At 37.9% G+C, this 72,089-nt stretch overlaps 2 protein-coding genes across 5 annotated transcripts; one reads left to right on the forward strand and one right to left on the reverse strand.

The window, feature by feature from the left end:
• The first annotated feature begins 32,873 nt into the window (after positions 1-32,873).
• LOC122018992 (tubulin beta chain-like) lies at positions 32,874-36,851 on the forward strand. Its single transcript, XM_042576500.1, has 3 exons — positions 32,874-33,367; positions 35,590-35,859; positions 35,976-36,851. The coding sequence occupies exons 1-3, from the start codon at positions 32,974-32,976 to the stop codon at positions 36,647-36,649; spliced, it is 1,338 nt and encodes a 445-aa protein (XP_042432434.1). The 5' UTR covers positions 32,874-32,973; the 3' UTR covers positions 36,650-36,851.
• Positions 36,852-37,877: 1,026 nt separating this feature from the next.
• LOC122021964 (protein CHUP1, chloroplastic-like) lies at positions 37,878-42,638 on the reverse strand. 4 transcript variants are annotated; one of them, XM_042580154.1, is made up of 8 exons: positions 42,338-42,638; positions 41,202-41,980; positions 40,155-41,138; positions 39,929-40,060; positions 39,669-39,850; positions 39,448-39,559; positions 38,855-38,998; positions 37,878-38,203 (listed from the first exon to the last, which is right to left on the reverse strand). In XM_042580154.1, exons 2-8 carry the CDS (start codon positions 41,943-41,945, stop codon positions 38,123-38,125), a joined length of 2,379 nt encoding a protein of 792 aa, XP_042436088.1. In that variant the 5' UTR covers positions 41,946-41,980; positions 42,338-42,638; the 3' UTR covers positions 37,878-38,122. The 4 variants fall into 4 exon arrangements, with proteins under 4 accessions (XP_042436088.1, XP_042436087.1, XP_042436086.1 ...); XM_042580153.1 differs by having other exon boundaries at positions 41,202-42,027; XM_042580152.1 differs by lacking the exon at positions 42,338-42,638 and having other exon boundaries at positions 41,211-42,309.
• Positions 42,639-72,089: the final 29,451 nt, after the last annotated feature.

Below are 72,089 nucleotides of genomic sequence, written 5' to 3' on the forward strand. Positions count from 1 at the left end.
AGTTGTACTGATCATCCATCTTCGTCTCTAAGGAGGTAAATCGACTAAAAATATCGTCACGAAGACGAGTAAAGAAGTCACTAGTCAGAGGAGGAGGAGTATATGAACTGCTCTGACGAAAATCAAAGTAAGGTGTTATGGGAAATCCTGGATCAATAAACACCGGAGGTGGCACAGTAGCTGGGACCGGATCATCTTCAACAATGGGTTCTTCAACAGCCGGTGGTATGTAGTATGGATGAGACCGTTTATACACCAGACCCTCGATGCTAGTCTTAATTCCAGCCAAAGACAACTGCCTAATACCAACAAGATCGAAATCAGATAACTCAATTAGTTCACCACGGTGAACTCCGACCCCAAAAGAGGCAATATAGGCAGTGAGAACATGACACTGGATCATATGAACTTTATTCGAGGTGTTGTACCTCGAATAATAGATGATGGATCGGAATACCCAGTATCCTAAGTCAAAGTCTAGTCTATAAAACACCCTGATCTCTAGATGACAGGGGATGAATGCAGGAAATAACCATCTTATAAAAAACATTGTCTGTCGGACTAAGGGGTACAGTAGACATCTTTTTAGGATGTGATCCCTCAAAGAAGTCGGCATACATAAGATCAAGAGTAAGATGTGCAAATGGAGCAGGTAATGGATTTGGAAGAGAAGCACTGAAAAATATACGATTCATCGAGGGTCGGATCCGTAGAAATCGAAGAAACATATCTAGATCAAACAACATCTCTCTGGTGGCTACTCTAGTCTTATAGTGATGATGATCAAGTTCACATAGGTTGTGATAAAATTTAGAACAGAGGATGGGATTGTAATTATGTCGGCAAAAGACTATGCTATCTAGTTGAAAGTATTGATTGATCTCTATGGCTTCAGGACAGAATGTTTGGTAGAATTGGAGATCTAGACAACGAATACCTATCACCTTAAATTTTTTATTTGGAAAAGATTGCTTTAATTCCTTAGATGAAAACCTAGGGTCCTGACTGAGATTAAGAGAGCTAGCCTCTCTTTGCGCAATTGCTCTACTCTTTTCACTAAAAAAAATAACACAATTTAGCAACATGAAAATTAATTAAGAGAGGAATAAAGGAGAGTACCAAGGCATTATCGGGTGTACTTAAACCGACGAAGAACTTCCAAGGCAAGGAGGAAGGTAGGTAAAGTGAAAGAGATTTGGGGATGAGGCTTACGGTTTGCCCGACCCTGTATATATAGAGGTTTATCGGTCAACCGATCCATGGTTCGGTCGACCGATCCCTTTAAATCATCGTCCTTTTTGACCAGGGAGGCAACGTTCGGTCGACCGGGCACTTGTTCGGTCGACCGATATATTTATTTGGTACAGATACAGGGCAGGTGCAGAGTAGGTGAATGAGTAAAAAGTTATTATGAGTTATTGGTTCAGTCGACCGATTAAAATGTTCGGTCGATCGATTAATTAATTATCATCCTTGACTGATTTAACGTTGGTTTGGTCGACCGAACATTGGTTTCGATCGACGGAACATACAATTTTTTTTAAATAATAATAATTTTTAATTAAGTTTTAAAATAATTTTTAATTAAGTTTTAAAAAGTTTTTTTTTAAAAACTTTTTAAGTTAAGTTTAAAAACTTTAATTAAGTTTTAAAAAGATTTTTAATTAATTTCTAATTAAATTTTAAAAGGATTTTAAGTTAAGTTTAAAAAAATTTAATTAAGTTTTAAAAAGATTTTAATTAAGTTTTAAAAAGATTTTTAATAATTTTTAAAATGAGTTTTAAAATAATTTTTAATTAAGTTTAAAAATAATTTTTAATTAAGTTTTAAAACGTTTTTTAAAAAAATTTTAAGTTAAGTTTTAAAATTTTAATTAAGTTTTAAAAAGATTTTTAATAATTTTTACAATGAGTTTTACAATAATTTCTAATTAATTTAAAAATAATTTTCAATTAAGTTTTAAAATGTTTTTAATTAAGTTTTTAAAAAGTTTTTAAGTTAAGTTTAAAAAATTTAATTATGTTTTTTAAAAAGTTTTTAAGTTGATTTTTAAAAAGATTTTTAATAATTTTAAAAATGAGTTTTAAAATAATCTTTGATTAAGTTTTAAAATAATTTTTTAATTAAGTTTAAAATAATTTTTAATTAAGTTTAAAATAAATTTTTAATTAAGTTTTAAAATAATTTTTAAATAAGTTTTAAAATAATTTTTTAATTAAGTTTAAAATAATTTTTTAATTAAGTTTAAAATAATTAAGTTTTAAAATAATTTGTTAAGTTTAAAATAATTTTTTAATTAACTTTAAAATAATTTTTTAATTAAGTTTAAAATAATTTTTTAATTAAGTTTAAAATAACTTTTTAATTAATTTTTAAAATAATTTTTAATTAAGTTTTAAAAATTTTTAATTAAGTTTTTTTAAAAAAGTTTTTAAGTTAAGTTTTAAAAAGATTTTTAATAATTTTTAAAATAAGATTTAAAATAATCTTTAATTAAGTTTACAAATAATTTTTTAATTAAGTTTTAAAATAATTTTTAATTAAGTTTTAAAAAGTTTTTTAATTAATTTTTAAAAAGATTTTAATTAAGTTTTAAAAGATTTTAATTAAGTTTTAAATGATTTTAATTAAGTTTTAAAAAGATTTTTAATAATTTTTAAAATGAGTTTTAAAATAATCTTTAATTAAGTTTAAAAATGATTTTTTAATTAAGTTTAAAATAATTTTTTATTGAAGTTTAAAATAATTTTTTAATTAGGTTTAAAATAATTTTTAATTAAGTTTTTAAATAATTTTTAATTAAGTTTAAAATAAATTTTTTAATTAATATTAATATAATTTTTTAATTAATATTAAAATAATTTTTTAATTAAGTTTAAAATAATTTTTTAATTATGTTTTAAAATAATTTTTTTTAAATTAAGTGTTAATTAAGTTTAAAATAATTTTTTGATTAGGTTTACAATAAATTTTTAATTAAGTTTAAAATAATTTTTAATTTTGTTTAAAATAATTTTTAATTAAGTTTAAAAATAATTTTTTTAAATTTTAGTTAGATTTGAAATTTAATTAGGTTTGAAAAAAATTATTGAACGCATGTTAGATTCAAACTTATCTTTGGGTTAATCAAGCAGACTTCATAAGGATAAGCTTTCAGTTCAGTGGCGAGGCTTATGGCATTCTTGTGTATCAACGGTGGACCACTTGCTGAAGACTTTCTAAACTGTTCCCACTCAAAGAACTTAATACTAAATTTTGGTCCAACTAGCCCATGTTTAACTAGGGTAGCTTCGGTCAGATCCACTAAGTCTAGTGCACCAGGTAGAATTCCATATTCAGCCTAGACATGCCTTCGACAAAGCTTCCTTGACGTACTATCATCCCAATCCATTCCGATGCTATGTTGTAGGGTTTGGTAAACCTTTTTCATCTAACCATTCTAAGCAGAAAATAAACCTAATCCTAAGTGTATAAGTTTGGTTAATCAAGTTGGTTGTATTATTTTTCTACTTGCTCCCCCTGAGTCATAGCTTATATAAGGTCTATCTAAGTAATAAATTTGACTCTTAGGGACTAAGTAGAGGTTTGATTTAATTGGTTTGATTAAATGTTTTGTTTGGACCCATGCTTGGACTTGACTTCTAACTTTTTGACTAATTAAAGACAAATATGATTTGTTTGTTTTTTTAGGGTTGTAGTCAAGTCCTGATTTATTGTACACGGCTCGTTGCGACCCAAGTACCATATTTAGATACTTGGATTCCAATTCGAACCTTTCCAACATTTTCTTGAGTCGCTCAACTTGACCTTTCAAGTTGGAATTCTCTTCCTCAAATTTTTCAACTTGAGTTGAGGTTTTGACTTGAACTTGGTTAGTCGAATTACTCAAGTTAATTTGTTGCTTAAGGTGGTCTATTTCCTTAAGTAGCAAATTATTTTGTTTTTCAGATTTTGATAATTTTTAAATAAGCATTTAACTACTTTAAGTAAATTAGATTTGGAATAAATCGTTACCATATTTGGATTTTCGGATCCGCAACCTTCCTCGAATTCGATGTCATTCTCGGACTCGTACTCTTCATCGGACTCGAAGTCGAAGTTTTTGTTTCTTGCCATAAATGCAAGATGGCTCAAATACTTTGTTTGCTCCGCGTCGGACTCGTCAGAAGAAGTCTCATCCCATGTCGCTTGAAGAGCCTTCTTTCGTCTAGTTGATCTAGACTTTTCTTCCTTCTGATTTGGGCAATCGATTTTGAAATGCCCCTTTTTGTTGCATCCGTAACAAATCACTTCTGATTTGTTTTAGGGTCTGGTTAAGCAGTGTCTTCTTGACATTTCTTCTGAACTCCTTTTTCGTCAGAAGTCTCCGGACCATGTTGAATAACTCTTCTTCGTTAGCTGAGTCAGAGTCTGACTCGCTTTCAGACTCAATCTTGGTTTTTGATTTTGTCTCCTTGCTTGGACCTGCATACAAAGCAACTCCTTTCTCAACATGGTTTATGTTAGATTGTTCATGTAATTCCAACTAGCAAAATAATTCATCTAACTTAAGTATTAAAAGGTCCTTAGAAACTTTGTATGCATCTACAATTGATGCCCACAAAGCATTCCTCGGAAAAGCATTCAGAGCGTGCCTTATCGTGTCACGATTTTCAAGATTATGCTCGATCAGGTGGAGGTCGTTTAGGATGTCCTTTAGTCGAGCGTGTAGTTACGAGGCCGTCTCTCCGGGAAACATTTTTATATTAAATAAATTATTTAAAAGTAGATCTCGTTTGTTTACCTTGGACTCATCGGTCCCTTCGTGTAGTTTGACTAGCTAGCGAGTCCCACAGTTCTTTGGCGTTGTCGTAGGGGCCGACTTGGTTCAACTCCTCCATTGTGAGCCCACACTGAATGGTGTTGATCGCCTTGTAGTTCAGTTGTGCCTTCTTGATCATTTGGGGAGTCCAGTCTTCTGGTTCTAATGTTGTTTCGTCTTTCATTGGAAGAGTGTAGCCTTTTAAGATTGTGAAGCAGAGCTCGATGTCGGACTTCAAGTAACACTCAATTCTATTCTTCCAATAACTGAAATTCTCTCCTATGAATAGTGGAGGTCGGACCATACTATAACCTTCTTGATACGAGTTAGACATCCTTGTAAGAAAAAATTAAAAGAGAAAATATTTCCAAGACTTTTGTCTTGGGATTAGTAATGCTTGAAAAATAGAAATGAGAAAAAGAATTATTCTACAATAAAAGAAAACAGTTTTAAAAGTGCTTTGAAAATCGGTTAAGAACTTTCAGAGCTAACGAGGCTCTAAGATCAATTGATAGATCGAATGGGTGCGATAGAGGGGGGGGGGGGTGAATATCGCGCTCTTTTAAAAACTTTTTCTTTTACTTCAAAATCAGAATCGTGTAGCGGAAAGTAAAAAGGGAGACAGGTTCATTTACTTTGTTCGGAGCCTAGCTCGACTCCTACTCGAAGGCCCGCGGTGCTTAACCGCACCAATGGGCAAATCACTATAATCCTTCTTTCCGAGATCCTCGGAAAGAAGCAGATCGTACAAATGAGCAAGATACTAACAACCTACTATCTTGCTTAAGTGAATTACAATGCAAGCTTATAAAAAATATACCGACAAGTAAATACAGTTGAAGCTTTGGTCGGTACTTCCGGATGGTGTGGCTTGCTGAGCTGATGAAGACTTGTAGCACGGGTTGCTTGCAGAACAGAACTTGTGTCAATCAGAGAGTATTATTTAGTCTCAATCCTCGAGCTCCTTTTTATAAGTACCAATGTCGCTCGGTCGACCGATCCCTCTATTCGGTCGACCGAACCCGCTCCCTTCCTTCTTGGCTGGATCTTTTGCATTTACTTATCTTTAAGGGTTCGGTCGACCGATCATGCTTTTCGATCGACCGAACAGACTCCTTCCCTGTTCGTCGAGATTTACCGTGATCTGCATTTACTGCGCCATTAATATTGAATGGTTCGGTCGACCGATCCCCGGGTTTGGTCGACCGATCCCCGGGTTTGGTCGACCAATCAGCTCTATTTCCTTTTGCTTTTGATCGATGTTGATGAGCTGGCCTGTGTTGAGTCAACTTGATTCGATCGACCGATCATAAGGTTAGGTCGACCGATCAGTATTTGACCGAACTTAGACTCTGTTCTGGTTTGGTCTGAATACTACACTGATTTTGCCTTGTTCGGTCGACCGATACAGTGGTTCAGTCGACCGATCCAGTTGTACCTACAAAACAATGTTAAGCAAAAATCTCCTGCAAAACAGATGTTAGAACAATAATATTATAATGCAGGAGTAATATGAAAGACAGTAGAACTGTCTTGATCTCAACTTTGAAACCTTCCCGATTTTTTCAGTTAGATCAGTGACCTTAGGTTGTTCCCTTCGAGAACACGACCTCACTGTCGCTCCTCCAGTTTGTTTACCTCAACCTACCTGCCAAACTTTGATCCTCTAGATCTAGTTTGGACTTTTCACTCAGCCTTGATTGGCTCCCCAGGACTTTTCTCTTGATCTTCGGTCCTCCAGACCTATTGATCACATTGCCAAGCTTCGGGTCCCCTCGACCTACTTGGACTTGCACCTGGGTTCCACGATCTGCTAAGATTTCTCCTGCCTAGCCTCCAACTAGGTCTTTCCCGGTTGAGTAAACATCCTGCACACTCAGTTAACTTGTTAGATCATAACAATACTTAACTTGAACCTTTGACAGCATCAAAACTTAGTTTGATTCTGGTGCAACTTGCACCAACACTAACCTCCTCCATTAGCCTTGCATCTCTCGGATACCTCCCCATCCTTCACGTCTTGCCTTCTGGAGCTTCCATCGGCCTTGTCATTATTGTCGGGTCTTCCTTTGCCAAGAGGTTGTGCTTCTGGGACTTCATCCATTGCCAAGTCACACTTGGACTTACGTTGTCAAGACTACATAGTTGGACTTACACCACCAAGACTCATCCTTGGACTTTTCTCCTTTGCCAAGATCACACTTGGACTTTCCTTGTTGTACATGTATCCTGCACACTCACAGTGCATATCAAATATAACAATAAACCTAACTTAAACCTTTGCCCAAACATAAAAACCTAGGGTACCCAGATTACTCCAACAAGATTCACTTGTCCATATGTGAGCATTGTCTTGTTGGAAAAGTAAGTAGGAATCAATTTGGTAATACTATTAGATCTGTATCAACATTGCAGTTAATTCATTCGAATATTTATGGTCCAATGAATATGAAGGCCAGACATGAAGCTTCCTATTTCATTACATTTACTGATGATTTCTCTCGGTTCGGTCATGTGTATTTGATTTCTCACAAATCTGAAGCATTGGATTGTTTCATTCGTTATATGAACAAAGTTGAGAATCAAATGAAACATAAAGTTAAAGACTTTACGCACTGACCGTGGAGGGGAATATTTGTCTGATATGTTAGAGACAATATGTAATGATATAGGGATTATAAGACAACTGACAATTCCTAGAACTCCATAGTAAAATGGGATAGCTGAAAGAAGAAATAAGATTCTTCTTGAAATGGTTAGGTATATGATGGTGCAAGCTAATTTGCCAATCTCTTGTTGGGGAGATGCATTATTAACTACAGCCTATATACTTAACAAAGTGCCTTCAAAGTCAGTTCCATCTACCCCATATGAACGTTGGATAGACAGAAACCCAGATTTGAGTAATCTGAGATCCTGGGGGTCAGCTGCTTATGTTCATGATAGTTCTCACAAGTATGGAAAACTAGAACATAGGGGTAAGAAATGTATCTTTATAAGATATCATGAGACCTCCAAAGGTTATGTTTTTGTTGATGAGCAACTAGATGGAACAATCTTCGAAATAGACTCAAGAGATGCGATGTAACGACCTAATTTTCCCTATTTTGAGTTCTAAATATCCTTAAAAATATTTGGAAATGCTTTTAAAATATTCTAGAGATTTTTTAGGAATTTTTAGAGTATTTTTATGTAATTTTTGGAGTTCGTTTAGTATTTTTACCCAGAGGAAGAAGTTTTAAAAATAAAATAAAATAAAATAAAAATAAGTTTGTAGAAGCTGGGGTTCGAACCCACAACTTCGGACCCAAGCAAAACCGGCCCGACCAATCGAGCTACGCTCGTTTTGTTAACCAGATATGGGAATCAATAGACTTAAGGTATAGTTTCGATTAAACCCTAGTATAAGAAAAAGAATTTAGGTTTTCTTATCGGAAAATCAAAATTTTCTTTCAAAATTTCTTCTCTTCTCACGCGGCGACGCCGACACCTGCTCGGGCGAAAATGCTGCTCTCCTAGGGTTCTCTCCGGCGCTGGCGAAGGGTTTTTCCGACCGGTCATCACACCGCCGAGCATCTCTCGACGAGGAGCACACGAAGGCGCACGAAGAGGAGCCGGAAGATTGGAGTTGATCGAAACCCTAGGGTTTTTCTTCTTCCCGTCGGTTGTAAGTCCAAGCAAATCGCGGTGAGTTGCTTCTCACCTGCAGTAGGAGTAGTTCCGATTCGTTTGGTGTTCTCTTGTTTGTTCGAGTTTTACTGTGAAGCATGATTAGGGATTTTGTTTTCTGCCGTGAGGGGTTAAGGAAGATGAAGAGGTTTTTATTTGGATTAGATTTTTGGATTTAGCTTATTCCTGATTTCGAGTTAATCTGTGAAGTTTGATGGTTAAGGTTTACTGCCGTGTACTTTAAAAGCTTGACAAAATCCTTCTGTGAAGCTTAATCTATGAAGAGTCCTTCTGTTAGACTTAACAAAAGCTTAATACAAAATTGTTGATCTCTAATCTATAAAGAACCATCTGTATTTGCCATGTGGTGTAGTTTTCTGTTGGTTTTCTTTTAATGGCTTGGTTTCCTTGCTTAAGTTTTGAACAACATTAGGATAGTTTGGAATTAAAAGAGTAGTTTAAGGAATTATTTTGCATTGAATTATGTTTTGATTCCTTATATGTTCTAATGTTCATGCATCAATTTTTGATAGCAGCAACATTCTTTTTAGTAGATAACAATATTAAAGCCTTAATCAGAGTTTAAAGAGGTTGATGAGATGGTGATACTGTGCTCAGAATGCTCATGTTTCTTTTACAAGTTTTATTAGTTTTGGGTTGGTTTTAATAAGCAATGAACATAAGATAGCTTGATTAAATTTTGAGCATGTAGTTAGTTTTCTTTATTGCTGTTAGATTTAAGTTTGAACAACCCTTATAGTTAGTATTTCAGATAGAGATTTCCTGATTTAGATTTCTTTGTTATGCTACCAGGAACCTCAATTTTAGATTTATGTTAAGCATTAGTGCTGATTTATGTTATTGTAGCATGTTTAAAGAAGTTTGATTTGTTTTCTTTTGCTTGATTCTGTTGATACATGCTTAAAGAAACCTGTTGCTCTATAAAAACTCTAGGATCTACCTGTAGGTGGGAAGAATAAGAGTTTTAACAAATCCTTTAGGGATTTATAAGAAGTTATAAAAAGAGAGACCAAGGTCTTAATAGGATCCCTAATTTTAAGAATTGGGATCAGTAGCATATCAAGTGCTCAAAGAAATACCAAGGCATTTTATTATAAGAGAATTAAATAATAACAAGTATAAGGAAGTTATAGTTAAAAAGAAAGTATTTTACTTTTAATGGCATGTACCGGACACGAGGTCCAGGACACAAGGTCCATTGGGTGGGCTCCTAGATCGCCCCTAGGCACAAGATCGTCTAGAAGTACCTTAGTAGTTTCGGGATTAGCTACCTCGACTCTTATTAAGGATGTGCGTAAATTGGTACAATGCCGGGCCCAAAAGAAGTTTATTATTATTTTGAAGTATTAAAGTATAAGTTTTGAAACAAATGAAACAAGCTTCAAATATGTTTAGAATTAGAAAGTTTAGTTTCTTGTTATTTGAAGCATGCAGTAGTAGTTTTATTTGTTTCTTGCTATTAGATTATTCAGCATGTTTAGCTTTATTTGCTTTCAGTATGCAGTTATAGTTTTGTTGGTTTATGAGCATGATTAGCTATACATGTTTAGTATTTCAGTTAGTATGATTCCTTTGCTATTTATGAGCATGAGTAGTTTTATATGCTAGCATTCAGTTTTAGCATGTTTCTATTTATATACATGCATATCGAGTTTTTGTGAGTAGATAGCACTCACTAAGCTTTATGCTTATAGACTGCACTTCCTCCTACTGCAGATAAAGGAAAGGAAAAGATTTAGCAAGGAAGGCGACAAGGTGGTGGTGATGAAGGTGTGTGATGGCTGGACTATGGGGAGATCAAGGGTTTGCTAAGGAATTGTTAAGACTTTTCTGTTTAGAGTTCTTTAGTTTTCTTTAAATGCTATTATGAGTTAAGATTGTAATTAAGTTTATTCCGCATTTGTAGTTGGGTTCTATTGATGGAGTGATATTGTCGTTTGCTATTGTTAGGGTAGTTTCCTTCTTTTATTTGTGATATTATACTGCGTGGTTGTGAAAATATATGTTCCAGCCACCTGTGGCTGAGTATAGTTTGTTTGTATTGATGATTTGGTCACCGGTACAGGGGAGACTCTGTCGAAATTTTTCGGTAGGGATTCCTCGTGGTTTTTAATTATACCGGTTAAGTAGAGTTAGTAGATAAGTAACAGTTACTCTTAGAGAGTAGTAGTAGTAGTAAGAAGGGTGGTCGTTACAGTTGGTATCAGAGCAGTGTTTCATTCTCCAGCATCACACACACATCAGCATCATCCTTGCCGTCTCCAAGTAAGAAAGTATTTAAATTCTTTCTTTATTCTGCTTTCCTTATTATTAACTGCAGTACAGAGTAATTGCTTATGAGTACTTAAGTAATATAGAAGTTATTGTTTCTCCTTTCTTGATCCATATATATGTATGTTTAGGAAGGATAGAGAAGATAGCAAGTCTCTTTCTTTGCATAATTAGATGGCAAGAAGAGAACATCCCCGTACTATTCATACTGAGGACCAAGTTCAGGAGAACGAAGAGCCCAGAATCCCTGGGCCTATTCTCTCTGAAGTTGTTGCTCAACTTCAGAGACAAGTAGCGAGCAGCAGCAAGTGATTGCCAATCTAATGGCCAATCAGAAGCCAGCTCCTCCCACTCCCCCAACCATTAATGTGGAGACCCCAGTGGTGACTGAAGTCCCATCAGCTGCCCTGGAAGTCGCCACAGCATCTAAAAGACAAGAAGCATATCTCATCCAGTGGCTGAAGCTGAAACCAGAAAGCTTCTCAGGAACGACTGAGCCCTGGGATGCTCAGGCTTGGTTCAAGACATTTGAGAGCACAATGGAGCTTCTTGACTGACCAGAAGGCGAGAAGGTTAAGTGTGCCTCTTTCTGCCTATCTGGAGGTGTTGGTATGTGGTGGGAGCGAGTTAAGAGTAAGAGAGCGATCAATCGGATGAGCTAGGTTGACTTGAGACAGAGTTTTCTGAAGAAGTCTTCCGTCAACGGATCACCAATAAACAGTATGAGAAGCTTATGAAATTCAGACAAGGTGACCTACCAGTAGAAGAAGCGGTTAAAAGATTTAACAGGCTAGCTCACCTTTGCCTAGAGTTAGTAAGTACAGTGAAAGAATCAGTCGGATCGATGCTCCTAATGCTGAGACCAGAAATAACACCTAATGTGAGTAGTGAAACTCACCGACCATAAATTGGCGAAGAGCTGGTCAGCAGGGCATTAGTGAGCACTGTCTGAACAGCAACAAGGCTCAACAAACGCAACACAAGCCAGTCAAGATAGAAGACAACAAACGCAACAGAACCCAGTCAAGTAATCAGAACTGGAAGGACAAAGATAACAAGAAAGACCCAAGCAGGAAGATGTTCGGGTAGTCTGTGAGTATCCAAAGGTATTTCCAGAAGGGCTACCTGGACTACCTCCCAACAGAGAAGTGGAGCCAATTTCAAAAGCATCGTACCAAATTTCTCTAGCAGAGCTAAATGAGTTACAAGAACAACTTCAGGAGCTGCTTGACAAAGGCTTTATCCGCCCTAGTCATTCACCATGGGGAGCTCCTGTGTTGTTTGTCAAGAAGAAGGACGGATCTATGCGGATGTGCATAGATTATAGAGCTCTGAATCAAGTGACCATCAAGAACAAGTATCCACTGCCCAGGATCGACGACTTATTTGATCAGTTGAGAGGGGTAACAATGTTCTCAAAGATGGACCTGCGCTCTGGGTACCATCAGCTGAAAGTGAAAGAAAGAGATATACCCAGAACGACTTTCAGGACCAGATATGGACACTACGAATTTGTAATCATTCCTTTTGGTATGACTAATGCACCTGTAGTCTTCATGGACTTAATGAACAGAGTGTTTAGAGAATACCTCGACAAATTTGTTATTGTGTTCATCGACGACATTCTGATCTATTGCAGAACCCCAGAGGAGCATGCCACGCACTTGAGAATAGTCCTGCAGACCCTACAGCAGAAACAGCTTTATGCTAAGTTCTCAAAGTGCGGATTCTGGTTAGATCAGGTGTCACGCCCCCAGAAGAGTCCCTGTCCGAGAAAATTTCGGCAGCATCTCCTCTGTACGGCGGACAATCAAAATTTTCTACAAGCACTAAATACTCAGCCACAGGCGGCTGGAATAATAACAGTAAATAAAATCAATCACCACGCAGTTTATATATATATTCAGCATCTGGCTGACACAACCACGCAGTAATAATACTCTGACTCAAAAACACCCTACTCAACTACACTCGTAAAGCTCAAAACCGACGAACTCACCTCTTCTGCCATCCAGGCAGGCATGTAGTAGAATAAAAACCAAATCCAAATCCATCGATATAATAAAAATCTATACCATGTCCATAAGTAAATAAATCCAGAACATAACAAGTGCAAATAGTCTAGAACAGAAAGAAACCAAAGAAAACTAAACATATCCTGGAGGTCTGCAAGACCAGCACTATGTGCAGTGAGGACTAGCGACTTGAAAAGCATCAACCTGAAAATAACAACAATGAAGGCGGGTGAGTCCAACACTCGGCAGGTACAGTTGATATGCAAAGTAAAGAAACAACACCTAACACTAATCATGCATACGGTCTGATAAGAAAGATAAGAATGCATCCGAAATAAAGGAGAATCTTGTACTAACCAGTCCTGAGTATAAGGTCAAACAGTCAGGGATAAGGAAATCCTGTATGCATGTCAAACATAGGTATCCAAACAATATGCGGTATATACTGCAAACACAAACACAAGCAATAAATGCATCATGCATATGATGTCAATGATGCGTCTGGTCACGACGCCAATCGATCATCTCATACAAAAGTGAGGCCGAGTGGGTAGGTGTGACAACCGTGCACTCTGTCGTCACTACTCCCGATGAGTGACCGAGTGGGCGGGATGTTGTCGAGTACACCTATCCTCCTACCCTAAATCATAGATGGGGAGCGCAATGCTCTCAACTCCGGTACTCAAAGACGAGGAATCCCTGTCGGATAACACGTTGGGTCACACTACCCATGAGCGGACCAACGGTGACAGAGTCCCTGCTGCAACACACTCGGCTGAATCGACCACTAACCCATGAGTGGTGGTGTGTGCAGATCCATGTAACTGGCGATGTGCTCAACAATAATGGAGCGGACTATCGCACAGCATGCAATCATGCAAATGGTGCATGGCACTAACCACAAGAATATCCTGACCTAATCCACATATATATAAAAATACATCAAAGGTCAACGAATCCAAAACAATCCAAAGGTATACAGAAGGTATAAAACCTAGGTCCTGAACATGGTCAAGCATGGCATATCACTACCCCTATAAGCATGTATAAACAGGTAAAATATACCTGAGATGTAAAATCCAATCAATCAATCAAGCATGTAAGATTTGGGTAGTGATTAACCGAAACAGATAAGAAACACAATTAATGCAACATGTTAATTTAATTACTAAGCATATCAAATGACATAAGTCAAAAGTACCCGCCTCCAAAAATAGAAAGGTCCAATCTGACTCCGAGATACTCGTCTCGCGTCAAGGTCCTGTAATATTAAACATACATTTTTATTTAGCTACAAATTAAACGAATAGCTAAATAAAAATCCTTAAGAATAATTTAGGGAAAAACCCTAAACCATAATCTCGACCTTCCTAAATTAAATCCAACAATTAACTAGGATTAATTTTTCTTTAACCCTAATCATAACATTAGATTAAAACTCTAAAATTAATCCAATCTACCAATTCCCAACATAAACCTAATCAATCTACACAAAGCTCAAAACCCTAAACCTTACCTCAATCCACAGCCTTGATTGTTGATCCCCACACAGTTTGTTGCTGCTGGAATAGGACTGCCGGCTACTAAAATTCAAGGTAAACAACTGCTGGACAAAATAATAACGATACCACAGTGATCAGCCCCACAAATTCAGCACAAACATTCTAATCAAAAATCCAAATACCCCAATTTCCGAATAACCTAAGCACCTTACCTTACTTTTCAACAGGATATTCTGCCGGAGAAAGGTAGTCGCTGGATGGTGATCACCTGACCCAAGAAAAGGCCTAGAACAACACCTTGCAGATTTTTCCTACTGATCGGACATCAAACATGAGATCAAAATGGAGATCACAATGCAACAACAACCTATTCATCTTACCTTGCTGTCACACTGCCGAACCACTTCTGCTCTGAGAAGGAAGCAAGGTTCGGAGGTAGGGCACAGGAGGCGTGACCACAGTGAGGAAGAAAAATGTGGAGGCAGTAGCGAGATGGAAGAAAGACTCGCCACTAAATGCTAGTGAACCGGCGCTAGGGCAGCAAAAGGTGGTCGGCGTCGGCAGAGGAGAGAATTGGTCGGCTCTATGAGTTGCAGCCGGCGGTGGCGTCGGGCTGGCTACGGCAGAGGAAAACAGGGTGTCGGCTTCACCGAGAAGAGGAGATGAAGAGGGGGTAGCCGAGAGGTTGTACGCTTGAGGAGAAGTAACCGCCGCCGGCGGTTAGGGCAAGGAGGAAGAAGGAATGCGGCGTCGGGATGGCTCGGCAAGGGAAGAAACGGTGACAAAAGCAAAGGAAAAAGAAATAAGAAAATAAAAGGAAAAAGATATATAAATATAAACTTTTCCTCGCTTAATTCGGGTAGCTTAAACAAGCTTTTCCGGGCCCAGTTTTTATCCCCGTGAACTTATCCGTACGAGCTCCGAAAAATTCCCGAAAAATGTCCAAAAATTCCGGAAAATTCCCTTATTCATATTCGCATATTTCCGGTATTTTACATTCTCCCTCACTTATAAAAATTTGGTCCCCAAATTTCGTTATCTACCATCAGCAAGTACTAACAACAGACAGGAAGTATAAATGCTGAACGGTAAACTGAAATACATACCTCAAGTAAAAAGGTGGGGATATCGAGCTCGGATAGTGTCCTCGAGCTCCCAAGTAGCCTCCTCGTCTGAATGATGCTGCCATCCGACTTTAACCAGCCGGATAGTCTTGTTCCGCAACTGACGCTCTTTCCGGTCGAGTATCCGTACCGGAACCTCCTCATATGTAATGTCAGGCTGAACTGGAACTGGAATATCAGCCAGTACATGCGTCGGGTCGGGTACATATCTCCTCAGCATGGATACATGAAATACATCGTGCACGCCTGACAGGGACGGTGGTAGTGCCAGTCGGTAAGCTACTGCTCCGATCCTCTCCAAGATCTCGAAGGGACCAATGTACCGCGGAGCTAGCTTACCTCTGAGGCCAAATCTCTTCACCCCTTTCGTGGGTGAAACTCGTAGAAATACATGGTCGCCAACAGAGAACTCTAGTGGTCTGCGTCTCCGATCAGCATAACTCTTCTGGCGATCCTGCGCCTCTGACATCCTCCGTCTGATAGTACGGACCAACTCTGCATCCTGCTGAACTCTATGAGGTCCCAACAACTGAGCCTCTCCAACCTCATCCCAAAGGACGGGTGTCCGACAAGGTCTACCATACAACGCCTCAAACGGTGCCATCTGGATAGCCGAATGGAAGCTGTTGTTGTAGGCAAACTCTACTAACGGCAGATGGTCCTCCCAACTGCCTCCGAAATCCATAACACATGACCTCAGCAGGTCCTCTAAAGTCTGAATGGTCCGCTCTGACTGTCCATCTGTCTGTGGATGGAAAGCTGTACTGAAACGGAGCTGTGTGCCCAAGGCCTGCTGCAGACTCTGCCAGAAATGAGACGTGAACCGTGGATCTCTATCCGAAATGATACTCAATGGAACACCATGTAGTCTGATAATCTCTCGGCAATACAGATCTGCCAATCGATCCAGGGAATCAGTCCTCCGAATCGCTAAGAAGTGCGCTGATTTGGTTAATCGATCAACGATTACCCAAATCGCGTCATGGCCTCGTCGTGTCCTCGGCAACCCTACCACAAAGTCCATGGTAATGTGATCCCACTTCCACTCAGGAATAGGAATCCGCTGAAGTAATCCTGCAGGTCTCTGGTGCTCAGCCTTCACCTGCTGACAAACAAGACATCTAGCTACGAAATCCGCGATGTCTTTCTTCATACCGTTCCACCAATAGGAACGTCTCAAGTCTCGATACATACGGGTCCCGCCTGGATGGATCGCAAATCGAGAACGATGTGCCTCCTGAAGTAGCTCCTGTAAGACCGGATGAGACTGAGGTACGCATAATCTGCCTCGGAAGAATATAATACCCTCCTCGTCTCGTGTAAACTCGGTCTGCTGCCCGGAAGCTATCTGACTGCCAATAAACTGCAAATGCTGATCACTGGCCTGTGCCTCTCGGATCCTCGTCCTGATCGACGACTGAGCAACCATGGTAACCAGAATACCCTGCTCTGTCGGTCCCTGCTCCTCAAGATCTAACTCAGAAAAACTCTGAATCAAGTCCGTGACTGAAGTCCGGTGGCAAGCCAAAGTCCCTCTGGACTTCCTGCTGAGTGCATCTGCAACCACATTAGCTTTCCCCGGGTGGTAGCTAATGGTACAATCGTAGTCCTTCAGGAACTCCATCCATCTCCTCTGTCGAAGATTAAGCTCCTTCTGAGTGAAAATGTATTTGAGACTCTTATGATCAGTGAGAATCTCAAATGTGATACCGTATAAATGATGACGCCAAAGCTTCAGAGCAAAGATGATGACAGCTAATTCCAAGTCATGAACTGGGTAGTTCTTCTCATGCTCCTTCAGCTGACGAGAAGCATAAGAGACTACTCTATCGAACAAGACCCAAACCCTGTAGAGAAGCGTCGGTGTAAAGTACAAATCCATCCTCTCCGGAAGGTTAAACCAAAGCTGGAGCCGACACTAATCTCCGCTTCAGGAAGCCGATCTCGCAATCCTCGGACCATATGAACTTCACGCCTTTCCGGGTAAGGCGTGTCGGTGGCATAGCAATACGCGAGAAGCCCTCGACAAAGCGTCGATAATATCCGCCAATCGAGCTGCGGATCTCTGAGCGACTTGGTGCTCCCAGCGGTGTGACCTCGATCTTCGAGGATCAACTGAAATACCTCGCTGAAACCACGTGTCCCGAAAACCAAGCGAGGATAGCGAATGCACACTTGCGAACTTAGCGTCGGTGATGTCGTCGAAGAATCTCCAAGACTGTGCGAAGATGTTGTGCATGCTCCTCCTCGGAACGAGAGTAGACCAATATGTCATCAATGAAAACGATAACAAACTGATCCAGATACTCCAGAAAGATGCGGTTCATCAAATCCATAAACACCGCTGGAGCATTGGTAAGCCCAAATGGCATTAAAAACTCATAATGACCGTATCTGGTACGGAAAGCTGTCTTCGAATATCTGAGTCTCGACTCTCATGATGATATCCGGATCGCAGATCAATCTTAGAATACACTGATGTACCTCGAGCTGATCAAATAAATCCTCAATCCGTGGTAATGGATATTTATTTCTGATGGTACATTCACTGCCTGTAGTCAATACACAACCTCATAGTACCATCCTTTTTCTTGACAAACAGAACTGGAGAACCCCATGGTGAAACACTAGGGCGAATAAATCCCCTGTCTAAAAGCTCCTGGAGTTGAACCTTCAGCTCGTTCAACTCTTTTGGTGCCATACGATACGGAGCTTTCGATGTCGGTGAGGTTCCCGGAATCAGCTCAATAGCGAACTCCACTGGCCTTCTAGGAGGCAAACCTGGCAGCTCCTCCGGAAATACATCTGGGTATTCCCGGACAACAGGAACGTCGGAGAGCTGCGAACTACTACTGTCCTCAGTACTGATCAACAACAACAGAAAACTAACTGCCGAAATAATCGAGATGTCATCGTCTCTAATGCCAGTGAAACTCCACGAGGGTTGGTTCGGAGGCCGAAAGGTGACCACCCTCGTCTGGCAATCAACGGTAGCATGATATACTGATAGCCAATCCATACCAAGAATGATATCAAACTCGACCATCTCCAATACTAGAAGATCTACCGTAAGTATCATGTTGCCAAAGTCTAACGGGCAACCTCTGATCTCCTGGGTGACGTCTAAAGTATCACCAGACGGTAGGGAGACAGTCAATCGCCACAACCTAACAGTAGGTAATCTACCAATCTCCCGCATAAAGGTACGGGATATAAAAGAGTGCGAGCTATCAGTATCAATCAAAATATCAGCAGTAAATGCATAAATGGAAATCGTACCGCGGAAAACGGATCCGTCGGCCCGCTGAGCATCCTCTCTGGTAATAGCATGAACACGACCAGTCTCTGGCGGAGGAGGAGGTGGTAATCTTGCCCGGTGGCGCTTGGCTTGGACTATGTGCGAGATAAGCGAGAGGATGGTGGCAATCTTGTGGGACCGAGTCGACACGCCTCGAGTCGGATAATAAGGTCCCGAGCAAAACTCGGGGTGCTTCTGAGCACCTGGAGTACTCTGTCCAAGCATGCCAAATCTTTCTGCGGAGGAGCTACTCCAGTGAAGATTGGGCTTCGCCCTCCTCGATATGCCCATGACCGACTAGACCGTCCCCTCGACCTGACCCTCCGGGAGCCGTGTGCTGAGCCATCTCGACTCTGGTGCCCTGGTAGTTTGCAATAAAAGCAAACTGACTATCCCAGAGAGCAAGCTGGGGTGAGGTGATCTCTAGATCCACATCTGAAACAATGAGTATCACGAAGGTGGTTGCGGCTCGAGAAAATTGGGACGCGTCAAGAAGACCGTCACGATTTACAGAGGCCTACGTGGCCTTGAAGTACCTCGACCGACCGTCTGTGACTACTCGAGGCATCCTGCCGCTGTGTCTGCTGGACACCTCAAGTCGACCCGTATGCTTTCTTTTCACGGATATCTTTGTCGAGCTAACTCTATCATCAAAGCTCGATTCAATGCATCGAGTAAGATGAAATCCCTAATCCGGCAAGTTGTACATGCAGATAACCATCCAATCCATGTATAAAGCGCATCATGCAAGTTACATCCTCATGACTAACTCTGGACAAAACCGAGCCAACCGGAGGAATTACGTATTATACTCGGTCTTTGGCGGTTATTCGCCTCGACTCATAAAATCTGTCGTGAGACATCGATAGGGCGGTGGAAAAGCGGCTCTCAAAAGCCTCTCGAACTGGTCCATGTGACGTTCACCAATAATAGAACGCTGAGTAACCCACCGGGCATTAGCTTCATCCAGTAAATGGTAAGCCAGCACTGCTTTCTCCCACTCGGAGCAAGCCATATAGAAGAAAGTCGCTCCATAGTCTCTATCCATGACAGAGCCATACTCGGATCGAGATCCCCACGGAAAAGAGTGAAGCGAGTCTTCATCGACTCGGCCGATCTGGAATCCTAGCTCGTCGTGGCAATATCGATGAGTGTGCCTGACGAGGCTGGCAGGCTCTGGAGCGATACTACGGTGGTACTGCGGAATATCGGAGGAGGAACTCCGGTCTTCTGTATATTCGGAGCATATCGTCGGTGGTCTTGCCTGGGGACAAAAGTGGTGGCGGTGGAGTGTAGGTAATGGTGCGGATGTGGAGCACCGCATCAGAGGCATCGGGGTACAGTGTCACCTGGTGTCGGGTGCGTAGGTCCAAGTGGTGGTAGCACTGAATACGCCGTAGGCTGTGCTGGAGCGGATGTCGGGTACACCAATGGTACTCCTGATGGTACTGTAAGCAGGGTAGGCGTGGATACCGTCGGTGTGGCCAAAATAGGTATCTCTCAGAGCTATCGGGATTTGAGGCCGATGCTCTGCTGCATCCTGAGTGCATCACGACTAACGGGCTCACTACTGGGCATCTGGCATATCCGAGATCCGTGGTCCTCGCACGTGGTCGCGACCACGCGTCTCGCAATACTGAGTAGATCGTCTCATATCATTAAATTAAATTACGGATATCAATACCAATATAACCAACATAAAATAACAACATACCTATTTGCCGTCTGGAGATGTCCAGTCTCCCAATTTGACCTCAAAATTCCGAACGTACATATCCAGGAAATCCAAATAAATCCGAAATCGAAATATAACCATATCGAATCCGATAATGCCGGTTTGACTCAAACTGGCTACCAAATATCGAATACCAACAACGGTATCCGATAAATCTCGAACACCAAAAGCGTGTATCATAACACGCTCGATACAAATAAATTGGTATCGGATAAATCCAAAATCAAAAATACGAAACAAAGATCGTATAAGCGGCTCCGATACCACTAAATTGTCACGCCCCGGAAGAGTCCCTGTCCGAAAGCATCTCCCCTGTACGGCGGACAATCAAAATTTTCTACAAGCACTAAATACTGAGCCACAGGCGGCTGGAATAATAACAGTAAATAAAATCAATCACCACGCAGTTTATATATATATTCAGCCTCTGGCTGACACAACCACGCAGTAATAATACTCTGACTCAAAAACACCCTACTCAACTACACTCGTAAAGCTCAAAACCGACGAACTCACCTCTTCTGCCATCCAGGCAGGCATGTAGTAGAATAAAAACCAAATCCAAATCCATCGATATAATAAAAATCTATACCATGTCCATAAGTAAATAAATCCAGAACATAACAAGTGCAAATAGTCTAGAACAGAAAGAAACCAAAGAAAACTAAACATATCCTGGAGGTCTGCAGGACCAGCACTATGTGCAGTGAGGACTAGCGACTGGAACTCCCTCCTGACAGCATCAACCTGAAAATAACAACAATGAAGGCGGGGTGAGTCCAACACTCAGCAGGTACAGTTGATATGCAAAGTAAAGAAACAACACCTAACACTAATCATGCGTACAGTCTCCTGATAAGAAAGATAAGAATGCATCTGAAATAAACAGGAGAATACTGTACTAACCAGGTCCTGAGTATAAGGTCAAACAGTCGAGGGATAAGGAAAACTATGCATGTCAAACATAGGTATCCAAACAATATGCAGCATATAAATGCAGCAAACACAAACACAAGCAATAAATGCATCATGCATATGATGCCAATGATGCGTCCTGGTCACCCCTGACGCCAGTCGATCATCTCATACAAAAGTGAGGCCGAGTGGGTAGGGCTGTGACAACCGTGCACTCTGTCGTCACTACTCCTGATGAGTGACCGAGTGGACGGGATGCTGTCGGAGTACACCTCCTACCCCAAATCATAGATGGGGGAGCGCAATGCTCTCAACTCCCGGTACTCAAAGATGGGGAGGAATCCCTGCCGGATAACACGTTGGGTCACACTACCCATGAGCGGACCAACGGTGCCTAACAGAGTCCCTGCTGCAACACACTCAGCCTGAATCGACCACTAACCCATGAGTGGTGGTGTGTGCAGATCCATGTAACTGGCGATGTGCTCAACAATAATGGAGCGGACTATCGCACAGCATGCAATCATGCAAATGGTGCATGGCACTAACCACAAGAATATCCTGACCTAATCCACATATATATAAAAATACATCAAAGGTCAACGAATCCAAAACAATCCAAAGGTATACAGAAGGTATAAAACCTAGGTCCTGAACATGGTCAAGCATGGCATATCACTACCCCTATAAGCATGTATAAACAGGTAAAATATACCTGAGATGCAAAACCCAATCAATCAATCAAGCATGTAAGATTTGGGTAGTGATTAACCGAAACAGATAAGAAACACAATTAATGCAACATGTTAATTTAATTACTAAGCATATCAAATGACATAAGTCAAAAGTACCCGCCTCCGATAAAAAGGTCCAATCTGACTCCGAGATACTCGTCTCGCGTCAAGGTCCTGTAATATTAAACATACATTTTTATTTAGCTACAAATTAAACGAATAGCTAAATAAAAATCCTTAAGAATAATTTAGGGAAAAACCCTAAACCATAATCTCGACCTTCCTAAATTAAATCCAACAATTAACTAGGATTAATTTTTCTTTAACCCTAATCATAACATTAGATTAAAACTCTAAAATTAATCCAATCTACCAATTCCCAACATAAACCTAATCAATCTACACAAAGCTCAAAACCCTAAACCTTACCTCAATCCACAGCCTTGATTGTTGATCCCCACACAGTTTGTTGCTGCTGGAATAGGACTGCCGGCTACTGAAATTCAAGGTAAACAACTGCTGGACAAAATAATAACGATACCACAGTGATCAGCCCCACAAATTCAGCACAAACATTCTAATCAAAAATCCAAATACCCCAAAATTTCCAGAATAACCTAAGCACCTTACCTTACTTTTCAACAGGGATATTGCTGCCGGAGAAAGGTAGTCGCTGGATGGTGATCACCTGACCCAAGAAAAGGCCTAGAACAACACCTTGCAGATTTTTCCTACTGATCGGACATCAAACATGAGATCAAAATGGAGATCACAATGCAACAACAACCTATTCATCTTACCTTGCTGTCACACTGCCGAACCACTTCTGCTCTGAGAAGGAAGCAAGGTTCGGAGGTAGGGCACAGGAGGCGTGACCACAGTGAGGAAGAAAAATGTGGAGGCAGTAGCGAGATGGAAGAAAGACTCGCCACCAATGTAACACCCCACCCTCCTCGCTACTGGACTGTGAGGGCGGAGCGCTACTGGACTACTAACTTTACTTAACTATCCTTATTCACATGTTGATAGTAATTCCTAAAACTCTCGGAGAACTCAAAACTTACAATTAACTAGCAGCGGAAGACTAAATGACTCATCTAATACATTCTTAATAAATGACAATCTTAATAAATTCTTATGCTAGGTCCCAAGGCTTCTATAGTCCAAGCATCACACATCCATCCGCACCTCCTTGTCGCCTTCCTTTGCTATAACTTTTTCTTTCTTTTATCTGTAGTAAGAGGAAGTGCAATCTATAAGCAAAATTTGCTTAGTAAGCGCTATCTAACTCACAAAATCACGAATGTGCATGTATACGAAAAGAACTAGAAACTATATGCTCTAAAAAGAAATAAAGCATAAACATAACTGCTCATGTCAAACTAATAGCAAAGAAAAGCTAAGGAATCTACTCATGTAATTCTAATAGCTAATCATGCTACTCATCTAATAGGTAAACATGAAAACTACTCATCCACTAGATAAACATGGTAGAATAAAGAACTAAACTTACTGATTTTCAGAACTATATGAAACTTATTTCATTTGTTCTAACTTAATCTTTAATACTTTATGTTTATGTAAAACTCGTTTTACTTGTTCAAAAACTTATACTTATAATACTTCAAAATAATAATCAACTTCTTCTTGGGCCCGGCAACTGTACATCTTATGCGCGTTCCCTAATAGGTTGGGGTAGCGAGCCACCAATCCTAAAAGAGCAGACCTCGGTCTACCAGGGCCAAGACCTCGGAATTGGACACCTGGATTTGTTTAACGACAACCTCGGAAGTCGGGTACTAGCCTCTTCTTAAAAGTAAAATACCTATAATCTTAATTACTTCTTCTTTAAATGTCTTGGCATTTAATAGGCACCTTATGTGCCTAAAACCCCTAAAGTCTTGACTTTGGGATCTACTTAAGGCCTCGGCCTTTTCTTTCTTTTCTTTATCTTTCTTATACTTTTCTTTAAAAGAATGCTTCTTACAAAACTGAAATGTTTAAACAAATTCTAATATTGAAATGCTTAAACAAAATCTGCATACAAGTTTAAACAGAAATATGCATATTAAGCTTAACTAAAATCTGCCTATTAAGCTTATCTAAAATCTGCATACTAAGCTTATCTAAAATCTGCATACTAAGCTTATCTAAAATCTGCATACTATGCTAGTCAAAATTCTGCATACTATACTAATCAAGATTCTACATTCTATGCTACACTATTTATGCATACTATGCAAACATAAATTCTGCACTATAATACTTAACCAAACTACACTATAATCTTTGTCTTTAAAAACTACACTATAAGTTCTACCAAAAATCTGTACTACAAGTTCCACAAAAAATCTACACTATAAATTCCACCAAAAATCTGCACTACAAGCTCTAAAGAAATATGCATTTTAAGCTCTAAGAAATCTGCACTATAAGCCTACATAAAAATCTGCACTATAAGCTTAATTAAAAATCTGCACTATAGGCTTAATTAAAAATCTGCACTACCAGCTTAATTAAAATCTGCACTATAAGCCTACATAAAAATCTGCACTATAAGCTTAATTAAAATCTGCACTATAGGCTTAATTAAAAATCTGCACTATAAACTTAATTAAAATCTGCACTATAGGTTTAATTAAAATCTGCACTATGAGCTTAATTAAAAATCTACACTATAGGCTTAATTAAAATCTACACTATAGGCTTAATTAAAATCTGCACTATAAGCCTACATAAAAATCTGCACTATAAGCTTAATTAAAATCTGCACTATAGGCTTAATTAAAAATCTGCACTATAAGCCTAATTAAAAATCTGCACTATAGGCTTAATTAAAAATCTGCACTATAAGCGCTTAATTAAAATATGCACTATAGGCTTAATTAAAAATCTGCACTATAAGCGCTTCTTATGCTTCGAATTCAAGAAGAACAAAGGTCCGAAACTACTCCTACTGCAGGTGAGAAGCACTTACCTTGCTTCTTGGACTCACAACCGAACAAAAAGGGCTTCTAGGACCTTGGCCGGCCGCCGGAGATGATGCCCTAACTCCCTTTCATTTTCTGCCCGAGCTCCGCCATCGTACGCAGAAGAGAAGGAGAGAATGGTTTAAGTCACGGGAAAATAGAGCATCAACTTATTCCTTTTTATAACTTAATATTTCTGTTAACTCCTTAAATAAATTCGCTATCTTTTCTAAACAAACAAATCCAACATCAACTTATCCCTTTTATAATCCAATATTCTGTTAATTATTTTAAATAAATTCGCTAATTTTTCTAAACAAACAAATCCAACATCAACTTATCCCTTTTATAATATTTTTATTTTGTTAACTATCTTAAATAAATTCGCTACCTTTTCTAAACAAACAAATCCAAAATCAACTTATCCCTTTTATAATCCAATATTCTGTTAACTATCTTAAATAAATTCGCTACCTTTTCTAAACAGAAAAATCCGTTTGCACACCTGGTCAGCCGGGTTTTGACCGAGTCAAAGGTCATGGGTTCAATTCTCGGCTTGGACATTTTTTTGTCGAAACTTCATTCGTTTTGTAAATATACCAAACGACCTCCAAAAATTACATAAAAATACTCTAAAAATACCTAGAATATTTCTATAGCATTTTTAAATATTTTTAAATTACTTTTAGGACTCTAATTGAGGAAATTTGGGGCGTTACAATTCTCCCTACCTTATAAAAAGTTCGTCCTCGAACTTAGAATAATTCTGGATATCTCTGTCTCATACTGTCCTCACGCTCCTAAGTAACTTCCTCATGCTTCTGGTTCTAAATGACTTTCACTAATGGTACTCTTTATTCCTTAGTCTCTTAACTTCCCGGTCCTCTATTATTCATATCGCATCGTACCCATTAGGGGTCCTTGGAAGGCTTGATATCTTCTCTATCCTTTCTAAACATACTTATGTATATGAATATAAGAGAGACAAAACTTCTATCTTACTAAAGCGCTTTTAAGCAATTACTCCATACTGTAAATAATAAAGAAAGCATAAAAGGAAAACTTAAATACTTTCTTACTTGAAGACGGCAAGGTTGGTGCTGATGTGTGATGCTGGAGAATAGGAACTGCTCTGATACCAACTGTAACACCCCAAATTTTATGATTTGGAGTCCTAAAAGACCTTATTAAAATCTAGAAATGTTTTAAAAAAATTCTAGAGATTTTTAGGAATTTATAGAATATTTTTATGTAATTTTTGGAGGTCGTTTGGTATTTTTATTAAACGAAAGAAGTTTCGACAAAAAAATGTCCAAGCTGAGGTTTGAACCGGCAACCCCTGATCTGGGCAAAACCCAGCTAACCAACTGGGATAGTAGTTATTAATTAATCATATAAAGGGAGAATTTTATTTAATGAGTAGAAGTTAATAAGAAGAATTAATGGGCAGAAAATGGTTGCAGCCAAGTTTCGAACCTGCAAACCGAGCCTTAAGCAAAACCTAGCTAACCAACTGGGCTAGCAGTTATTATTTGATTTAAGAAAGGAATAATTTTATTTAAGTAATAGAAGTTAATAGCGAGAAATAATAGGAAGAAAATAAGTTGCAACCGGAATTCGAACCCACGAGCTGCGCCTTAAGCCGAACGCAGCCAACCAACTGATCCAGCGATCATTTCTTATTAAAGAAGGAGAAGAATTCCATTTAAGCATAAGTTAGGAACAGTAAAATAATAGGAAATAAAATGGTTGCTGCTGGGATTTGAACCCACGAGTTGGGCTTTAAGCAGAACGCAGCCCACCAAGCGAACCAGTCGTCAGTTTTGTTTAGAAAAGGTAAGAAAATTTATTTAACAAGTTAACAGAATATGGAGATTATAAAAAAAGAGAACTTACGTGTTAATTCCCGTGACCCAAAATCCCGTTTCCTTCTTCCCCTTCTGCGTGTGCGACGGCGGGATCGGGCGAAAACGAAGCCGAGAAGAGATTAAGGGGGCGTTTGGTACGCGCGTTTTCCATTTTCATTTTCTGGAAAACGCGCGTTTTCTGAAAAACGGTGTTTGGTTTGCGTTTTCCACACGCGTTTTCTAAAAATTGGCTATCGTTTTCTAGAAAAACAGAGAATGACAAAAAGTCATTTTCTGTTTTCTGGAAAACGCGCGTTTTCTAGAAAACAGAAAACGACTTTTTGTCATTCTCTGTTTTTCTAGAAAACGAAAGCCAATTTTTTAGAAAACGCGCGCGGAAAACGCAAACCAAACACCATTTTCCAGAAAACGCGCGTTTTCCAGAAAATGAAAATGGAAAATGGGCGTACCAAACGCCCCCTAAGGTTTTCTCTTCGGCGGCCGGCCAAAGGGGACTTCTCCACGAGCTCTTCTTGGATTCGAGCTCCTCTCGTCAAGAAGGAACAGTAGGCACGAGGAAGAGGGCGAGTTTGCGAGATCCTCCGCAAGCCCTAGAAGCATTGGAAGCTTTCTTCTCCGGCTGTAAGTCCAAGAAAAGCCTAAGGTAAGACGCTTACTCACCTGCGGTAAGAGTAGCTCTCGGATTTCTTGTTTTCCATGATTTCGTAGCAATGTTGTAAGGATAGTTTGTTTTGTGTTGCTGCCGTAAGTCCAAGGGAAGAGAGGGGAAGAACGGTAGAGGTTAAGTATGTGGAAAGATTCCTTTCAAGCTTTGAAATTGGCATTTGTAGCTTTTGATTTGGATTTTTCTGTGTGACCGTGATAAGCATGCTTGGTTAATTTTCCCTTGCTGCCGTGAGTTTGATAAAGAAGAGGAGAAGAGATCCATTAAGTTCTTGTACTAGTATACCATGAAACAAAACAAGCTTTACATAGGTTTGAAGAGAAGATCCCAGCAGGTTTTAGCTTGAGTTGGAACTTGCTGTACAGTTTCAGATTTTCTTTTAGCATTTAGTTTAAGTTCTGTTAAATGTATTTCAGTTTTGGTATGAGGTTTATGTCTCTAGTTCTAGTTTGTTTTTCCTTAGAAGTTTCGAAGCTTATCCATGCTTAACTCAACTTGCAAAACTAGTAAATACCAGATGCATAAGAGTATGTTTGATTTATGTTTTAAGAGTTAATTATCATGAGGTTTTAAGTGTTGTACTATGTTATTTTTAGGCACTTCAATTTAGTATGACATGCAGGTTTTTATTAAGTTATAATGCAGAATTTTATTAAGCATTTTTATTGAGCTTAAGTGTAGATTTCTTTTGTATTCTATACATGATTATGTGTTACATAGTTAGTTTCATTTATAGATGCATATGAAAAATACCCTAACAGTATTTTGGGATAAAAAAAAAAAGTGTAAGAAAGATAAAGAAAAGTATAAGAAAGATAAAGAAAAGAAAAGAAAAGGCCGAGGCCTTAAGTAGATCCCAAAGTCGAGACTTTAGGGATTTTTGGCACACAAGGTGCCTATTAAAATGCCAAGGCATTTAAAGAAGAAGTAATTAAGATTATAAGTATTTTACTTTTAAGAAGAGGCTAGTACCCGACTTCCGAGGTTGTCGTTAAACAAATCCAGGTGTTCAATTCCGAGGTCTTGGCCCTGGTAGACCGAGGTCTGCTCTTTTAGGATTGGTGGCTCGCTACCCCAACCTATTAGGGAACGCGCATAAGATGGTACTACGCCTGGGCCCAAGAAGAAGTTGATTATTATTTTGAAGTATTATAAGTATAAGATTTTGAACTAATAAAACAATGTGTTTACAAAAGTTTACAAGTATTAAAGAATAAGTTTAAATAAGTGAAATAAAAGAATAAGTTTTTAAGTGAGTTTAATAAGAATCAGAAAGTGTTTAGAATTCAGTAAGTTAAATTCTTTATGCTAGCATGATAGTATAGACTTGTCTTACATGTTTAGCCTTTCAGTATGTTTCTTTACTATTAGAAGAGCATGAGTTAGCTTACTGTTATTTGCTATTTATGAGCATGAGTAGCTTTACATGTTAGCATTCAGTTTTAGCATGTTTTTATTTATATACATGCATATCGAGTTTTTGTGAGTTAGATAGCGCTTACTAAGCAAATTTTGCTTATAGACTACACTTCCTCTTACTGCAGATACAGGAAAGGAAAAGATATAGAAAGGAAGGCGACAAGGAGGTGTTCGAGGGATGTGTGATGCCAGGATTATGGAAGCCTTGGGACTTAGTTTAAGAATTTATTAAAAATGTATTAGATGAGTCATTTAGTCTTCCGCTGTTAGTTAACTGTATGTTTTTATTTTGTTTCCGCTATTTATTACTTGCATGCTTGGATTTCATTAAACTGCGTGGTGATGTTATTCCTTTTGGTTGTGAAAATATATGTTCCAGCCGCCTGTGGCTGAGTATAGTTTGTTTGTATTGTTGATTTGGTCACCGGTACAGGGGAGACTCTGCCGAAATTTTTCGGTAGGGTTTCCATGTGATTTTTAATCATACCGGTTAAGTAGAGTTAGTAGTTAAGTAACGGTCATCCTTAGAGAGTAGTAGTAGTAAGAAAGGTGGTCGTTACAACTAAATGCTAGTGAACCGGCGCTAGGGCAGCAAAAGGTGGTCGGCGTCGGCAGAGGAGAGAATTGGTCGGCTCTGTGAGTTGCAGCCGGCGGTGGCGTCGGGCTGGCTAGGGCAGAGGAAAACAGGGTGTCGGCTTCACCGAGAAGAGGAGATGAAGAGGGGGTAGCCGAGAGGTTGTACGCTTGAGGAGAAGTAACCGCCGCCGGCGGTTAGGGCAAGGAGGAAGAAGGAATGCGGCGTCGGGATGGCTCGGCAAGGGAAGAAACGGCGACAAAAGCAAAGGAAAAAGAAATAAGAAAATAAAAGGAAAAAGATATATAAATATAAACTTTTCCTCGCTTAATTCGGGTAGCTTAAACAAGCTTTTCCGGGCCCAGTTTTTATCCCCGTGAACTTATCCGTACGAGCTCCGAAAAATTTCCGAAAAATGTCCAAAAATTCCGGAAAATTCCCTTATTCATATTCGCATATTTCCGATATTTTACATCAGGTGGCATTTCTAGGCCACATAATTTCTAAAGAAAGTATCCCAGTGGATCCAGCCAAAATAGAAGCGGTCAATAACTGGAGTAGACCCAAGAACGTTAGGGAGATCAGAAGCTTCCTTGGTTTAGCTGAATACTACAGAAAATTTGTGGAGGACTTTTTTCCAGGATAGCCTCTCCACTAACGGCCTTAACCAGGAAGAACAAGAAGTTTGAATGGTCAGATAAATGTGAGCAGAGTTTCCAAGAGCTAAAGAAGAGACTGACCAGTGCTCCCATTCTGACAGTCCCAGAAGTGACAAGAGTTTTGACATCTACAATGATGCTTCCAAGATGGGTCTAGGAGCTGTACTCATGCAAGAAGGAAAAATTATAGCTTATGCTTCCAAGAAAAGCTAATAAAGTAGCAGATGCACTAAGCAGAAAATCCAGTGCATTCCTGATGTCTTTGTCATCATTAGCCCTACCATTGTAGAAGGAGTTGTCAGATTTTGGACTTGAAGTTATTTATAGGCAACTCTCTGCATTGACCTTAGAGTCAACCCTGCTTGAGGATATACAGAGAAAGCAAAGTGAAGATCCAGATATCCAAAGGATCAAGCAAAGGATACAAGAAGGAGAAAATTCTGAATTTCGAATCTCAGACAGTGGAATTCTTTATCAAGGGAACCGCCCTTGTGTCCCCAACGATGAAGATCTGAGGAAGAAAATCCTAGAGGAAGCTCACAGTACACCTTACTCCATACATCTGGGTTCTACCAAGATGTATCAAGACGTGAAACAGAGATTTTCGGTGGTCTGGACTCAAAAGAGATGTAGCTAAATATGTCAGTACTTGCCTGACATGTCAGAGGGTAAAAGCAGAACACCAGAGACCAGGAGGAGTTCTACAGCCTCTTCCTATACCAGAGTGGAAGTGGGAAGACATATCCATGGACTTCATAACAGGTCTCCCAAGAACCACAAATGGATATGATGCGATATGGGTGATAGTGGACAGATTGACCAAGTCTGCTCATTTTCTAGCCATCAAGGTGTCTCACTCTATAGAGCAGTTGGCATAGCTGTATGTTAAAGAGGTGATCAGACTTCACGGAGTTCCTAAATCTATTGTTTCTGATAGAGATGGGCGCTTCACCTCTCACTTCTAGGAGTGTGCTCAGACTGCACTAGACACCAAACTCAAGTTCAGCACAGCCTTCCATCCTCAGACTGATGGACAGACAGAGCGAGTAAATCATATTCTAGAAGATATGCTCAAAGCTTGTGCACTAGATTTCAAAGGAAGTTTGTGCAAGTACCTGTGCTTAACTGAATTTGCCTACAACAACAACTATCAGGCCACCATCAAGATGGCTCCTTATGAGGCGTTGTATGGCAGGAAATGCAGATCACCCATTTGCTGGCAAGAAGCAGGTGAAAGAAGAGAGATGGACGTGGAACTGGGCGTTCAGACAGAGCTGATAGATGAGACTACTCAGGCTATTCAGAAGATCAGACAGAGAATTGAGACTGCCCAGAGTAGACAGAAGAGTTATGCTGACACACGCCGTAGGCCACTTGAATTTCAAGTAGGGGATTCAGTTTTTCTCAAGGTCGCTCCTATGAAGGGAGTGATGAGATTTGGCAAGAAGGGCAAATTAAGTCCTCGTTATGTAGGACCTTACCTGATCACAGAAAGGATTGGGAAAGTAGCTTACAAGCTAGATTTACCACAAGACATGTCAGCAATACACAATGTATTTCATGTCTCCATGCTAAAGAAGTGTCTTCATGACCCGAGCCAAGTGATTCAGCCTCAGTCAGTGCAGATCCAAGAGGATCTTAGTTATGAGAGCAGACCTACACAGATAGTGGACAGAGCAGTCAAGAGACTAAGAAATAAAGAAGTACCACTAGTGAAGGTCGTCTGGCAGAACCAGAAGCACGAGGAAGCCACTTGGGAGTGGGAGGACAACATGAGACAGAAATATCCAGAACTATTCTAAGTTCGAGGACGAACATTTTATAATGTATGGAAAATTGTAACGACCCAATTTTCCCTATTTTGAGTTTTAAATATCCTTAAAAATATTTGAAAATACTTTTAAAATATTCTAGAGATTTTTAGAAATTATTAGAGTATTTTTATGTAATTTTTGGAGTTCGTTTGGTATTTTTACACGGAGGAAGAAGTTTTAAAAATAAAATAAAATAAAAGAAAAATAAGTTAAAAAAAATATTAAATAGGTCAGATAATATTAAATTTATGACGATCAATATAAAAAATTTTCATTCATCATAAGAATAAATTAAAAAATATATATAATAAAAATTCATCTAATAATTAATATTGTTAGATTCACTGTCTATTAAAAATAAATTTTTTTATTAATACACCAGTCTTAAATTTTAAATTCTGAACTTATAACATTAGGATCTAGAATGACATCCTATCCGGAACCGAATAAATATTACTATAGAATAAACAAATAGATGTACTTTTAATGATAAACAAAAAAAATACCCTTCAATCAAAAAAAAAAAAATCATCCTTTTTAGGTACCTAAAGAGCCGATAAACTATTGGTGACGCCAGAGGAACATAATCAACCATCAATCGCCGATCAGACGGTTGAAAAAGCATTGCGTTGCCCTGGATGGCTGGATCCTCTAGACGTCTGGTCTACGCGATCGCTCCCAGTACGCCCAGTTCGGATCACCGATCCTCTCCGTCCCCACATTAATTACGGTATCACGATTGGGCCGCTATGCTTCCAAACGATCGGTAAGCTTACATAGGAGAAGAACCGGAACAACACCCACCGTAAAAAAATTTCAGATCTTTGAAAGAAGCTCGCTACTCTCCCTCCACGAGCTCTTCCTTTCTCGCTTCCGCGATCCGAAGTAGCCCTCTCAGGAGCTCTACGAGCGTCGGGAAGATGAGAGAGATCCTCCACATACAGGGCGGGCAGTGCGGGAACCAGATCGGGGCCAAGTTCTGGGAGGTGATCTGCGACGAGCACGGTATTGATGGCACCGGCAAGTACACCGGTGACACCGACCTCCAGCTCGAGAGGATCAATGTGTACTATAACGAGGCCAGCGGCGGCCGCTATGTTCCCCGTGCCGTGCTCATGGATCTCGAGCCTGGAACCATGGATTCTGTCAGATCTGGGCCATTTGGCCAGGTCTTCCGCCCCGACAACTTCGTGTTCGGACAGTCTGGGGCGGGGAACAATTGGGCCAAAGGTCACTACACTGAGGGCGCCGAGCTCATCGATTCTGTCCTCGACGTTGTGAGAAAGGAAGCGGAGAACTGCGACTGCCTGCAAGGTATGGTTTTTCCACTTCTCTTTCCGAATCTGTGTGGGAAATTTCAGATCTGCGTGTTCGTATGGACGTTTTGACCGAGACAGCTTGCTTATCATTGTTTTAGGTGCTTTACCAGGATAGGGTGAGTTTTTACTCCTTTAAGCTTGTTAATGACTTGCTTTTGTTGTTTTCCCTAGATCTAGAAGTTTTCGGGCTTTGATTTAACAAATATGAAAAGAGGGTGGAGTTTCTATAAATTGTTTGTTTTACCTGCCTAATAGCTGTCATGACTGCATTTTCCTGAATTTCCATATTTGTCTTCATCCACTTAACTTTTTCAATTTTAAGATTGCATTTTAAAGCATTCAATTGTACCAAGATACAACCATTATACATAAATTAACAATACGATAAAATAGATGTTTAAAGTTACTAGGAAAAAAATTAAAAATTCTACTAACCTTAAAAAATTAGGCATAGCACAAATAGATGATGGAATAAAGGGGAAAGATTTAGGTTGTATGCACATCTTCAAAGAATATTAATAAACTCTATGGTCAAATAGTTTGAAATAGGTAGATGTGAAGATTTGAGAGATTCCAGGACACCAACAAAAATAGTTAACAGTGATTTAAGAGATGAATATTATAGTGGTATAGTCTTTCACAAAGTTACCATGGTGCAAATTATTTGCAAATGAATTGTTTTGGTTGATGACCATGAAAAAGTAAATACTAAGCTTGAATTGTAGCAAGAAACACTGACAATAAAAGATTTTAAGCTTAGTACAATAAATATAATATATGAAATTTAAGTTTAGTAGTAGTAGACACAACAAGGCAAAAGAATGAAGGGGTTGATAGAGATATTTTATATAGGATATAAGAAGGATGGTTGAAATGAAGGAGGATATCATGTGTTCTTTGTGATCACAAAGTACCTCTAAAATTTAAAAAAAAAAAAAGATATACAAAATGACAATTAGACTTGTTATGTCATATGGAGTTGAATATTGAACTATAAAGTGACTACATGAGTAGAAAATGAGAGTCGCAAAGATGAGGATGTTAAAGTCGTTGTGTGGACATACAAGGATGAATATAATAAAAAAATAAGAATATTAGAGAGAAAGTTGGGGTTATGCCTATTGAGGAAAAACTTTAAGAAACATGTTTAAGATGATATGAGCATATAGTTAGGTCACTAATCTCAATTAGGTGATATGAGAGCAAGACAAACACACATTAATCGAGGAAGAGGGAGATAAAAGATAACTTGGTTAGCAACAATAAAAGACTAAAATCCCTCTAAATATAAATGAGGATATAATAGGAGATCGAGCCTAATGGTGTAGGAGGATTCACATAGCTAACCCTACTTAGTAGGATAAAAACTTAGTTGTTATTGTTGTCGTCATGTTTCATAGAATTTAATGGTTGAATGAGATCTATGAGTCAACTCCAATTAGTAAGGACAAACACATTTTTTTAATGATGTTGTTTTGTACATTGTGTCTTTTTTTCACATTTCTAGATGTGATTACGTTTACTATACTTGTTACTTGCTATTTAATGTCTTGTGTGTAACAATCTCTTTATGTCACTAGGTAGACCTGTTAGATTGGTAAGTTTGATGCATGTAAATAAAAGATTTGACTGCTCTTAAATTGAGTAAATGAATTCAAATTAATTACTGAATCAGATATCAATGGAGCTCACCCTGCTTGTTCTCTTTCTTTTTTTGTTGGACATCATTGTATTGACTTTAACTTGTCTTTAGGAACTTAAACTTGGGCTTGGGCTTCTCGAAGTTTGATCAGAATCCAGTAACAATTAGTAGTAAATGCAATCCTTTTGTGACCGAAAACTATTATCATTAGAAGTTTGTCTTCAGTTTGCCTCAACACTCGTGGGAAGCAACTTTCTCCAATTGATAGCAAATGAAAATGTCTTCTGCTAATTCTGATGTACATTATGCATAATTCATACTTGATGCTGACCTGTTTTAATTTCTTATCTCCATACCAAGACATGTGATTGAGAGATTTTGGACTCCTCTTATTAGATCTCACTGATATCAGCTACTGGAAAAATTAAATCCCAGTGATCCTATTCTGACCATTGCATCTCTGCCATTTCACAATGTCAATTCCTAAATGTGATGCCCTTGTCCATGGTATTCTATGACTTATAATGTTTGCAAAACAGTAATTTTTTAATTAATATCATTTCATTGTTCTGCAGGCTTCCAAGTTTGCCACTCCTTGGGAGGAGGAACTGGGTCTGGCATGGGCACTCTTCTGATCTCTAAGATCAGGGAGGAATATCCTGATAGAATGATGTTAACCTTCTCTGTTTTCCCATCACCGAAGGTGTCTGATACAGTTGTAGAACCATACAATGCCACTCTTTCAGTTCATCAACTTGTTGAGAATGCTGATGAGTGCATGGTCCTTGACAATGAAGCACTGTATGATATCTGTTTTCGCACTTTAAAGCTTGCAAATCCTACATGTAAGTATTCGATCCTTCTCCGATCAATTTTCACTCCGAGTCTAAAATATTTTTGAGGATGCATTTCTGTAACATTTCTAATTCTAGTGTTTTTCTTTGTTTTCATGATATTTCAGTTGGTGACTTGAATCACCTTATCTCTGCTACAATGAGTGGGGTCACATGCTGCCTTCGTTTCCCTGGGCAGCTCAATTCTGACCTCAGGAAACTTGCAGTAAACCTCATCCCTTTCCCACGCCTCCATTTCTTCATGGTAGGGTTTGCACCCTTGACCTCAAGGGGATCACAGCAATATAGGGCTCTGACAGTTCCTGAATTGACCCAACAAATGTGGGACGCCAAGAACATGATGTGTGCTGCTGATCCGCGACATGGCCGCTACTTGACTGCCTCAGCAATGTTCCGTGGGAAGATGAGCACCAAGGAAGTTGATGAGCAAATGCTCAATGTTCAGAACAAGAACTCATCCTACTTTGTGGAGTGGATTCCAAACAATGTCAAATCTAGCGTCTGTGACATTCCACCTAAGGGACTGAAGATGGCTTCCACTTTTATTGGCAACTCAACGTCCATCCAAGAGATGTTTAGGAGGGTTAGTGAGCAATTCACGGCGATGTTCAGGAGAAAGGCTTTCTTACACTGGTACACTGGTGAGGGTATGGATGAGATGGAATTTACCGAGGCTGAGAGCAACATGAATGATCTGGTGGCCGAGTACCAGCAGTATCAAGATGCAACAGCAGAAGAGGAGTATGAAGAAGAGGAAGAGGAAGAGGAAGCTGCTGAATAAGTCACATCCACCTCAGAAATTTCCTGCCTTTTTCTAATGATCCTCGTGCTTGTAGTAGAGATTTCCTTTGGTTCAAAAAACTAGTTCCATATTTTATTCATGGTTTTCCTAGTATTGATCTATGTTGTGACGTTAAGGCTTTAGTCTGTACTACTTACGACATGGTTTGCTCATCTATATTTGTGATTGCTCTTGTCCTTCCTGATTTGTCTCGTATGAATTGCTCATAGATTGTGTTTATCAATGTAACATTGATCCGGTTGTATTGCTTGCTGCTTTTTGTCAGAGTTCTTTGCATGATTTTTACCTTAAGATGAAGTGGTTATGCAGTTTATGCCACTTCTGAAATGGAACGGATTTAGCTGGTGAGTTGATTCTGGTCTTGTATTTGTTCTCATTTTACATTCAGAACATTTTCTAAAATTGATGATTTGAGCTCTAGAATTATCCAGAACTGTCCCAGTTTCAAAGATTTGTGAGAAAAATTTGAACATATTTAATCATGTTCCTTGCAAAAATCTGTCCATAATCCTTTTTTTCACTTTACCTAATTGTCTCCCATCTGATCAACAGCCACAGTCCTGCCTCCTTCCTTTTTCCTCCCTTCAACAGTTCACCATTTGTCTAAAACATCTTGCTTTCATTGACCAACAATGCTGGGCAAATCAAATGGTTATTACTTGGTCGACCAAATCATGGATAGATGCACCCAAGTTTGCCAACAGGTCGAATTTTGGCCCTAGTGCATTTTGATATTATTGATTGGTATGATTCAACAAGTCACCATTCAAAACGATCAACAATTAAAGCTTAAAACAATCGTAATTCGTAAGGCTTCATCGTACGTTGTTGCTAAAGGATGATTTTTTTCATAAATAAAGATAAGAAACCTCAATTTGAATGAAGAGATTCAATGGCTTCGACTTCAAGCTATGGCACAAAAAAAAACAGAAAAGGATCTACATTTTCTTGCAAGATTGAAGGTGGCGTCTAGACTATGTGATATGCTCAATGTTGGCCAACTAGTTCAACATCTACCAACACCATGTGACTGAAGAAATTTGAGGTGCATCAAAATAAAAATCAAGTAAGAAGCCACTTATGCATAAATTTAATAATTTTTTGCATAATTGATAATGTAGGTAGGAATCTTCAAGCATCTTGAGGAGCTACAAAATATCAAGCAAATAATCAACCTTGAGTTTGCTGGCTCACCTATTCCAGACAATTCAATCCAAAGGTTTGGTAACATTAAAATTTCACTTGTACATTTCAAAACAAAACTATAATCTAAACTTGGCTTCAACTTCCTTAAAACACTTTTTAAAGTTTGATACTCCTATTATAATCACTAAAAAGCACACCACCTCTCAAAACCAAGCAGCACAAGAAAATGCAAGACAAAATACAATGTCAACAATCCTTTTTTTGTGCTTACCAAGAAAGTAAGCATATTACACTTTATGTTTTCCCCTACACTTGTTTTCTAACATGTGCAAGATTTTGTAGCTCCTCAAAAGCATCCATAGTTTCTGGATCAAACCCTCCGGCAAACTGCAGAGCAGGAAGCAATAGCTTATTGGACAACATTTCAAAAAGAAAAATAGAGTCACTCTGATCTATGTTGTTACTCTTACATTTTTATCAGGATAATTGAGGAAGTTCTCATGCCTATCAAAAATTTAACTAGAATAACTTTATTTGAAATCTCTTGAAACACAATAATCAGCAAACAAATTAGCTCAAGCCAAGGTCATCAGTTTTGTGATGAACTAGTTTATAGAAAGAGGAATAATTCCAATTAAATCGATACCCTAATATTTATTTGTTCCTATTAGAAGCAATGACATTGATTTTGTGCTATATTGTTAATGGTATGATAATAACTTTGTACAAATAGGAACAAAATCAAAGTTCCAAATTAGAGGATTAGAATCGTTTTATAAGCTACATATGTATCAACAGTTTGTCTAGCTCCCAAATACTAAAGAAGTTATCACACTTTCTTATTACATTATGATATTTCACTTAAACATACATAGACAGCAATATTTACCAAAACGATTATTCTCAATTTAATCACCATAATTTTCTATAAATTTATTATTTGAGTTAATATTCTAGGAAAGTTGAAAGATATGGCATTCCAATCAAATGTGAACCTATAAATGTTTGATAATCATAGACTGGTTCCATGTGACGTACCTGATGAATTCTGAAAGAAAATCTGACACCCTGAAGAAGCATATACTCTAGTGCAGGGTCTTTGTTCATGACTCCCATCACCTGAAGCTCAGTAGCTACTCTTTTTATATACATCTTGGCTAATTTCACTGATCCAAATTTTATCTGCAAATCCCCAACTAATATGAATGGGAGGCAAGTTGTGAAAAAACTACCATGTAAAACTATGGTTGTTTTAGGCATTTTTGTCCATGGTTAAACAAACGGTTTCTAGTAGAAAGGTTTAGAAAGTTATAAACATATCAGCTCTATTTCAACACTATCTGTTCACATAAATGTAGAACAAAAATAATGAGTATTATCATTCAAAATCATCATTTTGTAAAGCCACTCCCTTAATTGTTTGATATCATGTTCAAACAGTGCTCTCCATGGTCATTAATCACTTGAGTATAGGGTGATTCCAACACCTCACAAAAAGTGGAGATTGCAAATCAACAAAATTAGTCAATGATATTGTGTAGCTAAAAATTCTATATTTTTGTTTGTGATCTTGACTACAAAATCAGAAAAAACAATATTCTCAAAGGCTTCTTGAGTATTAAGAATTATACCTTGTTAATAATACCACTATCCATAATCCAATCTGTTGGGATATGAAATTCTTTGCAATTGCGTACCAACACATCTCTTGAACGAAGAAGATCATAAATGTTCCTCTCCATCCTATTTTTATACATAAGAAAACAAATCAGTTGTTCATGTGTGTGTGTGTGTATATATATATATCACAGAGAGAAATTGGGTGAAGGAAAAAAAATACAAAAGTACTTACTTTTCAGATAATCTGACCATTTTTTTTAGCGCAATATCACAAGGTAGACTAGCATCATCTTTAAAGTTTGAAATTTCATGCTCTAATTTTTTCAGATCCTGATATCCAAAAGCTGCTTCTCGAAGTGTATCAGCTTTCTTCTCCGGCCAATCAAAATGCTTCAGAACTGCCCGCTCATCAACCTTCAGAAATATATAAAAGAATGAACTTAGAAACTGTTTTGGACTCCAACTAGAGCGTTATTGCTCAAGCTTACTCACAAGAAAGCATAGTTCATCATCAAGCCACTTCACAAAAGCAAAAACATCTTCAATATCATGATACGCAGCATCATTAACTTCCTTGATTAGAGATCTCACAAATTCACCTTGAGTTTCAACATCAGCTTTTATCTAGATATGCAAAGGTAAGGAATATTATGATTCAAGTTAACCAAATGGAGCTTGCCTAAATTTGAAATAGCAGGAATTAGTTAATATTTCTCACAGCTAGCAAATGGGAAGACCGGTTCTCTATTTCACCAATCATGCTACTGCGAACGTTTGCAACACTAAGCACATCACAAATTCCTCCACCAGATGAATCCTTCTTGGAGTCCCTTCTCATGAGTGAATGATATAGCTCTGCCACCTGGGGGGCTCTCTGCACTATCCCAGTCTTTCTTGTAGAGGGCTTGCAAAACGCTGGTGGTGGTGGAGGGGGAGGTGGTGGTGGTGGTGGCGGCGGCAATGGGATGGATCCATCAACCTTCACTACAGTACAAACAGATGAGGAAGGTCTTGGAGGAGGATTTGGTATTCTGAGAGCACGCTTTTCGACATCCAGGGATGCACTCTTGCAAGTATCAGGTTTGTTTGTAGAGAATCTTGGACTTTGAACAGTACAAAGATTATACTTTTGTGTTGCATCGAAATCTCCAGGAATGCATGTCCGATCATGCAGTTTATTAGAAAAAACAAAGCTGTCAGATTGCCTTCTCTTATTAATAGTTATGCCTTCAACTATTCCCTTTGGTCCACTTATTGAATGTCTGCGATCAGTGCATCTCCCTTCTTTTGTCTCTATCCAATCTTTGTCAAGTAGATTGACACAATCTACATTTTGTTGCTCTTCATAATTTTCTGACCATTTCACGAGCCTCTTTACAAGGCCAACTTGGTTAGCATTACACACTTCAACAGCTACAGGTTTGCTTGGGGAACATGGCAAATTTTGAAGATCAGCACCTTTTGCAATGACTCTGTCATCACTGGGACAGGTGAAACCACAATCTAAATTATAGTTCTGAGTGGATGCTTTATCTGAGTTGCTAAGTTCATGGCGTAAGCATGAGTTGACCCAACGAAGGTAAGCAAGTTCCTCGACCTCATTGAGCCTACTCATCTGCAGACCCTCAACTTGTTTGCACAGACTCTCATTTGTGTGTTTCAGCACCAGGGCCTCAGCTTGAACCTTTGCCAGTACGTCACTCTGCAAACATTAAATGAGGAGATCAATTCGATGACATGAAAATTTTAAAAGTTACACTGCTACCTCTGTAACCTTTGCAAGGGCAGCAAGCTGGGATTCAGCTGAGGAGAGCCTGAACGCTAGATTTCTCTTTTGAAACTGAAGCTCCTTAGTCAGCCTTCGTAATTCAACAACTTCAATTTCTAAATTCTTATACGATTGTGTATTTATCAGTGAACTTGAGTCAGAAGTTTGGTTGTCATATCCTTCTAACTTGAAGCTTCCATCAGAACTTTGTGAGATTGAGGAAAAAGAGGACAACTGTTCTAAGAGGCTTATATTTTCTGTTTCTAAAGAGTTTATTTTGCTTGTGAGCTTTTCAACCTCTGTTCTCTTTGCATCAACTTCTTTCTCGAGCTCCAAAATTCTAGGATTTTCTTTGTACTGTTTCAGCTCAGACTGCAATGTGGACTCTCTTTCTTTAGACTCTCGAAGGAGTTCTCTCAAGTGATCTAACTCTAGAAATAGATCGTGAGAAGCAGTGGAGTTTGTCCGATTGCTATCAAACACATGCGGATGAACCTGAGCAACATTAACCGAGCAAGGGAAGTCACCAACAAGTGATCGTTTGACCCGAGAATGGTACGATACATGATGGCTCTTCTGACTTGAAATTTCCACGTTAACAGCAGATTGTTTCTTGTTGAGAATTGATGTTTGCTGCTTTGTTTTCTTCTCTGTAGTGAAGCCTTTAACAAAATGCGATCCCCATGAGGAAGTCGATTTTGTTTTTACAAAGTTCACACTCGACCTTACATTGGTGACCATATTTTGATTGTGCTCAGAGAACTTGCCAAGCTTCGCTGCAGCATTGGATAAAATCTCTTCTCTCATTTTGACACAGCACCAGCTGAACAGTGACATGATTAATCGAAAACAATAACATGTTGATAAACTCTAAAACCAACAACCAAAATATGGAAACAAAAATCTCGATAACACAGAGCTATATAATTGCTAAATACCTAAAAGTTACAGAGAATCATGGGCAGCAGAGAGGATTTAGTCAAATCCCTAATTAGCATTGTGAAAAGATGCTACCAACGATGAACTAAAAGATGAATCTTTCTCAGAACCCCAAAACCAAAAAACGCAGATCTAGATATGCCCGATTGAGTAAAAAATTTAAATTTTGAACCATCCCCTGCAGAACAGCTTACCCAACTAAACAAAGCTTATCTGTCGATCAAGGAAGGAGAGCTTGGGAACCGCGACTTGTTTTTCTTCCCAGGAATCTACTCTACTCCTGAAGCTCCTGCGGCAAAGGAACAGGTTTAAGCGTCCTCCGGTGAAAGCTTTGGGTTCTGATCCCTTTCCGCATTGATTGCTTGCTTTCTCTGGAGCGGATTTTACGACACGACGCACCGAGAACGAGGATTCTTGCTTCCTCTCTTCGGAAAATGGAGAGAGAGAGAGAGAGAGAGAGAGAGGCGAAAGCTCCGCACTGGGAGAAGTACACTTGTTCTTGGGAATGTTTCAAGGTTTGAAATTTGAAAAGATTGCGATAGCCGCAAGGGTTAGCAGGTCGGATTCTGTATGAAACTCGACACCCGGTCCGCTCAGTAAGCGGATCCGATTCTCGTTTGTGGCATACATAGGCAAAATAGGATTAGTAAGTAAAAGGATTCTTATTTCTTAAGGATGACTTCATTTTTCTATTAAATGTTTATAATTTAGAATAGTAAAATAAATATTTTGACAGAAGTTGTTACCATTATTATGGTAGAAATAATAAATAAAATTTACAAAATAATTTTTTTTAGTGAAAATAAAAAAGGTCGAGTGATTTAGTTAAATCAAATCAGTTTGTCTGATCAACTCAAATCTAATTTAGCCAAGTTATATCTAGTCGATTGACTGAAGACCTCTTTGGTCAAATCTGAAGCCATATCTAATTTTTCAAATGGAAATAGAACTTTTTATTTATAAGTAGTACACTTACAATCATCTCTTACTTAAGACTTAACACAGGATATTTAATTAGTTAGAAGTGACAGTTTTAATATAATAAAACAAAAGATCATTTTTTAAAAAAAAAGTGCATACCTTTAGGAAAATACTCCTCCCATCTTTTAATCATTTTACCATCTATTATAAATTAGTTAGAAATTAATCATATAATTTATCTCCTTTCCTATAACTTAGAAACAAACTTTAATATATTCTAGAAATAAACATAATTCCCTTTTACTAATTAGACTTAACACTTCAGTCATCAAAAAAAAAAAAATATCCTATGGTTAATTAAATATACTCAAGGATCTCGATTCTCGACCATTTCAGCTACGGACCTAAACACCTATTACCTAGTTTTATAAACCTCTAGGTAGAATACCAAAAAAAGACAAACCTAGAAATACAGTCTCTTATAATTTTCTAAACTGGCACATCCTCTTACTTCTTTGTCTGAGGTCATCAAACCAAAATACTACTTGATCATGTAAATCCTGCCAAACTATAATGTTGACCTCTTGGACTTCTTATTAGATCCAACCACTATTAAAAACCAACAATTCGACGATTTTTAGAGTCAACTCTTAACTTTAGTTATCCAAAACGATTACAGTTCATGGTTAAGAATCGTCGGTTTAAGGTTCGTACATGATTCACCATGGTTCACGGTACATGCACGATTCATCACGATTCATTATAGTTCAAGATTATTATATTCAATATATATAAATTATAAATTCATTAAAAAATATTTACATTTATTTAACTTGCCTACATATCCTCTTAGTATATAGAGAAATCAAAGTCATATAGTTCTTTTATATTTTTTTTTAACTCTTTTACTTTATGAAGTGGTATTGTTACTCACTTTCATTTTCTGTTTCTGTAGTATTTGTTCCTTCGGTATCAATTCTTTGACTTTGTCATCTAAAAGTTACCTTCTTTGAATTTTTTTTTGACTTTGGTTCAATCATTGAGTAATGGTTGAGCTTCCAACAAGTTAAGAGATAAAGTTGATCATCGTTCATCTAATATATTACCGTCGACACTAAACTTTTGTTCCACAACAATTGTTGAAATTAGACAAACTAAAATTCCTTTGGCGATCATGGAGAGGACGGGAAAACTTTGAATCTTATGTGACCATCACTTTAGGACATCGAAATCTGCTTCGCTATCTACTTCATTAAAATAAAAAGAAATTGTAAAATAATTCTCAAGTTCTTATGTGGAACTTAAGAATCCTTATGGACATTTCGTTCATTCATTTAATAAAATTTATACTTTTTAAATTTTAAATTACTACTACTAATATTTTATGTTTCAAAAATATTAGATTAGATTTCATATTTTCTACTATATTCTTTATAAATATTATATAAATAATTTCTAATATTATATTTTATAATAAAGAGAAAAAGAATCTTTAAATGGAATTAAAGTATGATAATATAAACCTAATATTTCTTGTAAAATTTTAAATTTATATTTAGGGTTTAAAACAAATATAACTAAATTAATTTTAGGAATATAAAAAAAAATTCTCATTTTGTTTTCATTGCTAATACTAAGAAGGATAAAAATTCATTAATACTATTTTAATTTAAAACTAATGCTATACTATAAAATTCCTAAAACTAAATGAAAAGAAGGATAATAAAAAAATTAAAAAGTTGTTCAGTTGTATCAAAAAATATTATTAAAATTTTATAAATACTATTATAAATATTTTATTATTATAAAAATAAATATATATCAATTTTATTAATATTTTGTGTAAAAACTGATCATAATAATTCTCTATATTGAAATGAATCTTGTAATAATTGATATATTGAATTATAACATATTGGTCACTATGTGAAAATTAGGAATAGACTTCGGATATTATTCAAAGTAATAGGTAGATAATTACTGAAGTAGATACAAGTGAAGTAAAAGGGTCAATTTATTACTTCGCCACACAATTACCAAAGTCTATCACTAGTTCAAAATCAGACTGTTTTCGAAGTAAAAAGGCTCTATTACTTCATCGAGATTAATAAAAGTACCGAAGTGGTTGATGATATATTACTTCATATGCTACATTGTCTAACAAAGTAAAATATGTATACGACTTCATAATTTTTGTATTCTAATGTAGTAAATGTTTAATTTTACTTTTGCATAATTTAGCTTGATCGAAGTATTTTTTTTTTATTGTATTACTTCATCGTAGTATAGAAGTAATAAAGTATATTTTACTATAAGAAAAAATTTAATTTATAGAAGTAATACATACAAATGACTTCAATAATTTTAATCAGTGGTAAAGTAAATAGTTTCTTTAACTATACTACTATTTAAATTTATTGAAATCTTATGTGTTATATTACTCCATCATTTTTATTTATAGTATCGAAGTAGTTGACCATATTCTACTACAATATAGATTTAATTGACAAAAGTGTATATCATAATATTTTACTATAACATAATATTTTCACAACCAAAATTGAATAAATATATCACAAATATCTATCAAATACTACTCAAAAGTGTATTCATAAAAAGACATGTTTAACCATAATCCAAAAACTTTTGTATCAATAAATCTCTAAATACAATCTAAAATTTATTTCATAGCCTACACTTAGACACCCACATAGAAGTAGACAAATTGGCTTCATTCACTTTTGACTTCATCATACTGAGATTGATTTTAATATTGTTTGTTTTTTTTATGCTGCAAAATGAAGCATTAACAAAAGTTTGAAGATCAATGAAAAATGACTGAATATATTTTATAACGAAAATATTTCATAAAGAAGAAATTCACCTTCCTCTCTAATTGTGGATTTTCATCCAAGACTATCTTTTTCATGTACTGCATCACATAATATCCGCATTCTGTTGGTGCGGTTAGCACTAACGGTCTAACTCAGGTTTTGATGAATGACAAATTAGGTTAAGTTAGGTTTGTCGTTTTCTAACACTCTAACCGAGTGTGCAGGCGAAGTCCAAACAGGTCGACGGGCTGACCAAATGTCTGGCATGAAGCCCAACTAGGTCGACGGACCGACCGGATAGCTGGCACGAAGTCCAAGCGGGTCGACGGGCTGACCGGATGCTTGATACGAAGTCCAGCTAGGTCGACAGGCTGACCGGATAGCTGGCACGAAGTCCAGACGGGTCGAAGGGCTGACCGAATGTCTGGCAGGTAAGTAAAGGTAAGTCACTGGAGGGGAGTGACTGTAAGGACGCGTTCCCGGGAAGGGAACTTAGGCGTCAATCCAACTTAGATCTATTTCGGAATTCTAAGTTGAGATCGTGACTAGATTCCGGTCTCGGAAAGACAGAATCTAAGTCATACTCTTTATGTTAAAATTATAAACTGTGCTAATACTTTGTTTTGCAGGATATACATTATATATTTGCCTTGGACTAACTTTGTCTTGCATGAGAAGGAGTTTTCTGAAGAAAGGTGGTTCGGGCATCCGGAGGCAAATTTTATCCTGATCGCGACGTTGACACGCGAAGCTCGCTGGTTGGGCCTACTACGTCACACCAGGGCGCCCGGAAGGGATCCGGGGCGCCCCGAGCCTCCTATATAAGGAGGGTCAAAGGCGGAGCTCAAAACACAACTCAGAATTGACAATCTGCTTCCTCGTGCTGCTGCGACGCTGTGATCTCCGACAAGCTTTCCTTTTCTGTTCTAATTCTTTTTATTGTCGATAATTTTCTTTATTAGCAATCCTGTACTGAATTTTGTAATCTATATTCGAATTGCTAGTGGATTGCCTAATGAAAGTACTCAACGAGTACGGGCCTTGGAGTAGGAGTCGACATAAGCTCCGAACCAAATAAAAAGGTTCTGTGTTAGCGTTGCATTTACTTTTCCGTTGTGCTCACTCTTTTCGACGAAAGATTTCGATATTCACCCCCCTCTATCGACTCTTCACGATCCAACAAGTGTTATCAGAGCAGGTACCACTCTGATTTGGTGTAACCACCAATCAGACAAGGGGGTGATCTGTTTTAAATTTTTTTTTCTTCTTTCAGCTTTCAATTTTTCATATAATTCCAAACTAGTATTATTAGCTTTTTAAAAATTTCTTTCCGTTGTAATTAAATTTAAATTGGTGCAACACCAATTTATTTATTTTTTTCTTCCCGCACTACTAATCCAAGACTAAGTCTTGGAACCTCTCTGTTTTGTTTTCCTGTGTGCAGATTAAAATGTCTCAACTTGAGGGATTCAGCATAGTACGACCTCCCCTGTTCAACGGGGATGATTTCCCGTACTGGAAGAAGCGGATTGAGGTGTATCTCAAGACGGATTTCAACTAGTGGCTCAGCGTCACAAAAGCCTATAAACCGCCAGTTGACAACTCCGGAAATCTGCTTTATTTAGAACAATGGACGTCAGACATAAAGAAGAAAGCGTCAACGGAGAACAAGGCGATCAACACATTACAATGCGGATTGACAAGGGAAGAGCTGAACTGGGTCAGACCGCATCAGAACGCGAAAGAGCTATGGGATAAATTGATAGAGCTGCACGAAGGAACTAGCGACGCTAAGGTAACAAAAAGGGATTTGTTGTTAAATAAAATATTTAATATAAAAATGTAGGAAGGAGAAACGACGAGTCAGCTGCACGTGAGGATAAAGGATATCCTCAATGGGCTCCACGTGATAGGCCACCAGATGGAAAACAGAGATCTAATCAGGTATGCATTAAACGTGTTTCCACGCAACAACTTGTGGGCACCTATCGTGGATGCCTACAAAATTTCTAAGAATTTATCTAAACTTAAATTAGATGAATTATTTTGTGAATTAGAGTTACATGAGCAGACTAACGCTGGAGCCGAGAAGGGTATTGCTTTATTTGCAAGTTCCTCCAAAGAAAAGAAGAACAAGACTGAACCTGAAGAAGACTCTGACCAGAACTCTGAAGATGAAGAGCACCTGGTGAATCTGGTAAGGAAGATATTCACCAGGAGGAAGAGAAGCTTCAGCAAGAAGGACCTTCAGAAGATCAATTCTCCAACAGAATCAAAATACGTGACATGCTTCGGATGCAACAAGAAGGGATACTACAAGAACGAGTGTCCGAGATTGAAGATCGACAAAACAAAGCCGACCAAAAAGAAGGCCCTCAAAGCGACGTGGGACGACTCCTCCTCGAACGAATCAGAGGCTGAAGATTAGAAGCACCAGAGCCACCTCGCGCTGATTGCCCACGAAGCAGAGTCGGAAGACGGGTCCGAACCCGAATCGAGCCACGAGTCTGTACTCGTTTCCGAAGGTTCCGAAGAGGTATACCTAACTTTAAATCAAAAGTTTTTCAAAATTATTTCTTGCTTAAATAGTAAATTAGTTAAATTAGAAAGATAAAACAAGTTACTCCTTGAGGAGAATCAAAACCTCAAGGAACAAATTGTAAATAATAATCCAACTCAAGATCTAACACTTGAGGAGGAGAATCTATCACTAAAATCAGAAATTAATAATTTAAAAGAAATGTTAGAAAAATTTACAACAAGATTAAAAAACTTAGATCTAATTTTAAATAATCAAAAAACATGTTATAACAAAACCGGACTTGGATATAAGTCAAACTCAAATAAAACTTTTAAATCATTAATAACCCAACACAAACCAACAAGTAAAGCCTGGGTTCCGAAAGCATGTTTGATCACGCAAGTAGGACTTAACCAATACTATATACCTAAAGAAAAAATATATTATATAAATTCAAATAAACCAAATCAAAAACTAAAATACAAACCTAAACCAAAAAAATTTTAAATCTAAATATTTTAAAACTCACCAAAACTTAGACTATCACCAAGTAAATTATAACTATAAAGGATATAGACATAAACCCAAAACGAAAAATTAAATTAGAGGTCAATAATTCAGGGGAGGCTCCAGAATAGTTGGCACCTCCAAAGCTAACGTAACCGGAAGGATAACTCAAACTAATCTACCCGGCAAGGTACTTAGGACCAATTAGGAAGGGGACTCAAGTTTAACTTGAAAAATGATACTGGTGAAGTTTTGGATGATAGTACGTTAGGGAAGCTTAGTCTATGCATGTCTAGGAAGATATGGCTTTGACTTGGTGCATTTGGCTAAGTGGAACTGACCGAAGCTACCCTTTATGGATCCTAACTAGTTAGACCAAGGTTTTGTACTAAGTCCAGTGGATAGGACTATTTGGAAAACCTCGAAGGCATGGTTACTCTAATGATGTCCAAGTGACTCACCATAGCCCAGAAGTTTATCCCGAGAATGCATATATGTTGAACCCAAAGCTAAACCTGAATCTAACACAAGTTAAAATCAAACCCTAAAAGTGAATCTAATTCATCTCACAAAATTATAGGATTCCCTGATTGAAAATATAGATCGGGTGAGATGACTAAGGAATTAAAATTAAAATTAAAATTAAATTAAATTAAAATTAAATTAAATTAAATTAACATTATATTAAAATAAAATTGAAATTAAAATTAAATTAAAATTAAATTAAATTAGCATGAAATTAAATTAAATTAAAATTAAAATTAAAATTAAAATTAAAATTAAATTAACATTAAATTAAAATTAAAATTAAAATTAAAATTAACATTAAAATTAAATTAAATTTAAATTTTTTAAAAAATTTATTTTAAAAGTTAAAAATTTATTAACTTAATTTTTTTTTTCTTAAAAATTTATTTTAAAAATTAACTTAAATTTTTTTAAAATTTGTTTTAAAAATTAACTTAAATTTTTCTCTTAAAATTTATTTTAAAAATTAACTTAAATTTTTTAACTTAAAAATTTATTTTCAAAATTAACTTAAAATTTTTTTAACTTAAAAATTTACTTTAAAAATTAAACTTAAATTTTTTTTCTTAAAAATTTGTTTTAAAAATTAACTCAAATTTTTTTTCTTAAAAACTTATTTTAAAAATTAAACTTAAATTTTTTAACTTAAAAATTTATTTTAAAAATTACCTTAAATTTTTTAACTTAAAAATTTATTTTAAAATTTAAACTTAAATTTTGTTTAACTTAAAAATTTATTTTAAAAATTAACTTAAATTTTTCTAACTTAAAAAATTATTTTAAAAATTAAACTTAATTTTTTTTAACTTAAAAATTTATTTTAAAAACAAACTTAAACTTTTTTTAACTTAAAAGTTTATGTTAAAAATTAAACTTAAATTTTTTTTTACTTAAAAATTTATTTTAAAAATTAACTTAAATTTTTTAAATATACTTTAAAAATTAATTTCTTTTAACTTAAAATTTTATCTTAAATTATGCGTGCTTGAAAATTAACTCACACTCTCACATAAAATGACCAACCTTAAAAATGATTTTATAAGAATAAAATTAGACTAACTTTAACTCCTACCTATTATAGGAAACCTGGTGGATTTTGGACAGTGGTTGCTCCAAGCATATGACTGGAGATCACACCAAGTTCACCCAACTTACCTACAAGAGTCTAGGAACAGTTGCCTTTGGAAACAATGGCAAACTCAAGGTAATCGGTATAGGTAACATTGAATTAAAAATAGATTTCATTATTACAAATGTTTTACTTGTTGAAAATTTTAAATATAATCTTCTAAGTATAAGTCAATTGTGTGACACTAGGTATAAGGTTAAATTCTTATCTACAGAATGTTTAATCAAACATTTAGATAATCCTACCATAAGTCTAGAAGGATTTAGAAAAGACAACATCTATGCAATTAACTTAACCACTTCTTCAGTTAAGTGTTATTTAACACAGAAAGAAGAAACCTGGTTATAGCATAGAAGAATGTCACACACAAATTTTAGAAACATAAACAAATTAAATGGATTAGTTAGAGGCTTACCAAAATTACCTAACTTAGACTCAACCATATGTAATGCTTGTCAACAAGGTAAACAGACAAAATCTACTCACAAACCAACTAATCAATCACAAACCAACTCAATATTAGAACTTCTACACCTAGACCTATTTGACTCCCATGGAGTTAAATCAATAAATGGAAGTCTATATTGTCTAGTCATAATAGATGACTACTCCAGGTTCACATGGGTCAAATTCTTAAAAAATAAAGATGAAACTTTTAAAATATTTACAAACTTCTATAAACAAGTTGAAAATGAAAAAGACACTAAAATTAAAAGAATTAGAAGTGACAACGGGAGAGAATTTAAAAATCACAACTTCAATAAATTTTTCCTTGAGAATGGATATCATCATGAATTTTCATGTCCTAAAACTCCCCAACAAAATGAAATAGTAGAAAGAAAAAATAGAACTCTACTTGAAGCATCTAGGACAATGCTAAATGAATACAACCTACCCAAATATTTTTGGGCAGAAGTTGTTAGTACAGCCTGCTACGTGCAAAATAGAATAACACTATATAAAATACATAATAAAACCTTCTTCGAGCTTTATTATAATAAACAACCCAATATAAAATATTTTAAAGTATTTGGATGCCCAGCCTTCATCCTAAACACAAGAGAACACTTAGGAAAATTCACCTCTAAAGTAGAAAATGGAATCTTTATAGGCTACTCCTTAAACAGTAGAGGTTACAAAATCTATAATAAAGTTACCTTAAGAATTGAAGAAACTACTAATGTAAAATTTGAAGAATCCAAACAAAACGTAGAACAAACCCAACTTCAACCAATTGAATTTGTTCAAGAAAATACCAATTCTGAAGGAACCAATCAATCTCTAAATCATGAAGAGGAAGAAGAACATCAAGAGAATCAACCTCCTAGAACTATTAGAGTCAACCCAAATCACCCAACTAGCCAAATAATTGGTGATCCAGACCTAAGGGTTCAGACTAGGTCATCCTTTAGAAACCTAAGTCAAATCTCATTAATTTCAAAAATTGAACCTAAAATAGTGGCTGAATCATTACTTGACCCAGACTGGATAATTGCTATGTAAGAAGAACTAGCTCAATTTGAAAGAAATGAAGTTTGGGATTTAGTGCCACCACCCAAAGATAAAAAGATAATAGAAACAAAATAGGTATTTAGAAATAAATTAAGTGAAACTGGGGAAATCACAAGAAATAAAGCTAGACTAGTCGCAAAAGGGTTCAGTCAAGTAGAGGGACTTGACTACGATGAAACTTATGCCCCAGTGGCTAGACTAGAGTCCATTAGAATGCTACTTAGTTATGCATCCCACAAAGGATTTAGACTCTACCAAATGGACGTTAAGTCAGCCTTCCTAAATGGACTAATAAAAGAAGAAGTCTATGTAGGACAACCACCTGGATTTGAAAATTTAGAACACCCTGATTATGTCTTTAAACTGAAAAAGGCTTTATATGGACTTAAGCAAGCTCCTAGGGCATGGTATGAAAGACTTACGTCGTACCTAATTTCTAAAGGGTTCAACCAAGGTCAAATAGACCCAACCTTATTTGTTAAGTCAATACAAAAAGATATTTTCATAGCCCAAATCTACGTAGATGATATAATTTTTGGGTCAACAAATTCAGAATTTTTAGATGAATTTACAAGCCTAATGGAACACGAGTTTGAAATGAGTCTAGTAGGTAAATTAACCTATTTTTTAGGATTATAAGTCAAACAAACGAATGAAGGAAATTATATTTATCAACAAAAATATACTAAAGAGTTACTCAAGAGATTTGGAATGGATAATACTAAAGAGATAAAAATACCCATGGCAGTGAACACAATCTTAGATGATGACCCCAATGGAAAACCAGTTGATTTAAAATACTATAGGAGTGTCATACGTAGCTTACTATACTTAACTGCAAGTCAACCAGATATCTTATTTGCAATTAGTATGTGTGCTAGATACCAAACCTATGCTAAAGAATCTCATTTGACTCAAGTCAAAAGAATCTTTAGATACCTTAAAGGAACAACAAATGTAGGAATTTGGTATCCCAGAACTAATAATTTTGAACTCATAGGGTATTCTGACTCAGATTATGCTGGATGCAAATTACACCGCAAAAGCACAAGTGGTGGATGTTAACTACTGGGTCCATCGCTTGTCAGCTGGTTTAGTAGAAAGCAACACTGTGTTGCCTTATCTATAACTGAGTCAGAATACATAGTCATAGGAGAATGCGTTGCACAATTATTATGGATGATGCACACTTTAAAAGATTTTAATTTGAACCTTACAAATGTAAAAGTGTTAATTGACAATATCAATTCAATTAATTTAACAAAAATCCAGTGCATCATTCCAGAACCAAACATATTGAAATTAGGCATCACTTTATTAGGGATCATGTCACTAAAAGAGACATTGAACTCAAGTACATTGAGTCAAAGTCTAATTTAGCTGACATATTCACTAAACCACTCCCTGAAAGTGAATTTAGCAATTTACGTAGAAAATTAGGGATGTGTCTAATAGATTAGGAATTTTAAAAATTGGTTTTCAAAAATGGTTATTTTCAAATTCTAAGGCAAAATACTTTTATGTTTTCAAAATTTCCTATTTTTAGAATTTCAAAACAGTTTTAGCCTTAGATTAGAATAATTCCTTAGAAATCATGTTCCCCTAAGATGAGTATTTGAGCATCTCACCAACACCCTAGGATTCCCTTGTTTGTGATTGCCAAACATAGAAAGGGGTGAGATGCATAGGCAGATTGTCTGGACTTAAGATGCTTATTTTAGTGCATAGACATAAGTCCGGACATTAAATACCAAACAGATGTTAATCAAATTAAGTCATTCAGTGTAGTCAAACACTAACTGATACTTAGACTTAACTTGACTAACCAAGTGAAAGCTGCTATCCTCTGAATAGTCAGTAAGTAACTAACTGGTTAGACAGATTTTGTATATCAGGTCAGGGGGAGTATTAAATCAACTTATTTTCATACTTAGTACCAAAACTATTTTATCCACTTTAAAAGTAATGTCTTTTCTTAATTTTTTTTTAAATCTGATCTTTAGAAATCTAATTTGATAAAATCTTTTTTTTTAAACTAGCTTTTATAAAACTAAGCTTTTAAATTGGATTTTGAAAATAGAATCTTTTGCAAACTTAGATTTGAAAAATAAATTTTAATTAGTTTTGAAAAATAGATTTTTTTCAAACTTAGTTTTGAAATTTTGGTTTTGAAAACTTATGTTTCAAATGTGTTTCAAAGTTGAAACATATTTTGAAAATTTAAACTTATCTTGAAATTTGGAACTTATACATTTATGTTTTGAAAGTTTGAAATTTTAAAACTTGGTTAACTTTAAACTTATACTTGAAAAATTAGCTTTTATATTGCAAAAATTATCTTTTGAAAATTAATCAATACTAAGTTATGTTGCTAAATTAGTTATCTTTCAAAACTTAGTCATTTTACAAAAGTTAAGAAATAAAAGTTAAATTGACTATGTTTTAAAATTTAAACTCCCCCAGTCAACTTGACCTTATTTCGTGCAACGTTTACATTGGCTGTATTCTTTTATGTGCATTTCTTTCTATGTTCATGTTTGATGAATGACAAAGGGGGAGAGATAGGTGGTTAAGTTAGTGCAACAAAATATCAAATTTAAAATCTAACTTAAAAAACCTTACAAATGCTTGTTTTTACTTGCATATTTTTTCATTAACTTAACCAGGTTGTCATTCCATCAAAAAGGGGGAGATTGTTGATGCGGTTAGCACTAACGGTCTAACTCAGGTTTTTATGAATGACAAATTAGATTAAGTTAGGTTTGTCATTGTCTGACACTCTGACCGAGTGTGCAGTCAAAGTCGAGACAGGTCGATGGGCTGACCGGATGTCTGGTAAGAAGCCCAGCTAGGTCGACGGGCCGACCGGATAGCTGGCACGAAGTCCAAGTGAGTCGACGGGCTGACCGGACGCTTGGCACGAAGTCCAACTAGGTCGACGGGTTGACCGGATAGCTGGCACAAAGTCCAGACGGGTCAAAGGGCTGACCGGACGTTTGACAGGTAAGTAAAGGTAAGTCACTAGAGGGGAGTGACTGTTAGGACGCGTTCCCGGGAAGGGAACTTAGGCGTCGATCCAACTTAGATCCATTTCGGAAATCTAAGTTGAGATCGTGACTAGATTCCGGTCGACCGAACCAGCTCCCTTCCTTCCTGGCTGGAGTCTGACGCTGGCTCGATCTTTTGCATTAAGTGCTCATTAATGGTTCAATCGACCGATCCCTCTTTTCGGTCGACCAAACAGGCTCCTTCCCTATTTGTCGAGATTTGCCAAGATCCTCATTTATTGGTGCTTTAATGTTGATTGGTTCGGTTAATCAATCCATGGGTTCGGTCGACCAATCAACTCTTTTTCCTTTTGCTTCTGATCGATGCTAATGAACTGGCCTGTGCTGAGTCATCATGGTTCGGTCGACCGATCCCTACGTTCAGTCGACCAATCCGACCGAACCTGCAACACAGAGTTAGACAAAGTATCCCTGCAACACAAAGGTTAGCACAATAATATTAAAATGCATGAGTAATATAAAAGACAATAGAACTGTCTTGATCTCAACTTGGAAACCTTCCCGGTTACTTCAGTTAGATCAGCGACCTAAGGTTGTTCCCTTAGGGAACCCGACCTCACTGTCGCTCCTCCAGTTGTTTACCTCAACCTACCTACCAAACTTAGATCCTCCAGATCTAGTTTGGACTTTTCACTTAGCTTTGATCGGCTCACTAAGACTTTTCTCTTGATTTTCGGTCCTCCAGACCTCTCAATCACACCGCCAAGCATCAGGTCCCCTCGACCCACTTGGACTTTCACCTGGGTTCCACGATCAGCTAAGATTTCTCCTGCCTAGCCTCCAACTAAGTCTTTCACGGTTGAGTAAATAGCCTGCACACTCAGTCAACTTGTTAGATCACAACAAGACTTAGCTTGAACCGTTGACAACATCAAAACTTAGGTTTGATTTTGGTGCCGCTTGCACCAACAAAATATACTTCTTTTCCTCCAACCACACTTGTTCACTCTAACAATGTACTTATTTATATCATCAAAACCATCTTGATGTATTGGTAGAATTCTATAACTTTCAATTATATCAAGAACTTCTTCACTTGACTTTGATACTGGAGGAAGTTTCCTAACAATTTCATTCATTTTGAAAATTTTCTTATTTTTTCTGAATAGATAATCAACTGGTAAAATTTTTTTATGATTATCAAACCAGGATATCTTTCCACTACAAGGTAATAAAAATGCATCAGACTCACTCATACAATGTTAACATGCTAACCTGTCAGCCGTGCTCCATCTTGACAACATTGAGTATGCTGGAAAATCACTAATCATCCATAACAAAGCAGCATACATTGTAAAGTTTGATTTACTTGTAATGTCATAAGTCTCAGACCCTACATTTTATAAATGGTTCAGCTCAACAATCAAAGATTGTAAAAAAAATATCTATTTGCTCTTTTGGATTCTGAGGACCCAGAATAAGCACAATAAGAAACATGAATTCATCTTTCATACACATCCATAGAGGTAAGTTATATAGCGTTAATATAACTGGCCAAGATGAATATTATTATCCATAACTTCCAAATGGTAAAAATCTACCTACGAAAAGTTCATGTCCCACATTACGTGGTTCCATTGCAAGGGAGAAAAAAAATTGTATCATGATGTTTCCATACAGGTGAGTCACAAGGATAACACATTGTATCTCCTTTGTGTACATGGTTTTGATGCCACCTCACGTGGCTCGCTATTACAGCAGATGCATTCAAGCATTGTAGCTTAAGAGTTAACGGGAAGTAATATATGACTTTCAAGGGAATATTTTTCTTCTTCTTCCTAGACATGCGAATACTCTGCTTATAATGAGGGTAATTATACATTCTGTATTCCATCAGTTCACTATCTTCTTTCCAAAAGATCATATAATTATTGATATAATAATGAATCTTCTCTACTGGCAAATCTAAATCTCTAATCAATTTCTTTGTATTGTAGAAGCTATTAGTCATGCAGCTATCAGTGAGGAACAACTCTAAGATCAATTAACACATTTCATCATAACATTGTTCAGATAAACGATGTTCTGCCTTCATATTCAGTAATCTTACAGTAGCTGATAGTTGAGAATGATCAGAAAGAATGTCTTCCTACAATTCTCTCTCACTAGCCTTCAACATGTCATACATTTTTGAACTTCGAGCGTAGGTGTTTCCTCTATATTTGATTGATCATATGCATTCATTGCATCATAAACCATTGATTGCATTACATTCACATGCCTTGATCATTCCTCTAGAGCAATCAAGCAAGATGACGAAGCAACAGAAGGTCTAATTTATTCAAATACACAAGGTTTTCCATGATAATACCAGTTGTAATAATTTGGAATAAATTCATACCTACATATATGGGTTTTCACTATATCCTCATCACAAAAAGCTATATTTCTACATCTGCGTTGATTATATGGATACTTTAAATATACACCATTCAAATATTCTGGATGAGACTTAGCAAAATTCATAAACTCATCAACCCTAATTAAAAATTCTTGACTGATAAATCTATTATCTGACCTATTATACATTGAAGCCTTGCTCATATGCATTGTATTTTAATAGGAATAAAATTTCTAACAAACTTAATCATGTCAAACTAAGTATAATTATATTTTCAAACTATGTAAGTAATATCAATATAGACAAATATTATTAATAGTATATATCTGATAAATCAACTAACAAGCAGTATCAAGCGCCCTCAATCAGTGTCGACCGCACTCGATCACTGCCGGTCACGGCCGAGCAGTGTCAGGAGTGCCCGATCAGTGCCGGCTGCAACCAATCAGTGTCGGCTGCACCCAATCAGTGTCAGCCACACCAGATCAGTGCTAGTCGAGGTCGAATATGTTGATACAGTCTGACCTGGCTGTTGTTTTGATGTTGACACTGATTTAAGTTTGTATCAGATATTAATTAAACTCAGATTGATTACTGATAAAGGTTGATCAGGTGGAAGGGAAAAGTCCAAGTATGGAAACTTGGCATGCGGAGTCAGAGAGGGCTCGGTAGCTCGTTCTCTGAACTAGGTCAGAGAGGGCTCGGTAGCTCGTTCTCTGGACCGGACGTGGAAGTCGGAGAGGGCTCAGTAGCTCGTTCTCTGGACTAGGTCAGAGAGGGCTCGGTAGCTCGTTCTCTGGACCGGACGGAGTCGGAGAGGGCTCGGTAGCTCGTTCTCTAGACCGGACGGAGTCGGAGAGGGCTCGGCAGCTCCTTCTCCGGACTAGGTCAGAGAGGGCTCGGTAGCTCGTTCTCTGGACCGAACGTGGAAGTCGGAGAGGGCTTGGTAGCTCGTTCTCCGGACTAGGTCAGAGAGGGCTCGATAGCTCGTTCTCTATACCAGGAAAGGCTTTAGGGTTTAGGGCTGGGAAGCTCTAAATCTACATAGGCATTGGATCGGTCTGTTAACCGATCCAGTGAAACTATGGTTATCGGATTGGTCACCAGACCGATCAGTAATCAATCAGTAACTCTCTATGAGAATTACTGATCGGTCTGTAGACCGATCAGGAGGCAACGAAGTTTGGGAGAAAGAATAGGGGATCGGTCTGTGGACCGATCCACCTATAGTCTGATCGGTCCACAGACCGATCAGAGCCTTCCTGGACCGATTAGGCGATGGCCTGATCGGTCAGTAAGGCTTTGGATTGGTCTGCTGATCGATCCACAATAATGAATGAAGTTTCTGTCGTTTCTCTGCAACTTCTGATTTAACCATCTGCTGTGAGCTTTTTAATTTGCAGGTTGCAGGTATCATACCAATGCTTAAATTCAAATTAAACTCCATCAGGAGAATAAGATAAAGTATTCTTTCTACTGTGTTTCGCTGCAAATGGTGCAATTGGAGCATCAACGTTCACTGGCTGCGATCTGGCTGCGATCAGTTGACAGTCAGCTTGAATCTTGCTTATTGGTTCGAGCTCAGATACACCTGTGAAGAACATGGGTTCTATTGGTGTGAGTTCAGAGAACCAGATGAGAAGGAAGAGTGATTGGCGACGCCTTAGCTTACAGCAGCGATTCGATGTAGGTTGACAGCGATTCGGTGCAGAACACAGTGGAAAAGCAGAGGAATAAGAAGAAGGATGAAGAGATAAAACAGGCAGTCGATCAAGCAAGTAAGAGGAGTTTTTTTTTGCTTGCTTAAGGTTTTCGAGCTCTTGGCTGAGAAGTTGTGTTTTCCTTCTTGCGCTCTGCTGTAGTCTTTGTGTGGCTGTGAGCGTATTCTTTATTCTTTCTAGCCACTGATCATTGTAAGTCCTGTGATTCATTTACATATCTCTGGAGACTTTGTGGAGAGGTTACTCCACCGAGAAGGAGGAAATCTTTAGCCGGAATCTATCCGGGGTGTGATCTACCGAAAGATCAAGGAATCGTCCACCTTACGGACACGTCAAGGAGTAGGGGCAAGTTATCCCCGAACCTCGTACATACTGGTGTTAGTGGTGCTTTGTCTCTTTTTTGTGTATTACATTTTCGTTTGCATATTTCCGCTGCGCTAACGATTTGTAGGAAGAAATTCCTTAAGTTTTTAGAGGAGGCTATTCACACCCCCCCCCCCTCTCTAGCCATCCGAAGATCCTAACAAGTGGTATCAGAGCTTGGTTCTCTTCATCCGGATTAACACCCTAAAGAGCAAGAAGATGGCTATGAAGGAAGGGTTTAGCACCAATCGTCCACCCTACTTCGACAAAGCGGACTTTTAATATTGGAAGAGCCGCATGAAATATTATCTCAAGACCAACATCTCAATGTGGTTCTCTGTCAAGGAAGGGTTTACACCTTCGAAGGATGAAGAAGGTAAGGAACTAGACTCATCAAGGTGGTCCGCTGAGCAAACTCGCAAAGGACAAGCCGATGCCAAGGCAGTGGTCACTCTACAATGTGGGATAGCCAAGGACCAACTCATCAAGGTAGGTCCATTCATGAGCGCAAAAGACTTGTGGAACAAGCTCATCGAGCTCCAAGAAGGAACTCAAGATTCTCGGATCGCCAAGAGAGATTTATTCTTGAATCAATTACAAAACCTCACCATGAAGGAGAACGAGACGGTAAGTGAACTACATGGAAGGTTCAAAGAAATTCTCAATGGTCTTCATTCCGTAGACGAACGCGTAGAGAATCGCGATCTTATAAGGTATGTTCTTAAAGCCTTTCCGAGGAATGCCTTGTGGTCATCTATGGTAGATGCCTACAAGGTCTCCAAGGACCTTTCAATTGTTAAATTAGATGAATTTTTTTGTGAAATGGAACTCCATGAATTTGCTAACAAGGGTCAAAAAGAGAAAGGTATTACCTTAGTTGCAGGAGAAAAGAGCAAAGATGGAAGAAGGAAGAAAGAAAAGAAGAAGGAAAAAGAGATTCCTTCATCTTCATCCTCCTCCGAGTCCGATGATGAAGGTGGATCATCATCAAGCGAGATGGCCAACTTTGTAAGGAGAATCATGAGAATGAGCCGGAGATACAAAGGGAAAGGTAAATCTATCGATCAAAATGTTGATAAAACTAATGTCACTTGTTTTGAGTGTAGCAAGAAAGGACACTATCGGAGCGAGTGTCCAAAACTCAAGAAGAAAGAGGAAAGGGCCAAAAAGAAGAAAGCTCTCAAAGCTACTTGGGATGAATCCTCCTCAAGCTCATTGGAGGAAGAGAAGAAGGAGAAAAGCACACGTCAATTAGCGTTCATGGCAAGGGAGGAATCAGATTCCGGGAGTGATGGTAACACGAGTGATACCTCAGCCGCGGGTTCATCATCTTCGGATGATGAAAAGGTAACTTCTCCTCATTTAGAAAAATGTTATAAAACCATTGCACATTTATCTACTTTACTTAAGAAATCAAAAACTCAAATTAAATCATTAAAAGATGAAGTAGAGCTCTTGAGGGCCCTTAGGGAAGATGAGGTTGATGACCTACATTAAGAGGCTCTTGAGGATGAAAACAAAGCCTTAAAGGGTGAAGTTGAGAAACTCAAGAAAATGCTTGAAAAATTCTCAACTAGCTCTAAGACCTTAGATATGATTCTAAATGCCCAAAGGGCGGTCTACAACAAGGCTGGGTTAGGATATCAACCTAAGGAGTCTAGTTTCATTTCGCTAGTGTCTAAAACCCAATTTCATAGATCACATACTTCTAGGGTTCATGAGACTAGGAAGGTTGTGACCAAGGCATGAGTTCCTAGGTCTTTCATTGTAGATGCATTAGGTCCCAAGATTTGGGTACCTAAAACGTTTATCTTTCGTGTCTTGTAGGCATTGGTCAAGGGGGAGCATCTATCAACTTGGTTTGTCGATAGTGGATGCTCCAAGCACATGACCGAGGACAAGTCACTCTTTACTACCCTTCAAAACAAAAATAGAGGTAATGTGTCGTTTGGTAATAATGGTAGCCTTAAGGTTATAGGAGTTGGAGATATTCATATATCCGAATGTCTCCAAATCAAGAATGTCCTTCTAGTCAAGGGGATGACTTTTAATCTCCTAAGTGTCAGCCAATTGTGTGATACGGGTTACACAATTGAGTTTCATTCAAGTCAATGTTTGGTCAAACACATTGACACACTTGACACGGTACTAGTAGGCACAAGAGTAGATAACATTTATCAAGTATCTTTTAAAAGTGCTACTAATGCCTCTGCTAAGTATTTCATGTCAAAAGAAGAAGAATCATGGCTTTGGCATAGGAGGTTGACTCATGTGAACATGAAGAATATTCGAAAGCTAGCCAACAAAGGATTATGCGAGGCCTACCAAGCATCAAGTACCAAAAGACGAAATTATGTGATGCATGTCAAAAGGGTAAGCAAACAAAAGCGTCTCATAAAGGTAAAAGCGATGTAAGTACATCTACTGCTTTAGATTTATTGCATATGGATTTATTTGATTGCAGTAATGTCATTTCATTGAATGGAAGTAGATACTGCTTAGTGATCATTGATGATTTTACTAGATATACATGGACTTTCTTTTTGAAAAATAAGGATCAAACCATAGATATTTTTGTTTCTTTTTTAGAAGAACTGAAAATGAAAAATCAACAACAATTAAAACAATTAAAAGTGATCATGGTGGAGAATTTCAAAACCAGAGATTTTTAGAATTCTGTCAAGAAAAAGGATATAGGCATGAGTTCTCTACTCCAAGGACCCCACAGCAAAATAGGGTTGTGGAGAGAAAGCACCAAGTATTGCAAGAGGCTGCACGAAGCATGCTCAATGAGTACTCACTACCGAGCTACTTATGAGCTGAAGCTGTAAATACAGCTTGCTATGTGCAAAATCGAGTCTTGATACATATGTTTTTAGGAAAGACTCCCCATGAACTTTGGTTTGGGAAACCCCCTACAATTAAACATCTTAGGGTGTTTGGTTGTAAGGTATTTATCTTGAACACCAAGGATCATCTTGAAAAGTTCACAGCTAAGGCTGATGAAGGGATACTGGTCGGGTACTCTCTCATCAGCAAGGCCTATTGAGTCTACAACGATAGGACTAAATTGATTGACGAATCCTCGGATGTAGCATTTGAAGAAATTCCTAAATCAAATGATCAATCGAGGGATGTAGGAGAAATTCAATTTGAACTTAGAAGTCTAAGTTTGAATGATCAAAACATAGAAAGAGTCGAAGTTGACTCCGATGATGATGAGCAAAGGCAACAAAGGGCTCAGGCTGATCCTTTGCCTGATACTGAGTCTTTGCCTGTGCCTAGTGAGACCACTCATGAGACACCGCCAACACCAAGGCAATCTAGGATAGCGTCGAGTCATCCCTAAGACCAGATTGTTGGAGACATCCAACAAGGGGTTAGGACCATATCATTCTTTAGAAATGAGTCTAATGAGGTCGCCTTGATCTCAGAAATCGAACCAAAATTAGTTGATGAGGTATTGCACGATCCTGATTGGATCATAGCTATGCAAGATGAGTTAGGTCAATTTGAAAGGAGCCAAGTGTGGGACTTAGTTCCTAGACCTAAGAAGACCACCATTATTGGAACCAAATGGGTCTTCAAAAATAAGTTAAACCAAAAGGGAGAAGTCGTAAGAAACAAGGCAAGACTTGTAGCCAAGGGCTATAGTCAAGTCGAAGGCCTCGATTATGATGAGACTTATGCTCTCGTGGCCTGATTAGAGTCCATTCGTTTAATGCTAGCTTTTGCTGCACATAGAGGCTTCAAGCTCTATCAAATGGACGTTAAATCGGCCTTCTTAAACGGTTTCATTAAAGAAGAGGTCTTTGTTGAACAACCACCGGGGTTTGTGAATACCGAAGCTCCAAACCACGTGTACAAGCTCAAGAAAGCTCTTTATGGGCTTAAGCAAGCACCTCGAGCTTGGTACGAAAGGTTGTCAACTTACTTACTATAAAAGGGGTTTGTAAGAGGTCAAATAGATCCAAAACTATTTCTGCGTAGAGATGGTGAAAACATATTTGTAGCCCAGGTGTATGTCGATGACATAATTTGTGGCTCAAATAACAAGGGCTATTTGAATGAATTTATCACTCACATGGAAAGTGAGTTTGAGATGAGTCTAGTGGGATAATTGACATTCTTCCTTGGACTTGAAATCAAACAAACTCGAGATGGCATTTATGTCCATCAGACAAAATACACTCAAGACATGCTCAAGAAATTCAAAATGAATGACTCTAAGGAAGTATCCACTCCAATGGCGACAAACACTCGCCTTGACAATGATGAGAATGGAAAATCAGTTGATCTAACGCAATATAGAAGCATGATCGGTAGTCTTCTATATCTCACAGCTAGTCGACCGGACATACTTTTTGCTGTGGGCATGTGCGCTAGATATCAAGTATGTGCCAAGGAATCTCATTTAGTTGCAGTTAAGAGAATCCTGAGATACCTTAAGGGCACAATTAGAGTAGGTCTCTGGTACCCTTGTACTGAGTCTTTTGATTTGATAGGCTATACCGACTCCGATTATGCTGGGTGCAAATTGGATCGAAAAAACACTAGTGGGGGTTACCAATTTTTAGGTTCATCATTGGTTAGTTGGTCAAGTCGGAAGCAACATTGCGCTGCTCTCTCCACAACCGAGGCTGAATACATTGCCATGGGAGAGAGTGTATCACAATTGTTATGGATGATCCACACCCTAGAAGATTATGGCCTTTCGTATAAGGGAGTGCAAGTGTTTTGTGACAACATCAGCACGATAAACCTAACGAAAAATCCAGTCCATCATTCAAGGACCAAATACATTGAAGTGTGTCATCACTTCATTAGAGATCACGTAGCTAGGGGAGACATTGCGCTCACATATGTTGAGTCAAAATCAAACTTAGCCGATATTTTCACCAAACCTCTTCTGAAAAATGAATTTAGTCATTTAAGGAGAGAATTGAGAATGTGTTTGGCTCAATAGGCCATTAAGACTTCATCATGATCAATAAGGACAATTAAAACGCCAAGAGAAATTGAGAAATTAATTTGGGCAACTTGGGGACATCTCACACAAACTATAAGGTTTAACAAATTATTTCTGTTTGCTAGAAATGAGGTGAGATGCTAGGATCAGCCAAATTATTCAAAATGTATCATGCATCCCTTGAATAATTAGGTTGAAGAGACATAAATTAAGTATGGGAAGACCATTACATAATTCATGTGTATTTGGTTCATAGATCTTACTCATATATTCCAACCAAGGAAACTTGGTTGGACCTTTATCTAGAAATTAACTAATTTTGGTTGATGTGTTGATTGATACCTTCGATCGATACCTTTCATGATTTTGATTGAAAATAGGACAAGATGTTGAAGTAATGATAACAATTTGGATATATTTTAACAAACTCGAAACTGATCATAGCAAGGATGTGTTTTGAACCAGGTAATAAATAGCCTGAGTCTTGATTAATACATTAGTTCACTATATATCATAGTTTCAGAAGTTTTTCTGGTTTTGAAACCTTAAGGTTCAAAACGTCTGAATCCTATGCGTTTGGAGTTTTGTTTGGAACCTTCTGGTTCTGAACAATTTCATACCATAAGAGCACATCTTTCAGAAACATTTATGTTTGTAGATTCTTCAGGGTCTAGGTTCTGAATTTGGAAGTTTCTGAACTTCTTGATTTCTGAATCTTCAGAATTTTCGATAGAAAACTTCTACGAATTTCAGTTACTGAAATTCCTGGAGCATCGCCAATTTGTCAGACACTGATCGGTCTACAGTCCGATCAGGAGATACTGGATCGGTCTGTCGACCGATCCAGAACTCTCTGTTTGCTTACTGATCGACCCAGGGATCGATCAGGTCATTCTGGTACGCAAGAAGGCGTTCTGATCGGTCCAGGGACTGATTAGGAGGCTTCCTGATCGGTCCACCGACCGATCAGGGTATTCCCTGACCGATCAGGAGATTCTCTGATCGGTCAGGATCTCTCTTGATCGGACAACCGTCCAATCATATCACCACCTGGATTATATCCCTCTTAACTCTTCTCGATCCTTTCTCTTCCCATTGCACGCCGAAGCCCTAGCCGACACCCTCCTTCGCCTCAACTCTTCTCTCATCTATCCGAAAGATACATAAATGGCACCAAGGTAACTCTATTCTCCCCGAGCTCTAATCATTTTGCACTTCATTTTCATTTATCGCCGTATCTTTGTGTTTTGGCTTGGTTCTCGGTTGTTAGTGGCGTCCGTGCTCACCTATTTGCCTCGTTCGTGTCACATTTTTAACCTTTAGGAAGAAACAAGTTAGTGAGGGAACCTCTAAGTCGTCAACTGAGAAATCTAAATCTAAAGCTCCCTCCTGACCTCAACCATCCGTTTCTGGAAGATTTCCAAATCATCACTTTGAACAAGCTTTTCAACAAAGAACCTTTAAACTGCTTCTTTGTAGGTCTGTGGATCAAAAATACATGGATGAATTTTGTCCATCTGTGTCGGAAATACTTGCCTATTACAAACTTGATTCTCTAGTCTATTTAGAACGGGACATCAATTATGACTTAGTATCTGAGTTTTATAATAATCTTCATCAAACTAATGATGTTAATTATAGAACTAGGGTTGCTAAGCAAACTATTGATTTCTCTTTCTCGGCCTTCTTTGATTATCTAGCTTGCCGGAGGTGTTCAGGAAATATCTTTTCCATATATCCTGATTTACCAGACCTCTTACCTTCTCCCTTTGATGTCTCATCTGACTCCATTTATGAGTATTTCTTTGGACATCCTAGACCGGGTGGACAAGATGAGTTAGATGTTGATTTTCCTACCTTTGCAGCCCTAAGACTATCTGCCCCAGATTACATTCTCTTTAAGATTGTCAATCACATCTAAACCCTTGTCAGAGATCCGACCATATCACTGCCTGATGCTTTATGGATTGCGTCGGCGTCTTGATTTTGACATCATGTCGAGCATTTATTCGTCTATCATCTCCTATAGTGAGCCTAACAGCTTCACCGTTTATATGCCTTATGGGCATATAATTACGGATTGGCTCGAGACCTTACAGATTGATGTCTCCAAGGGAAGGATAGTCAAGATGGTGAGGCAGGACTGTAGACTTGGAAAACGTGTATTTTCCAAGTTTGGCATCGTAGGACAGTATGGGACGGTTCGTTGGAAGGACAGGAGAGCACTAGGTGAGCTACCACGGGCACCTCCACGACAGGTTGATGCTGCTCCTGTTGCTCCTCCTCCTCCTGCTGCTGCTGAGTATGGAAAGGCAGATCCTGATCTACGCTGGCAGATCGCTGAGCTGGAGAGCCGCATCGATCAGCACGATGAGCTGCTGGCTGCTGAGCTCCATGGGTTGCGCGTTCGGATTGACCAGCGTTACGATGATCTACGCAGTCAGCATTTGGCGACGCAGCAGGTGCTTTTGGGATGGATGGCCAGCTACCCACCTCCGCAGTATCACTCATGCTATCCACCCTCGAGCAGCAGCATGCCGCCTCAAGGACTCATTCCTCCAGCTGATGATGATGATGCTCCTCATATTGAGGATGTTGATTGATACACCTTGTTTTATGTTGGTCATTTTGATTGCCTATGTTTTGGATACTGTTTGATAGATACATGTGTCTGACTTGGATATTAACTGTTTTCATATATTTATGCTACTCGTTTTTCTATTACTTGCTTCTCTTTATATTTCAGTTCTTATTGGCTATTTATATGCTTTTCATATGTCATATCTTGATTATCTCTTATTTACTGTCCGATAATACACTTAGAGGGAATTCTATGTGGATTAAGAAAGAGACAGTATGGGTTAAGGGGGAGTCCTTTAAGTCTTATTATCTAATTCGCACATTTTCGGTGTTTGACAAAGGGGGAGAAGATAACTAAGTTTAGAGATGAATGAAGTTTTGATTTTAGGGGAGAGGATAACCTTGAGGATTATTGACTTCCTTACATAGTGTTGTATCTGACTTGGAGGGAGGATCTTGATTCCCCTAAAATTATGAAAAATGAGCATTTCTAATCTAAACTTAAATCGTGTTGTCAAACAACAAAAAGGGGGAGATTGTTGATACAGTCTGACCTGGCTGTTGTTTTGATGTTGACACTGATTTAAGTTTGTATCAGATATTAATTAAACTCAGATTGATTACTGATCAAGGTTGATCAGGTGGAAGGGAAAAGTCCAAGTATGGAAACTTGGCATGCGAAGTCAGAGAGGGCTCGGTAGCTCGTTCTCTGGACTAGGTCAGAGAGGGCTCGGTAGCTCGTTCTCTGGACTAGGTCAGAGAGAGCTTGATAGCTCGTTCTCTGGACCGGACGGAGTCGGAGAGGGCTCGGCAGCTTGTTCTCCGGACTAGGTCAGAGAGGGCTCGGTAGCTCGTTCTTTGGACCGGACGTGGAAGTCGGAGAGGGCTCGGTAGCTCATTCTCTGGACTAAGTCAGAGAGGGCTCGATAGCTCGTTCTCTAGACCAGGAAAGGCTTTAGGATTTAGGGCTGGGAAGCTCTAAATCTACATAGGCATTGGATCGGTCTGTTGACCGATCCAGTGATACTATGGTTATCGGATCGGTCACCAGACCGATCAGTAACCAATCAGTAACTCTCTATGAGAATTACTGATCGGTCTGTAGACCGATCAGGAGGCAACGAAGTTTGGGAGAAAGAATAGGGGATCGATCTGTGGACCGATCCACCTATAGTCTGATCGGTCCACAGACCGATCAGAGCCTTCCTGGACCGATCAGGCTATGGCCTGATCGGTCAGTAAGGTTGTGGATCGGTCTGCTGACCGATCCACAATAATGAATGAAGTTTCTACCGTTTCTCTGCAACTTCTGATTTAACCATCTGCTGTGAGCTTTTTAATTTGCAGGTTGCAGGTATCATACCAATGCTTAAATTCAAATTAAACTCCATCAGGAGAATAAGACAAAGTATTCTTTCTACTGTGTTTCGCTGCAAATGGTGCAATTGGAGCATCAACGTTCACTGGCTGCGATCTGGCTGCGATCAGTTGACAGTCAGCTTGAATCTTACTTATTGGATCGAGCTCAGAGACACCTGTGAAGAACATGAGTTCTATTGGTGTGAGTTCAGAGAACCAGATGAGAAGGAAGAGTGATTGGCGACGCCTTAGCTTGCAGCAGCGATTTAGTGCAGGTTGACTGTAACGACCACCCTCCTTACTACTACTCTGAGGGTGACCGCTACTGATTCTACTAACTACTGTACTACTTACTTTAAGACCAGAGATATTTTAAACTATTGGAAACATATCATATATCAGAACATGCCTCTAATTAGTAGCATAAAATTTCTTGATACATTTTTTTTTTCTTTCATAAGACAAAAGAACTCCTACAGATTTAATCCTCACGGCAGAATAAAACTCCAGCAGTAGCAAAAGAAAAACCGAGCATAGGAAAACAAGTGTAACACATGAATACAGAATAAAACTTCATGAATGCAGGAAATTCCTAGCTATTCATATATATCAACTCACTGCAATTGAAATAATTTCACTGCGGCAGAAGTAAATCATGTGACAGTTTCTATATAAGCAAAATTCATATAGAATACTAACATTCACATCAGACTACTAAGCAATTAAAAACAAAACTGAACTTCAATTGCAACTCCTTTCCATAAAACAAACCTATAGGATACTAGCATGCATGTGAGGCTACTGTGCAATCAAATCCGAACTTCCAGCAGATTTATCTTTCCAAAAATTAAACATTCCAGCAGAGTATAAAGAAGTAATGAACTTAGCATTTAACCATTATTTGATTCTAACACATAAATGAAGTAATTTAACACACAACTTAGCATTTCAGAATAATTCTCTTTTTGCAGAAAATAAAAGAACACTAGCAGGTATAACAATTCAGCAAGACTCCCAAGCTTCCATAAACAGCCACCACACACACACCATCAATGTCTCCTTGTCGTCTTCTTCTAGGCCACTTTAGCCTTTCCTTTATTTTTATTCATATCTGCGGTAGGAGGAAAAAGTAGTATCTATAAGCTAAAAGCTTAGTAAGTGCTTTCTACTCACAAAATCCGATACGGAATGCATAAACATTAAAGAAAGCAGGGAAATACATGCTCAACATGAAAATAGCAAATGGAACTACATCATGCATCTCTAAAGGAAACAACAATTTAACTTGCTAGAATTTGCAACTTAGATAAAGGAACTTGTTCTATTTGTTTCCAAACTAATACTTTTATACTTTAAAATAATATTCAACTTTACTTGGGCCCGGCATTGTACCACTTTGCGCGCCTTTCTTAATGAGAATTGAGGTAGCTAATCCCAAAACCATTAAGACACTTCTAGACCTTATGTCTAGGGGCAACTTGGAGCCCATCCCTTGGACCTTGTGTCCGGTACATGCCCTTTAAAAGTAAAATACTTTTCTTTATATACTTCTTTAATCACTTCTTCTAAATAAATGCCTTGGCATCTATTTAAGCACTTAGTGTGCCTTGATTCTAACTTCTGAAACTTAGGATCAGATTGTATCTTAATATTGCTTTACTTGTACTTCTCTCATTTATTCAACAAACAAGAGATTTTAAACTACATGGCACTGATATAAAATATTATCCAGTACATGTTCAAATAAACTCCACAATAATTAAAGAAAGAACAACTATATCACTGAAATATAACATGATATGTTCAAACCGAATTCAACAGCCAATAACAGAACTACATGGTCATAAATGGTAAATCTTAGCTAAGCTCACAGCAGCAAAAGTTTCTACACATCAAGCTTGTAACAACTAACTTATTCATAAACCGACAATCTTTCATCATGCTGTAGCTTGAAGTAATTTGTATCTACTTAAACATGCTTGAATTGTGAGGTAAACACATCAAAAACCTGCTGTGATAAACAAAGGAAACATCAAGATTCTGTCCGTGTATTAAAAATAGCCAAAAGAACCTATCCCACATCTTAAACCGAATTGTAAAACAAGGGTTGCAATCAATTCCATACTCTAGAATGAAAAACTGCTCTTGTTCATTACAGATTCTGTCCGTGTATTAAAAATAGCCAAAAGAACCTATCCCACATCTTAAACCGAATTGTAAAACAAGGGTTGCAATCAATTCCATACTCTAGAATGAAAAACTGCTCTTGTTCATTACAGATTCTGTCCGTGTATTAAAAATAGCCAAAAGAACCTATCCCACATCTTAAACCGAATTGTAAAACAAGGCTTGGAATCAAAACCATATGCTAGAATGAAAAGCTGCTCTTATTCATTACACAACAACAAAACGCAAACGAAAACCCCGAGAGCTACTCCTACCGCAGGTGAGAAGCACTTACATCGGGTTCTTGGACTTACAACCGAAGGGAAATGCTTTAGGGTTTCGGTGAAGCTTCGATTCCACCTTTTTCCTTGTATTTCCCGAGCTCTCCTTGCCGGAATAGTCACCCACGGGTGGAGACCGGCCGGAAAACACCTCGCCGGCGTCGAGAGGAGGAAACCCTAGACTCGGCGGCGGTTTCGCCCGAGAGGAGAAGACGGCGTCGTCGGGAGAGAAAAAGAGAGGAAAAGGATTTTTTTAGGGCTCGGGAAGAAATTTACCTCCTTAAATAACCTGGGTTATTTTGGTTCCATCTATTACTTAAATATATTTGTTCCCCCACTTAGTTAACAAAACAAGCTCAGCTTGGTTGGTTGGGCCGCTTACTGCTTGGGCCCGAGAAGCTGGGTTCGAATCCCAGCTCTTGCACTTTGGTTTTTATTTTATTTTTTATTTTAAACTTCCTCCACTCGGTAAAAATACCAAACAGACTCCAAAAATTGCATAAAAATACTATAAAAATTCCTAAAAATCTCTAGAATATTTTAAAAGCATTTTCAAATATTTTTGAAGATATTCAGAACTCAAAATAAGGAAAATTGGGTCGTTACAATTCCCCATACCTTATAAAAAGTTCGTCCTCGAACTTAGAATAGTTCTGGATATTTCTGTCTCATACTATCCTCCCGCTCCCAAGTGACTTCCTCGTGTTCCTGGTTCTGCCAGACGACCTTCACTAGTGGTACTTCTTTGCTTCTTAGTCTCTTGACTGCTCTGTCCACTATCCGTGTAGGTCTACTCTCAAAACTAAGATCCTCTTGGATCTGCACTGACTGAGGCTCAATCACTTGGCTAGGGTCATGGAGGCACTTCTTTAACATGGAGACATGAAACACATTGTGTATTGCTGACATGTCTTGTGGTAATTCCAGTTTATAAGCTACCTTACCAATCCTTTCTGAAATCAGATAAGGTCCTACATAGCGAGGACTCAATTTGCCCTTCTTGCCAAATCTCATCACTCCCTTCATAGGAGCAACTTTGAGAAACACTGAATCTCCTTCTTGAAATTCTAGTGGCCTACGGCGTGTGTCAGCATAGCTTTTCTATCTACTCTGGGCAGTCTCAATCCTCTGTCTGATTTTCTGGAC

Source organism: Zingiber officinale, chromosome 9A (genome assembly GCF_018446385.1).
Source record: "Zingiber officinale cultivar Zhangliang chromosome 9A, Zo_v1.1, whole genome shotgun sequence".
Taxonomy (NCBI): Eukaryota; Viridiplantae; Streptophyta; class Magnoliopsida; order Zingiberales; family Zingiberaceae; genus Zingiber; species Zingiber officinale.

Excerpts from the sequence above, each read along its gene's own strand:
- LOC122021964 (XM_042580151.1), bottom strand. The coding sequence starts at position 42,041 with ATGTCACTGTTCAGCTGGTGCTGTGTCAAAATGAGAGAAGAGATTTTA. Across the intron at positions 41,139-41,201 it reads CCCTTGCAAAGGTTACAGAG|AGTGACGTACTGGCAAAGGT; the intron begins GTAGCAGTGTAA and ends TAATGTTTGCAG. Across the intron at positions 39,560-39,668 it reads ATGGTCAGATTATCTGAAAA|GATGGAGAGGAACATTTATG; the intron begins GTAAGTACTTTT and ends GTATAAAAATAG.
- LOC122018992 (XM_042576500.1), top strand. The coding sequence starts at position 32,974 with ATGAGAGAGATCCTCCACATACAGGGCGGGCAGTGCGGGAACCAGATC. Across the intron at positions 33,368-35,589 it reads GAACTGCGACTGCCTGCAAG|GCTTCCAAGTTTGCCACTCC; the intron begins GTATGGTTTTTC and ends ATTGTTCTGCAG. Across the intron at positions 35,860-35,975 it reads AAAGCTTGCAAATCCTACAT|TTGGTGACTTGAATCACCTT; the intron begins GTAAGTATTCGA and ends ATGATATTTCAG.